We start from the raw sequence: 71,245 nt of genomic DNA, 5'->3' as shown, positions 1-71,245 counted from the left end.
GAGGTGTTTAGTCCCAGCGTCCTTAGCTTAGTGACTAGCTTTGAGGGTACTATGGTGTTGAACGCTGAGCTGGAGTCAATGAATAGCATTCTCACATAAGTGTTCCTTTTGTCCAGGTGGGAAAGGGCAGTGTGGAGTGCAATTGAGATTGCATCATCTGTGGATCTGTTTGGGCGGTATGCAAATTGGAGTGGGTCTAGGTTTTCTGGGATAATGGTGTTGATGTGAGCCATTACCAACCTTTCAAAGCACTTCATGGCTACAGACGTGAGTGCTACGGGTCTGTGGTCATTTAGGCAGGTTGCCTTTGTGTTCTTGGGCACAGGGACTATGGTGGTCTGCTTGAAACATGTTGGTATTACAGACTCAATCAGGGACATGTTGAAAATGTCAGTGAAGACACCTGCCAGTTGGTCAGCACATGCCCGGAGCACACGTCCTGGTAATCCGTCTGGCCCCGCAGCCTTGTGTATGTTGACCTGTTTAAAGGTCTTACTCACGTCGGCTACGGAGAGCATGATCACACAGTCGCCCGGAACATCTGATGCTCTCATGCATGCCTCAGTGTTGCTTGCCTCGAAGCGAGCATAGAAGTGATTTAGCTCGTCTGGTAGGCTCGTGTCACTGGGCAGCTCACGACTGTGCTTTCCTTTGTAGTCTGTAATAGTTTGCAAGCCCTGCCACATCCGACGAGCGTCGGAGCCGGTGTAGTGCGATTCGATCTTAGTCCTGTATTGATCCTTTGCCTGTTTGATGGTTTGTCGAGGGCATTGTTGGATTTTTGGTAAGCTCCCGGGTTAGATGTCCCTCTCCTTGAAAGCGGCAGCTCTGCCCTTTAGCTCGGTGTGAATGTAATCCATGGCTTCCTGTTGTTGTGTGTATGTACAGTCACTGTGGGGACGACGTCCTTGATGCACATATTGATAAAGCCAGTGACAGATGTGGTGTACTCCTCAATGCCGTTGAAAAAACCCCGGAACATATTCCAGTCTTTGCTAGCAAAACAGTCCCGTAGTTTAACATCAGCTTCATCTGACCACTTTTTTATTGAGCGAGTCACTGGTGCTTCTTGCTTTCATTTTTTGCTTGTAAGCAGGAATCTGGAGAATAGAGTTATGGTCAGATTTGCCAAATGGAGGGTGAGGGAGAGCTTTGTACGCGTCTCTGTGTGTGGAGTAAAGGTGGTCGAGAATTCTTTTCCCCCTCTGGTTGCACATATAACATGCTGATAGAAATTCATTTTAACTGATTTAAGTTTCCTTGCATTAAAGTCACCGACCACCAGGATCACCACCTCTGGGTGAATGTTTTCCTGTTTTCTTATGGCGGAATACAGCTCATTGAGTGCAGTTTTAGTGCCAACTTCGCTCTGTGGTGGTATGTAAGGCAGCTACAAAAAATTCAGATGAATACTCTCTAGGTATATAGTGTGGTCTACAGCTTATCATGAGATACTCTACCTTAGGCGAGCAAACTTTGAGACTTCCTTAGATATCGTGCACCAGCTGTTGTTTACATAAATGCATAGGCCCCTGCCCCGTGTCTTACCCAAGGCTGCTGTTCTGTTTTGCCGATAGAATGTATAGCCCTCCAGCTGTATGTCCTTAATGTCGTCGTTCAGCCACGACTCAGTGAAACATAAGATATTACAGTTTTTAATGTCCCGTTGGTAGGATATGCGTGCTTTCAGTTCATCCCATTTATTTTCCATCGATTGAACCTTAGCTAGCACTCGTCACCTGATCCTTCTCCTGCGAATCATAGGGATTGGGGCCTGGTCGGGTGTCTGCAATATGTCCCTCGCGTCCGACTCATTGAATAAGAACTCCTTGTCCAATTTGAGGTGAGTAATCCAAGTTCTGATGTCCAGAAGCTCTTTTCGGTTGTAAGAGACGGTAAAAGCAACAACGCGAAAAACAAAACAAAATAGCATGATTGGTTGAGAGCCGATAAGACGGCAGCCCTAAGACGAATGTCGGAGCCGGTGTGGTATGATTCAATCTTAGCCCTGTATTGACGCGTTGCCTGTTTGATGGTTCGTCACAGGACATAGCAGGATTTCTTGTAAGCTTCCGGGTTGGAGTCCCACACCTTGAAAGTGGCAGCTCTACCCTTTAGCTCAGTGCGAATGTTGCCTGTAATCCATGGCTTCTGGTTGGGGTATGTACGTACAGTCACTGTGGGGACGACGTCCTCGATGCACTTATTGATAAAGCCAGTGACTGATGTGGTGTACTCCTCAATGCCATTGGAAGAATCCCGGAACATGTTCCAGTCTGTGATAGCAAAACAGTCCTGTAGTTTAGCATCTGCTTCATCTGACCACTTTTTTATAGACCGAGTCACTGGTGCTTCCTGCTTTAATTATTGCTTGTAAGCAGGAATCAGGAGGATAGATTTGTGGTCGGATTTACCAAATGGAGAGCGAGGGAGAGCTTTGTACGCGTCTCTGTGTGTTGAGTACAGGTGATCTAGTATTTTTTTCCCTCTGGTTGCACATTTAACATGTTGATGGAAATTTGGTAGAAGTGATTTAAGTTTCCCTGCATTAAAGTCTCCGGCCGCTAGAAGCGCCGCCTCTGGGTGAGTGGTTTCCTGTTTGCTTATTTCCCTATACAGCTGAATGAGTGCGGTCTTAGTGCCAGCATCTGTCTGTGGTGGTAAATAAACAGCCACGAAAAGTATTGCTGAAAACTCTCTAGGCAAGTAGTGTGGCCTGCAATTTATCACAATATACTCTACTTCAGGCAAGCAAAATCTAGAGACTTCCTTTGTTGTTTACAAATATGCACAGACCCCCCCCCTCGTTTTACCGGAGTGTGCTGTTCTATCTTACCGGTGCAGCGTATATCCCGCTAGCTGAATATCCATGTCGTCAATCAGCCACAGTTCCGTGAAACATAGGATATTACAGTTTTTGATGTCCCGTTGGTAGGATATTCGTCATCGTACCTGGTCTAGTTCATTGTCCAATGACTGCACGTTGGCGAGTAGTATTGACGGTAACGGCAGCTTCCCACTCGCCTTTTCCGGGTCCTGACCTGGCATCCGGCTCTTTGTCCTCTGTACCTGCGTCGCTTCCTCTTGCACCCTGTCGGGTGTTTGGAGAATGTCCTGTGCGTCTTGCTTGTTGAAGAAAAATCTTTGTCTAATCCGAGGTGAGTGATCGCTGTCCTGATATCAAGAAGCTATTTTTTGCTATAAGATACGGTTGCAGAAACATTATGTACAAAATAAATTAGAAATAACGCGAAAAAAACACGTAATAGCACAATTGGTTGGGCACCCTTGAAAACTGCCACCATTTCGTCCGGCGCCATTTTATCATAGGCTTTTGTAGGCTACAGTCCAAGCTATGTCTTCCCATGGTGCGACTGCTGTTGGCATCTAAAGATAATCCAACTTGAATAAACGCTTGGAGGTAAGGACGACAGCAGTGGTGTAGCCTACGAATAAAATATGGAAATGTAAGGGGTAAAAGCCGGCGTTGTGTATATTACCTTGGAAATAATGGACGACACAGCCCGCCGAGTCCCTGTGTGGAGTTCACTTTTCCAAGGTAATGTAAGGAACGGAGGTGTTTATCCTGCTTATACCACAGTTACCAAAGAAAATAATACTAAACATATTTTTATTTTAATCTTTATAAGATAATTCCTATTATCTTTCGTTTGCTCAAATAAAATGTTATGGGTCACATACACATATTTAGAAGATGTTATTGCGGATGTTGCGAAATGCTTGTAAAAAAGAGAAGAAAAGCAGTCATTTGATTGATTAGTTTGATATTTATGGACGCGCCCCAGTTGTTCATTCTATATGTTCCGTTGCCATGCTCACTGGCAATGTTCTTGTCCCTTGCTTGCTAGCTAACTACGGCTAACACAGTCACGACCTCTGCAGCCAGAATAACAGCAAAGAAGCGGCATTTGCATTTTTTTATTGACATTCATTTGGATACATCTATTACATTGAGCTGATGATGCCCGATTTTGCCTGGCGTAACTAGAAGAGGAACACTCAACACTGTTCATTACTAGGAGATCGCATTACATATCAAACGCAATAGGCTAGAAGATAGCTAAATAGTTTGTTGCTAGCAAACCTGCCAATACGACAATTGAATTCAAAAGTACCAGGATTTGACAGTTTAGCATCATGACTGCAACATAGGGTCCGGAGAAATTCATCACTCACCACATTAGGTCATCAGATGTTACATAAAATACGTATTTGCAAAAACAAATCAGCTAGTTAGCTAGCTTTATTTTTCCTCGTTGGACCTGTGTTTACAATGTATCCAATGTCGGTTTGTGTGGTTGTTGGTTTAGCTTTGTATAACTTTGTAGCAAGTAAGGTTTGCATATTGCGTCATGATTGCAAGCTGTCCCAATATCTTTTCCAACTGTCCCATTATCTGGTTTTAATGTCCAATGTCCATCTATAATGGGTTGGTCAAAACAAGCTTTGTGGTTGGTTTAGAAGCATTCTAAGCCATACTAAACAAAACATTTAGCACAGGTAAGCCTATGACACAAAAATTGGCATCTTGTTTTCTGTTCTATTGGAGAAATCCCTGCACATCCACTGTCCTATCAGCATTTAGACATTACTTCTCCTTGCTTCTAGCCTAACATTTTCTTGCAACAATGGGGGTTTGTACAAACGTTGCTGTCTGTTAGCTGTGTAGTTGACTAGCTCCACTTAACAGTGTCCTGACGAGAGAGCACATTTTCTATGCCAGGCAAAATCCCGCATCATTAGCTCATTGTCATGGATGTATCCAAAACAGCTTAAACAAATGCAAATGCAACTACTTTGCTGTTAGTCTAGCTGCACGGTTTGACCTGACTATGTTAGCTGTAGTTGACTAGCTAGCAAGCAAGGGATAAGAGTGTTTCCAGACAGCATGGCAACGAATATTTAGAACGAACGACAGGGTTGCGTAGATATAGAACAAAAAGACTTCATGACTTGGTTGCCTCTCTGGTAACCTAATAGACTGAATAGACTTGGCTAGCAACCATAGATGTGTCGGTACCCGGCCTATATTTTTGTTAAGGGATGAAATAGTAGCCTATGAATACATTTATCAAAATAACATTTTTTATTTAATTGGTAACCGGATGTAGAAAAGCAATTGTACACTCGAGGAACTTTATTTTAGCACAGTTGAGCTGATCTACGATACTCGGCTCTGCCTCATAGCTATGACCGCAGCACAACTTTGATTAAAAAAAAAGTGGTTTAGCACGCCCTCATGTACAATTGCTTTATTCTAGAATGCCCTTCTAACCAATCAGAAACAAGTACTCAACATTTGCGCTTTACGGCTTGTGGTTGTTGTGGATGGCTGTTCACATGTATTTTAACACGATAGCCTAATGGTTGAATTAAAGAAGTTTAAGCTGCCTATCAATCATTGTTTTTGTGACCAGGGGTGTATTCATTACAGAAACCGTTGACCGTTTAAGAACCAAACGGAAGCAAACAGAGCAAAACAAGAGTTTCTATTGGACAAAAATACAGGTAGGTCCCTCCCCGTTTTGTTCCGTTTAAGAAACGTTTTGGAACAGAATCGGCGTTATGAATACGCCCCAGTGGACAGACAGTGAAAATGCGCTCTTGCAACAGCTGCATAGTGCAGATCCCAGCCTATGGGATAAAAGTGTGAGTTCATCCCTTCTAAACTCTCCCGTGGAATTATGCTCCATACTATCAAAACTAGTTTAATTTAAGACGACCATGAGAGGCTTTTAATTTTCTTCATGGAAAATTAACAATATAGTTTTTTCACATACAAATAGCACTTTTCGGTAGTGCTCAAAGCATGCCGTTTCAAGAGCATCATTTTTTTTTCAACTCGAAGCAATGAGCCCAATCAGTCCTCCAAAACAGCTAATTAGTCCTTAGTTTTGGGGTTATGCTCAGCTAAACACATTTGATGAATCTATCTTTCCATATTTCCACGTCCTTTTCTTGGAGATCAAGGGGTATTAAATTAATTGGAATGACTGGAAATCTGATAGACTCTTTTGTTGTTTTATGTAAAGATATAGCTTAATCATATTATTATCTGAAGTAGAAAGCAATGGGTTAGAAGAACCCTACTTAACCAACCCATAAAGTAAAATGCAAGATGCATTTATGGTCGACTCTAACATTAATTTAGCCTGCAATTGTTCAATTGGTAATATTCATTTTTGTCCTCTTTTAATACCTCCGTTTATTGGGATGAGTCTTGTCCTTGAGGTAAAACAGTGATTTCCACTAGATGGGCCAGCTGAAAAGTCAAAATTGGCTATATTGTAAAAATGTATGAAAACTAAAATGTGCTTTTTGGTCTTAATTTAAGGTTAGGGTTGGGCATTATGGTTAGCATTGTGGTTAAGGTTAGAGTTAAGGTTAGGTTTAAAATCTGATTGTATGACTTTGTGGCTGTGCCAGCTACTATCCTGTGCCTCTTAAGGGTAAAGTAATCTAAAAGCAATCAGATTACGTTACTGAGTTTGGGTAATCCAAAAGTTTCGTTACTGCTAAAAAATGTGGACAGGTAACTAGTAACATTTAGAAAACAATCTACCCAACCCTGCATGCGTCTGTTCATGTGTCCTGTGAGAGTATACATGCATGTGTCTGTGTTTATGTAGCTGTGCGTGTAGACATGTCTGTAGGATGTGACAAATGCAGAGTGAAACGCAGAGAAAGCTTCCTTCCCTGTCAATCTGTCCATACGCAAGGGCAGCTTGAGAAGACAGAAACAACTGTCATCTTAGTGTGAGTGGATTCTGCCATATGTCTTCAATCCTTTGAGTGAAAATGGCATAAATCATTTCCAAATGCCTCTGAAGTTCAATGGCAGATTTGATTTCAATATGGAAATCTTTCAAGCCTCAGAATGGGGCCTTAAACGAAAAGAAAGGGAAGTAGTAGTCCATGCTTCTTTACTGAACTGGCACCAGGTAGGCTACGTTTCAAAAACTCAACTAGTGCCTACTGTACATTCTGCTGCATCCTAAGATACTGGGTTCTTTTACTGAAGACTCCGAAGCGTACTTACAATAAACGGAAGTGGTTTATTTAATGTTCTCCTTAACACATTACTGTAGTGAGTAGTCGACTGTGTCTTCAGCCCAACTCTCCAATACATCATTGAACTTTTACCGCCCTTGCATCTGGTAATCCAATCAACTTCAATGCGAGAACGGAAACCCCATTATCATTTGTTAATTCAAATAACTCAACCCCTGCATACAAATCCCATTGGCTATTTGCGACCATTTTACATCTAAACTCATTAACACATAATATATTTCTCAATACACCACACATTTAGTAATGACCATGTATTTAATAATTCATAAATCACTGAATATAATTAATATAAACAATAACTGTAGCCTATAACCCTATGTCTAGTATAGACTGTACACTTGCAGTATCAAGCAACACTAGGCCTTAAGTAGCTTGAGGACTCATTCTCTTCTTTAAAAATGTAATGCAATATCAATATGACATTGTGTTCACTAAGCTACATGACCTGACCCTGACCCGTGACATTACATTAAAAGAAACAGAATCATATTCATGTCATTTGTGAGCACTGGGCCACTCAATCCCAAACAGCACAATAGCTAGTATTACAACGACAAACTCTAGAGCAGGGATCATCAACTAGATTGAGCCACGGGTTGTTTTTTTCTTGAGCGGATGGTCAGGGGGGGTGGCAGAATATAATTATAAATAATTTGTAGACTGCAAATTGACAGCAAGAATCCCAAACAGATATAATATTTGACTAAAACATAATTTCAAACCTTGCTTAGATTTACATATGATTATGTGTGGGAATACTTGGGAACAGATTTCCAAAATTCAAATAACTTGGGTCTGATTTCCTGGTGTTTTTAGTCTTTTATGTCCAACCATGATTTTTATTTTGCTCAGAAAACTTGAGGGGCCAAATAAAACCAGGCCCTTATGCTGCCAGTTGGGGAACCCTGCTCTAGAGTCTAATGCTGGCAGAGTATTCTGTGAAGGAGTATTCTGTGAAGTAACACATACAGTACATAAACAATAAAAAAATGACAGTAATACCAATCTCAGGAAAGCATTATGCTCAACATCTATTGCTTTGCTGCTGCATGTCGCAATAAAGCTGGGTGTATTCATATTTACTTTACTACTTTGTTTAGTTTACTTTTAGTTGCTTTTAGCTAAGTTACGTGCTGGTATATGAATTAACCTCAGAGGTAATTATCTTCAGTGTGCTCTGCCCTGTGGATAACCCGGCACGTTAACCCAGGCATGTGGAGGGAACATGATGTCCTGAACATGAGGAGCTGTCAGTGCCAAGCACATAGAACTAAATACCCACCGTGGCACACCACATCTCTGTAACCTTAGGAGCGTCCATAAACACACCAGACACACACTCTCGCCCTCTCGAGTTAAACACGCTCAGAAAACATATGTGAGACAGATAGCTAGATAAATTCCACTCAAGTGTTTGGTAATAGACACTTTTCAAGTGTCTCCTCGTGTTTTCATCTCCGTTACATGAGCTGGTATCTGGTCACATTTACATATTACTCACATGGTCCTACTGACCTTTATCACACACGTGATCCACAAGTATACTGGCTTACGAGCAGCATGTTTTCCTATAGTCACATTTCCGAAACATTCCTTTTCATGGCTACAGTGCCTGTGGCTCTCAGACTGCACTGTTGACCTTAGTGAGTCAGTCTGGGGTCAATGTCATCTTTACCAAGTTACACATTGACTTTGTCATGTTTGTAAAATACATATTTGCAATGCTTTTCTGGAATCAAGTGGAAAGCTGTTTTCAATTGCTCTCACGGTTAATGTGTGCTGATGTAAGGTATTGTCATCTTGAGCTGAGTGTAGTGCTCTGTGCGTGCCTCTTCAGGCTAATGTGTGTTGATATATTGGCTGTTTGTGCATGCATGTGGGTTGGATATGCAGGTGCTCTTTTAAAGGTAGGCGGAGGGCATATTCCTGTATGTGTTTACTGTCCTACTGAGTCTGAATTTGTTTCCACTAAGCAGAGGCTGTCAGGCTGTCGGCTGGCTACAAGCACAAGAGCCATTATCAGCCAGCCCCCGCTATGTGTGTATATGTGTGTGTGGACTTGTATTACTATCCTCGGGGTACCGGAAATGCCCAAAAGTCCCCACAAGGACAGTAAAACATGGGAAATTCTGGGGACATTTCCCAGGTCCCCATGAGGACAAAGGCTGTTTAGGCTTAGGGGTTAAGTTTAGTGTTACACTTAGGGTTAGGTTTAGGGGGTAAGGTTAGGTGTGTGTGTTTGTGCCTGTATCTTCCTCTATGGCTAAGACTCAGAAGCAGTGTCAGAGACATAATGTAGAATAGGAGGTAAGTGCATGAGGCTCCATTCAAATGAATACAAAATAAAAAACCAATGATTAATTGATTCTTGATCTCTGCAAGACATGTATTTGTTGCCCAAAAACACCTTAAAAGTATTGAGTTACAAATGCATATCAGCAAAAAGAATATTGCAAACAATGTGGGTTCTATCTATGAATCAATCACTATGATTTTGTGTGTAATCCATTAACAATGAAGCGATAAAGATGTTGTTTATTTTCTGGCCTCTGTTCGCCTATCAAAATAAATCAGGCATTTCTATGCATCTTTCAGACGTTAAGGCATTCCTACAAGGCTAGACAGACTATCAAATGTGATGTCAGACTGCCCCCTGGAGGACAATCAAGAATAAATACAAAGTGACTTTGGAAAAAGGTGGTTTCTTTCCAAGAGAGAGAGAGCAGATGAGCTCCTGCATTTTTCAGCATATTCTTAAACCTGAAAACACCATCCAATCTGGAACTGAGTGAGTAATGTTAAGTCTGAAGCTATATTTTATATTCAAAAGCTAAGAAGAAAAATACATTACAACAATATATTTTAATTTATATGGACTGAATGCTAAGATAGGCTACCAAGCTTGCTAGGACAAAGAGATACGACTTCAATTAGCACTGACGTGTCAAGTGAGAGGTGTCAAAGACTTTTAGCCCAACAATGGCAGGAGAATCAAACAGGCTACCCCAACCAAATGCAGAGGGCTTTGTTAAAATACAGTACCCTCTGTATGTAAAAAATTATAAGGCAAGAAAAGATTGCAAAATGAAGCTTCTTGTGGAAAATGAGGCGGATGGCGTGTGACAGAGAACAACCCACTAGAGAGGAGGCCAACCCCCACAGAGAAGCTAGCAGAACAGCCCACCTCAGCTCCCGCCAAAAATCTTGACACCACAGCAGAACAGTCCACCCCTGACCATAGCGTTGAAATCACTGCGGGACAGACAAATGAAGAACCCCAAGCCCAGGGGATCTCACCCCCTCTGAGCACCCCCCCTGTCAGACACCCTGATAGCCCTCCTGACAACCCCCCTACACCCACTGAGGACATACACAAGACACAGATTGTACTCCTTATGGACTCAAACGGTAAATATATACAAGAAGAAAAACTTTTCCCCAAACACAGTGTCTAAACTCTCTAAACCAAATGTTTTCCTGGCCCACCACTTCAACCTGGACTTGAACAGCCTTCACGACCAGGTCCACCTATACAAGGCAGCAGTGCCCATCTTCGCCCGGACCCTAAAGAACATCGCTCTCAAACGCAGCCACAACACTTCACACAAGAGCAACAGATCAATAGACACCCTGCCCAGACCAGCGAGATGCTCTCCCAGACCCCCCCCCCCCCCCCCCCCCCACACCCCCGGACCTACACATAGAAGACCCACGCCGAGAGGAACTACATCCAGACCACAACACCACCATCCACACCCCAACCAATCAACACCCCCCCCAAGTCAACCATGCCCACACCCCATTTAGGCACCCTCAGATCAGACCTATGCCCCTCCTGCCCACCCCATGCCCCCCACTCCCGCAAACAGGGCCTCAACATGGAAGTCACACATACGCCCAGGCCGTGAGCGGGCAAACAGGCCCAACCCCACTCTTACACTAGCCCAAGCCAATGGAATGTACCAGATGCTCGGCAGGCTCTGCTCACACTTACTGGCCTGAGGCCAAACCACACGACCAACAACATTGGACACTTTATGGAACACAAAGCCTTCACTATCTCAACCTGGAATATCCAAGGCCACAGGGTCATCTAATTTGGGACTCAGGGGGTATGCTAATTCGGTATAGAGCTGACCTAACTCACTCTGTTAAATGAATCAAAACAGGATCATTTTACATTTGGCTAGAAATTCAAAAAGAAATGATCTTAACAGAGAGAAATGTCCTCCTGTGTGCTACCTATATCCCCCCACTAGAATCCCCATACTTTAACGAAGACAGCTTCTCCATCCTGGAGGGGGAAATCAATCATTTCCAAGCCCAGGGACATAGTACTAGTCTGTGGCGACCTAAATTCCAAAACTGGACAAGAACCTGACACCCTCAGCACACAGGGGGACAAACACCTGCCTGGAGGTGACAGCATTCCCTCCCCCATATGCCCCCCTAGGCACAACTACGACAACATAACCAACAAAAATGTGTCACAACTCCTGCGGCTCTGTCGCACGCTGGGTATATACATAGTCAATGGTAGGTTTCGAGGGGACTCCTATGGTAGGTACACCTATAGCTTATCTCTTGGCAGCAGTACTGTAGACTACTTTATCACTGACCTCAACCCAGATTCTCTCAGAGCGTTCACAGTTAGCCCACTGACACCCCTATCAGATTATAGCAAAATCACAGTCTACTTGAACAGGGAAATACTCAATCATGAGGCATCAAAGCCAAAGGAACTTAGTAATATTAAGAAATGCTATAGATGGAAGGAATGTAGTGTGGAAACCTACCAAAAAACAATTAGGCAACAACAAATTCAATCCCTTTTAGACAACTTCCTCGACAAAACGTTCCACTGTAATAGTGAAGGTGTAAACTTCGCAGTAGAAAATCTTAACAGTATATGTGACCTCTCAGCTTTCCTATCAAATCTAAAAATGTCAAACATAAAACCAAAGAAAATTAACAACAAAGACAATGGTTTGATGAAGAATGCAAAAACCTAATAGAAATTAAGAAACCTGTCCAACCAAGAACATAGAGACCCAGAAAACCTGAGTCTACGCCTTCACTATGGTGAATCACTAAAACAATACAGAAATAAACTACAGAAAAAGAAGGAACAGCACGTCAGAAATCAGATCAATGTAAGTGAAGAATCCATAGACTCTAATCACTTCTGGGAAAATTGGAAAACACTAAAGAAATGACAACACAAATAATTATCTATTCAAAATGGAGATGTATGCGTAAACCACTTCTCCAATCTTTTTGGCTCTATAACAAAGAACTAACAGCAAACGCATATACATGATCAAATACAAATCTTAGAATCAACTATTAAAGACTTCCAGAACCCACTGGATTATCCAATTACCTTGAATGAACTACAGGACAAAATAAAAACCCTCCAACCCAAAAAGGCCTGTGGTGTTGATGGTATCCTCAATGAAATGATAAAATATACAGACAACAAATTCCAATTGGCTATACTTAAACTCTTTAACATCATCCTTAGCTCTGGCATCTTCCCCAATATTTGGAACCAAGGACTGATCACCCCAATATATATATATATATATATGTGTGTGTGTATGAGAGAGAGAGCTATATTTTATATTCAAAAGCGAAGAAGAAAAATACATTACAATGATAAGCGATAAGAGAGACAAGCGTCAAAACATATATAAATGGGTAAGATAGTCTAGCTAGCTACATTTTCAGATATGCGTTTCTAATTTTGACAAAGTACTTTTCATTTTAAGTTAGTGTACTGTGTAATGTCTACACATTAGTACACATTACACTAGTGTAATGTATTGGGATTCATTGTTTACCTAGATAGCTATCGAGCGCAAAATATCTGATTCATTTTTGAACGCTCAACACCCGTTGAATATGCCCGTGTCAGTAAACGTCGGCAACAAAGTGTAATTCAATTGTTGCCACGCACAGTTACAGTCACCAATGCTCTGAATAACATGAAAACAGCCTAACCAGCTCTGCTAGGGTGAGTAAAATGGTCAGAGTGGGGTGTTCTCTCTCTCTTGGATGTCTGGAAGTAGCTGGCAAGTTAGTACAGAACGCTCGGATCAACCCTTAAAAAGATGGGTGGGCTAAGGCTTAAGAGGGTGTGAACAATGCTGAATGGGTGTAGACAAAGATGGCTCTCCAATAGTAATACCAAAACATTGAAAGACGGTTTTCTCAAAAGTGAGTTTACAAGTTGATCAACTTTCAAAGCAGAATTACTTTCCCATTGTTTCCTCAAAAGCAGTGTATGATATACCATGTTGTAGCTCGGAGTCTCTACTTTTATCCAATTTAGAAAACATTAATTCAAATTTTGCTACATAAAACCAAATCCAGGTTGTGAGTCCCATTATAAGGTCCCACAGTTGATAGTGCATGTCAGAGCAAAAACCAATCCATGAGGTCGAAGGAATTGTCCGTAGAGCTCCGAGACAGGATTGTGTGGAGGCACAGATCTGGGGAAGGGTACCAAAACATTTCTGCAGCATTGAAGGTCCCCAAGAACAAGGTGGCCTCCATCATTCTTAAATGAAAGAAGTTTGGAACCACCAATACTCTTCCTAGAGCTGGCTGGCCGGCCAAACTGAGCAATTGGGGGAGAGTGCCTTAGTCAGGGACTGGGAGATTAGTCAGGATTGAGGGAAAGATGAACGGAGCAAAGTACAGAGAGATTCTTGATGAAAACCTGCTCCAGAGCACTCAGGACCTCAGACTGGGGTGAAGGTTCATTTTCCAACAGGACAATGACCCTAAGCATGCAGACAAGACAACGCAGGGGTGGCTTCAGGACAAGTCTCAATCTCCTTGAGTGGCCCAGCCAGAGCCCGGACTTGATCCCGGTCAAACATCTCTGGAGACACGTGAAAATAACTTCAGCGACGCTCCCCATCCAACCTGACAGAGCTTGAGAGGATCTGCAGAGAAGAATCGGAGAAACTCCCCAAATACAGGTGTGCCAAGCTTGTAGCATCATACCCAAGAAGACTCGAGGCTGAAATCACTGCCAAAGGGGCTTCAACAAAGTGCTGAGTAAAGGGTCTGATTACTTATATAAATGTGATATTTCATTTTTTATTTTTTTTCAAAAATGTCTAAAAACCTGTTTTTGCTGTGTAGATTGAGGGGGAACAGACTATTTAATCCATTTTAGAATAAGGCTGTAACGTAACAAATTATGGAAAAGTCAAGGGGTCTGAATATTTCAGAACATCAGAAAACAGACAATGTGTTGTGTGTTTGTGTGTGTAAATTAGATTGAGATATTTATGGCATCTGTCATTTTGGGTAAACATTTTAACTCAAAGGAGCCCATGGAGATGTTTTAAGATTGCTTCCATTCTATTCTAATATATTCACCAGCTGCTTTTAGGTGTTGGAGGGGGGTGGTGTATTGGACAGGCCAGAGAGGGCCCATCTACAGGTGGTTCATCGCCCCTTGATTCATCATCTCCCCAGCCTCCCCAACGCCCAGGCCCTTCTCACCAACAGCCAACCTAGGATCCAGGCGCACCCATGCTCATTGCCCTACAACTCCATCAACCTGCACCCCATCTTCTCGACCCAGCTCCAATGGCCGGAAGAGGAAGACAGCTGAGGATCCCTTGGACACTGACATTATGGATGACTTAAAGAAACGGGAGGCACAGAAACAGAAGCAGTGTCAAGCAAAGGCTGTCTACGACATCATGGCACCATGGATGGTGTCTATTCCTGCTGATCAAAGTCTCCCGCTTGTCTCACCAAACTGTTGTTGTGTGCTTTGTTTTCTTATTCATACATTAGGGTGGTGGGTAATTTAGTCATATTTTTTTGCATGTTTTTTATACTTATTTCCTCATTCACATTACTGGTGTTTTACTTAGATTTTTCCCTTATTTCCACTTTCATCACACTTTTCACCTGTGATCGTAAATAAATATCTAAAAGGTCTGCAAGTCTATTTGTTTGGTTATTTGTACTTGTGGCAGAAAATATTACTGTTTTGAATCAGTCACTCAGCTCATGTACACAGCAGTACGACTTTACTATGTAGATTAGGTTAATGTCTAGGGGGGGGGGGGGGTCTGTCCTTATTGTCTACAGCTGGACACTCGCCCATGTACCAAAGCAGGAAGGTCTCCATTGAAAGGCCACTACACATTACCATGTACAACCTTGTGTTATGTAGATGAAGTTAATGTATTGAGGGTCTAGCCTTATTGCGTACAGCTGGAACAGCCATTCTCACCCATAGCATGAACATTCTCATTGAAAGGCCACTACACATAACACAAGGTTCGGTAAATGTTGAGGGTCTAGCCTCCAAAAAAGAAAACAAGGATGAAATTATCAGAGACTCGAGTCAGCCAAGTCATAGACCGTTTTCTCTGCTACCACATGGCAAGCTGTACCGGAGCGCCAAGTCTAGGACCAAAAGGCTCCTTAACAGCTGCTACCCCCAAGACTGCGGAAAAATTAATCAAATGGCCTATTACATTGACACACCCCCCCCCCCCATTTGTTTTGTACACTGCTGCTACTCGCTGTTTATTATCTATGCATAGTCACTTCACCCCTACCTACATGTACAAATTACCTCTAACCTGTACCCACGTACACTGACTCAGTACCGGTACCCCCTGTATATAGCCTCGTTATTGTTATGTTATTGTGTTACTTTTTATTATTTTAATTATTTATTTTGTAATCTTCTTGAACTTCACTGTTGGGTAAGGGCTTTTAAATAAGTATTTCACGGTAAGGTCTAAACTTGTTGTATTCGGCGCAAGTGACAAAGTTTGATTTGTCATTATAGTACTCTTTATTGTGATTTGTAAAGTGTGAGTAAGAAAAACAAGATCCAAACAGCAAAAGCAAGGGTGTCACTCACAACATGACACAAACAGTCATCAACCAGAAGAAGAGAAGGTATGTGCACGTTTTTCAAACCACACTCCAACATTTACTGTAGGGTGCCACACGTGATAACAGCATCCTAGAAAGACACTTGACCTGCTGATGTGAGTAAGTAGTCCTTGAGGTTGTTGCGCACGTCTATAGCAACTCTGATTGCCCTTTCTGTCGACCTGTTTCTTGGAACCTGGAAGCTGGTGTCCCCTTGTAGCACCTGTCTCCACTCTCCTGGAAGCAGGTCCCCAGTGGGTGTGGAGTGGTCAACAAATATGGGGTTGATGAATCTGTGTTGTCAGTGTCTGTGGTGCAAAGGTAGTTATGGAAGGCCACGCAGGCCTTCACAATGGTCTCAGCTTTCTCTGGGGCAACCTCAAGGGCTCAACCCAGGATCCTCCATCTTGCAGCAATGACACCAAAGCAGTTCTCTGAAACTCTTCTGGCTCTTGAGTGGAAGTAGTTGTAGCTCTTCTTGGCCTCTTCAAGGCCAGACAAACCATTGACTAAAATAAGTGTTTCAATTACTATTGAACAGGAACATATAGGCTATCAAATATGTACTGTAAAAACTGTCTATGCTTTGGACATAGGCCCCCATTCTCTTATTGGGATGCCAGATCACTTTTATGTGAGGCATATCATTACAACGTCTATATTGGTATAATTTTCCCATCATATGTATGTAGTCACATGTATTTAGCATATCTTACCTGGATATGGTAGGTACCTTGCATCGCAGACTGCCATCAGGATCATTGAGAAAAAGCCCTTGTAGTTGTAGTAATCACTGCCCATCGACAGCTTCTGCACAAAACTGATAATTCCAACGATCCACAAAATCTCTGGCGATTTCTGCCCATTGTGCCACGGAGGGATAAGCAACGAATTCCTTTTTTAGGACATGCCAAATAGCCTGGCACACTTCTGTGACGATGGTACAAACTGTTGAGATTCCTAGCTTATGTTATAACTCGCAGCGGTACTTTGATGTGCGCTGCCACTCGCCAAAAACCGAAGGGTCACAGACAGCCTTTCTGCAGCACTTACGGGAAAGCTGTGAGCTCTCTTGTGCGAGATGTGAGGGGCAAGCCGCTGAAATAAGTTGTAAAATCTGCCAACCAACATCCGAAAATATTGAAAATGCCTTTCCTCATCAGTGGTTTGCATAGGTTGGACAAGAGACGTGTATTCTCCATTGTCCCCTCTTGAATTGTTCAGTGGACGAACTTGCCATTTTCTCAGTCTTTTAATTAGGCTCCCCATTAGCCAAGACCAATGGCGACAGCTAGTCTCACTGGGTCTGACACATAACAAAAAATATATTACATACAACATACTTTACAATTTAGATACATTTAAAAACATTAACATGTAGCGTGTGTGTGTGTGTGTGTGTGTGTGTGTGCATCTATCACTTACACATACATGTCAGTACATACACACAACAAGTAGATCACATGGGGGAGAGGCGTTGTGCCATGAGTTGTTGCTTTATTTGTTTTTTGAAACAAGGTTTGCTGTTCACTTACGCCAAATAAGATGGAAGGGAGTTCCATGCACTCATGGCTATGTATAATACTGTATGTTTCCTTGAATTTGTTCTGGACCTGGGGACTGTGAAAATAACCCTAGTCGCATGTCTGGTGGGGTCAGTGTGTGTGTCAGTGTTGTGTATATAAGTTGACTATGCAAACTATTTGGAATTTCCAACACATTAATGTTCTTACAAAAACAAGAAGTGACGCAGTCAGTCTTTCCTCACTCTTAGCCAAGAGAGACTGGCATGCATAATATTAATATTATCCCTCTGATTACAATGAAGAGCGAGACATGCCGCTCAGTTCTGGGTCAGCTGCAGCTTAACTAGGTCTTCATTTGCAGCATTTTACCATAAGACTGGACAATAATCAAGATAAGATAAAACTAGAGCCTGCAGGACTTGCTTTGTGAAGTATGGTGTCAAAAAAGCAGAGCATCTCTTTTATTACGGACAGACCTCTCCCAATTTTTACAACTATTGAATCTATATGGTTTGACCATGAAAAGTGTACAATCTAAGGTAACACCAAGTAATTTAATCTCCCCAATGTGTTCAACAGCCACACCATTCATTACCAGATTCAGCTGAGGTCTAGAACTTCGGGAATGATTTGTACAAAATTCAATGCTCCTACTTTTAGAGATGTTCAGGATCAGTTTATTGCTGGCCACCCATTACAAAACTGACTGCAACTCTTTGTTAAGGCTTTCAGTGACTTCATTACCTGTGGTTCCTGATGCATATATGGTTGAATCATCAGCATATATGGACACACATGCTTTGTTGAATGCCAGTGGCACATAATTGGTAAAAATTGAAAATAGTAGAGGGCCTAGAAAGCTGCCCTGTGGTATACCACACTTTACATGTTTGACATTAGACAAGCTTCCATTCAAGAAAACCCTCTAAGTTATATTAGATAGATAGCTCTGAATCCACGATATGGCAGAGGTTGAAAATCCATAACACATACATTTTCTCAACAACAGGTTATGGTTAATAATATCAAAGGCTGCACTCCAGTGCAGCTCCCACAATCTTCTTATTATCAATTTCTTTCAACCACTCATCAGTCATTTGTGTCAGTACAGTACATGTTGAGTGCCCTTCTCTATAAGCATGATGAAAGTCCACAGTTAATTTGTTTACAGAGAAATAGCATTGTATTTGGTCCCAAAAAAATTCCAACAGTGTGCTAAGAGCTGGCAGCAAGCTGATAGGTCTGCTGTTAGAACCATCAAAGGCCGCTTTACCACTCCTGGATAGCGAAATGACTTTGGCTTCCCTCCAGGCCTGAGGACAAAGACTTTCCTTTAGACTCAGATTAAAGATATCACGGATAGGAGTGGCTATAGAGTCATCTACCATCCTCAGTACCTTTCCATCTAGGTTGTCAATGCCAGGAGGTTTGTCAGTATTGATCGATAACAAACATTTTCCCACCTCTTGCACACTAACTTTACAAAATTCAAACTTACAATGCGTTCATTATTAGTTTTTGTTATGCATGAGTAGGATGGCTCACTGTTCGATGTTGGAAATTCCTTTCTAAGTTTGCCCACTTTGCCAATGAAGTAATCATTCAAATAATTGGCAACATCAAATGGTTTTGTGATAAATAAGCCATCTGATTCGATGAAAGATGGAATTGAATTTGTCTTTCTGCCCATAATTTAATTTAAAGTACAGATTTTTTTCCCCCCATCATTCTTTATATAATTGATCTTGGCTTCATAACTTAACAGTGCTTGAGAAAATCTGCAAGGAAGAATGGGAGAAAATCCCCGAATCCAGATATGCAAAGCTGATACAGACATACCCAAGATGACTCAAATCTGTCATCACTGCCAAAGGTGCATCTATAAAGAATTGTCTCAGTGGTGTGAAGACTTGTGTAATTGAGATGTTTCTGAATTTATTTATTTTTTAAATTTGCACAAAATTTCTAAAACCATGTTTTCACTTTGTCATTATGGGGTAACGTGTGTAAAGGGGTGAGTTAAATTTTTTTTAATCCATTTTGAATTCAGACTGTAACAACAAAATGTGGAATAAGTCAAGGGGTATGAATAATTTTTGAAGGCACTGTATGTTGCATCACTTCTTCATCGTATTGCTGTCACAGAAATGCAGGGCTCTGAAATGAACCAATGGGAATTTTTATGTGAGCAGGTAGTTAATAACAGAACACCCTCTACTTGGTGCAACATGTGAATAATTGCTCAAAGACAAAACCACTGACTTTTATAGCCAGACACACGGTTATAAGGTTTTATTTTGCTTGTCAGGGAGATTTATTCTGGTCATTCATTGTGACAGACATTTTGAGTCCTCCTAAATCATCGAGGACCTTAGATATCAAGCTTTAAATTATTTATACATTTTAATATGTGATTAATAGTGTTAATTACGACACTATTCAGTATACAGAGATTCAATTTTTATTAGCTTCCAATTACATTCTGCTCTTAGTTCTACCATAGTTCTTGGGATACTGTCTGGAACCCTATGGCTAGGGTTCCAAAATTGGAGCTTTGTCAGTTTCATATCACCAGCAAAAAATATATACACCAAATGGCCTGTGAGGAGTGCTACCCGAACAAGCATAACAGAGTATAAAAAAAACTGAAGTTGGGAAAACAGGAAAAAGGTATCCTGCACGTTTTCAAGTTAAAAGTCTCTATTACTCCTCAGCTGAGTTCACATTTAGGTCGCAAATGTTGTGGATTTGTTTGCCGGCACAAGTCTAGACAGCATTAGCTGTATTATGCCTACAACAGTGAAGTTTCAGTCCGCTAGGTGCATCTCTACAGCATGGGCATATCTCTGGGTGAAGACATCCCCATGCATGCATCTTATCAAAATATGACTAATTCAGTAGTACACCATCCCATTCTCTGGGCTCTGGCTGCAATCATAACCAGTCGTATCTACCAGGAATAATGAATCATAACCAGTAGTATCTACCAGGAATAATGGATCATAACCAGTAGTATCTACCAGGAATAATGAATCATAACCAGTAGTATCTACCAGGAATAATGGTTCATAACCAGTAGTATCTACCAGGATACATAACCAGTAGTATCTACCAGGAATAATGAAACATAACCCGTAGTATCTACCAGGAATAATGAATCATAACCAGTAGTATCTACCAGGAATAATGAAACATAACCAGTAGTATCTACCGGGAATAATGAATCATAACCAGTAGTATCTACCAGGAATAATGGATCATAACCCGTAGTATCTACCAGGAATAATGGTTCATAACCAGTAGTATCTACCAGGAATAATGAATCATAACCAGTAGTATCTACCAGGAATAATGAATCAAAACCAGTCATATATACCAGGAATAATGGTTCATAACCAGTAGTATCTACCAGGAATAATGAATCATAACCAGTAGTATCCACCAGGAATAATGAAACATAACCAGTAGTATCTACCAGGAATAATGGATCATAACCCGTAGTATCTACCAGGAATAATGGTTCATAACCAGTAGTATCTACCAGGAATAATGAATCATAACCAGTAGTATCTACCAGGAATAATGGATCATAACCCGTAGTATCTACCAGGAATAATGAATCATAACCAGTAGTATCTACCAGGAATAATGAATCATAACCAGTCATATATACCAGGAATAATGGTTCATAACCAGTAGTATCTACCAGGAATAATGAATCATAACCAGTAGTATCCACCAGGAATAATGAAACATAACCAGTAGTATCTACCAGGAATAATGAATCATAACTAGTAGTATCTACCAGGAATAATGAAACATAACCAGTAGTATCTACCAGGAATAATGAATCATAACCAGTAGTATCTACCAGGAATAATGAATCATAACCAGTAGTATCTACCAGGAATAATGGTTCATAACCAGTCGTATCTACCAGGAATAATGAATCATAACCAGTCGTATCTACCAGGAATAATGGTTCATAACCAGTCGTATCTACCAGGAATAATGGTTCATAACCAGTCGTATCTACCAGGAATAATGAATCAAAACCAGTAGTATATACCAGGAATAATGGTTCATAACAAGTAGTATCCACCAGGAATAATGAATCATAACAAGTAGTATCTACCAAGAATAATGAATCATAACCGGTAGTATCTACCAGGAATAATGAACCATAACCGGTAGTATCTACCAGGAATAATGAATCATAACCGGTAGTATTTACCAGGAATAATGAAACATAACCAGTAGTATCTACCAGGAATAATGAAACATAACCAGTAGTATCTACCAGGAATAATGGTTCATAACCAGTAGTATCTACCAGGAATAATGAAACATAACCAGTAGTATCTACCAGGAATAATGAAACATAACCAGTAGTATCTACCAGGAATAATGGTTCATAACCAGTCGTATCTACCAGGAATAATGAAACATAACCAGTAGTATCTACCAGGAATAATGAAACATAACCAGTAGTATCTACCAGGAATAATGAAACAGAAGAATAATAGATGTTTGGTGAGTCTATGAATTAGGTATGACCACTGGAGTCTTTATACCTCCAAATCTATTTTTATAGAATATTTTGGAGATTTATTTCATCACTCAAAATCTTACCAAAGTGTATTCTGTAGGAGGGGTTGATATGAATTAAAAATAATTTGACCTGATTTATATAAATCGGGTCATGAACATATGGACTTTGAAAAGAACAAGGGAGAGGTTAAACAGAGGCTAAGTCTGGCATAAAATGATTCCCACACTTTACATTAACTCTGTTGCATTGGTTTTAGGTAGTCTCCGTATAGGCTATTCCCTCGATTCCCAAAATTGTTATTCGGCTGTACCAATAGGAGAACCCTTTTTGGTTCCAGGTAGAAAGAACCCTTTTAGGTTCGAGATACACTCTTAAAAAAAGGTGCTACGTGCACACACGTTCCTTTTTAATTTAGTAGACACAATTATTCCTACAGATTTGCAGTCCCTACAGCTGTGTATTGCCCATTCAATGATCAAACCCCAACGGTGGTATTATTAGATGTCTGTTCTAACCAACTGAGCTACCTCTCCCCTAAGCAAGTGTAAAAACCTGGAGGACAGAACAGCTAGGTCTAAAGAAGAGTAAAGGTCAGTGAAGCCCAGCAGAGCTGCAGAGGCTGAGGGCCAGTACATATCAAGTGAATTAAAACTGATGTGTGACCTTCACAAAAACACATCAGAGCACAACAGTAAAGGAGAGCTCTAATCTCCCAGGTATCCGCTGGGTAGCCTAGCTACTGTGGCAGTAGGCAAAAAGGGCCAATGTGAATTTTAAGAACAGTGAAATCAATAGTCAAATCATGACTTAATTCTGACTTCCTATGGCATAAACCAGAGTACAATAATCAAGTATTTAAGGTAAAAGAGAAAGACACAAGAACACGAGTCAGTCAGCTAGATAAGCAAAACAGGTGTTGAGTGAAGACGCTGATCATCTTTTGAGGGCCTCCTTAATAATATTTGCTGGAGTACATTGAGACTTCCTAAACTAGAAGAAACACACAAGTGCATTTAACAAAGGAGAGCAGGTATCAGGGGAGCAGAAAGCTGGTGGGCATAACATTGGCTTAGTGTACTTTATTGCCCAACAACAGCCTTTCGATAATTCACTGAAAACAAGTTTTTAAAAGAAAAAAGGTTATGTAACTGTTCTGGCGCTAAATTGATCTGTCACTCTGAAACTAAAACAGCATGCTTGTTGAGGAGGGGGTTATCATTGTTGGTGCAGACTGACTACAAAGAGAATGTATCGCCAGCAAAAAAGGTGACTGTAATTGTAACATTTGTCTGGATGCCATTTTTCTATCTTTTGAAAATGCTATACCTATGCTATTTTAGGAGCTGGATGCATGCTCTGACTGTGCATGACTTATGGGGAATAACTAGCTAGCTAAACATTCAGTAAATGACTCACTCAAGTATCAGCTAAATAACGTGATAACCATTCATATTAAGCCTCTTCACGCATTATTCTAGTTGTACGGTAGCTGACTACTCAACTCCGCGATTTACCATGAAGATGAGCGGCGACTAGTATGGGAAGCTCCTGCCTGTTCCTCTCTTTGGATTGGTGGATAAAACTTTTTTTAATATTCGATGTAGGATGTTGACGTCAACTGTCTGTATTCAATGGAGAGAGATACTATGCTACTAGCCTCATGTCATGAATATGCATAGCCATCGAGATAACACCGATATGAAGTGTTTTTTCTCAAAGTTGCCGGGATGTTACACTCGTAACAACCTAAGCATTGCAAAACTTCTATTAGATCAAATAAACCTCACGTAGCAAATAAGCGATTACATTTTCTGTTGACCAAATTCGACACTCTCATTGAACTCCATACAAAACTCCTCGCTTGGTGAGCGAAATAAATGAAATAACGCCACCTGCTGAGGAAGATTTTGGGCCCAGTTATCCTTTTCGTTTCAGATCTTCGTCTTTAATTGGATTCCATGAAAATATGATACCTAGCATTGTGGTGAGTAGTGATAGGTTATTTTTCTGAGCTTGAACTATTATTAATCATTAGTTATAAAAGAGACATGAAGGGTGCCACAATGAAGCTTGGGAGGGGCTGAATGCAGGGAAAATGGTCACATGTAGCAGTACTGATAAGGGGAGGAACCGTTTAAGGCCCATATCACTCAGCTCCCTGCCTAGCAATAATGATGCAATGTTTAGCAATAAGGAGGAGACTCCACCCAAGTGGTGTGTATACTACCACTGGTGAAACCATGTCTTTGTCTAATGCAGCTTTAATGACCCTCTGGGAAGAATAAACTTGGTTAAAGCTTTCATAGTGTCCGTTGAGTTTGTACTCAGTAGTATCTACCAGGAATAATGAAACATAACCAGTAGTATCTACCAGGAATAATGAAACATAACCAGTAGTATCTACCAGGAATAATGAAACAGAAGAATAATAGATGTTTGGTGAATCTATGAATTAGGTATGACCACTGGAGTCTTTATACCTCCAAATCTATTTTTATAGAATATTTTGGAGATTTATTTCATCACTCAAAATCTTACCAAAGCATATTCTGTAGGAGGGGTTGATATGAATTAAAAATAATTTGACCTGATTTATATAAATCGGGTCATGAACATGTGGACTTTGAAAAGAACAAGGGAGAGGTTAAACAGAGGCTAAGTCTGGCATAAAATGATTCCCACACTTTACATTAACTCTGTTGCATTGGTTTTAGGTAGTCTCCGTATAGGCTATTCCCTCCATCGTGACACTGCTGCACAGTTGAAGAGCTTGTGATCTTCATGCAGCACAACAGCACCATGCGCCTTCGGAAAAGCACCCCTCCGCTTCAGAAGATGGCCTTCCGGAAGCATGCAGTCATAAAGTCATTATACCCTAAAGTAGGCCTATTTGCCTATTAGCCAAATAAAGTGCAGAGCATGCATGATGCGTGCAACTCGTCATCCAAACATACTTGAACATTAAATTAATCCTTCATTCAGTTCAGTCAGTCAGCATGTCATCCATTCAGTCATTTGTCTGAGTTGCAATAGGAACTAAACGAATCTAAATTCTCCAAAGTTATTTAGCCAATCACTTTAAAAATGCAATGTTTAATTTAGGCTTATCCAAATAGGCCTTCAACTTGTAGGCATTGCAATTTAGGCTATCATTTTTGGTACTGGTGTCTTGAGGAATAATTTTAGAACTCTATTTGTGTTTTATAAATGTGAATATTATAGGGCTCCTCCTTAAAAAGAGACCCTAGCTCACAGGCCTCTAAATACATTTTAAACAAAATAGTTGAAGAAGCACGTGCAATGGCTGATAGGGAAAACAGATCTGGCAATATTTAAAGTCATTTATTAGACGCCCTTAACCAGAGCGATTTACAGGGGCAATTGGGATTAAGTGCCTTGCTCAAAGGCACATAGGCAGATTTTTCACATTGGGGATTTGAACCAGCAAACTTTTGGACACTGGCCCAACGCTCTTAAACACTAGGCTACATGACACCCAATAGAAATTGACTATAGATAGTCTTGACCATTTGGGACCCCTTGGCTATTTTGCTCAGGACAGGTTATAGCCTAGACTTAATCAATATTTAGTTTTGTCTCATTTATTGATATGGATATAGCCTCTGTGTGATGGGGTTCTGCAATGCAAATGGATATAACAAGCCTACATACAGAGTGGAGTTCACTCTGGGCCAAAATGCCTAATATAAGGCCTAGAATCCGTGCTCCCAAATATTGTAAAAAGTGTGATTCATTAGGTTACATGATCACCACAATGCCCCATGTGGCTGTAAAAATAAATGAAGCAATTCTATGGCCATTAAATAACAGACAACAGTATGGCATATTTGGATAGCGGAATAGGCCTAGCCTAAATCATATTTACTTTCTATTTTGCAGCTCACGCAGTTATTCTTGACAAGGCTCTTCTGTGTCTTTATCATTCTCACACAAGTCATTTGTTGAAGGTCCAAGCCTATACTACATCATCTACTGGTACAGTGGCAACCCGTCATTCAGGGGAGGTTGGGCAGAGCCCCACCTGTTTTGAGCCACACATTTTTAGCAAGAAGAAAATGTATATCACATATCAATTTGCAAACAATGTAAAAATATATATATAATTGAGTTAGATAAGGACGCATACACACATGGTCTCTTTTTTGGTCTCTTGAGTAAGGCAGCGCCAAAATGCAGGTGTTTCAGCCTAGCTCAGTGTGGCTTTCTATGGTGGTGTGGCAAGCCAGCAGAAATTACGGAGCGTTGTGTCGTGATTGGCTCAGTGTTCTGTCACTCATGGGGACACTACGTCACCGCCAAGTCTAAAGGTGGAGCTAGAAAATTCTAGCCCCTTGGGTGCTGCCATAGAGTTACATTAGAAGTGCCCATCTAAGAAGGCTCAAGGTCATTGGCCACAGATAAAAGGACATCAAATCACGTACAGTAGCTTTGATTATACTGATCATGTCAACATCATACTTTCAAAATCTTAGCTAGCAGTCATCATCATGAATCAAGTCGACAATCTACTGGCAAATCCTTTTTAATCTTTGTCATATGAAGAGAAATTATAGATAAAATGTATCGTGCTCATCGGCCACTGGACATAAAAATGACGCAACAAGATGGAAATCGCAAATTCAACAATGAGTGGTTTGGAAGGAATAAGTGACAGTGGCTAACTGCAAGCATTGCAAAGCAATCACTAGCCTGCTATTCAGTGGAGTGGCTGTGTGGTCCAAAATCTGGGATTAAGGGGCTTTTTTCCAAGTTTAAAATTATAAACATTCAACATTGGCCATGCTGTCAATGAAGCATGATTTGTGCCGTGCTCAAAACTACTGTTAACTCGGAACTGCGTAAACTTCAGTGAGTTCAAGACAAGTCGACTTTTCCCGACCGGGAAAATACATTTCGAACGGTCATCCACCTCAGAATTGTAAATCCGGCCACTTTCTAGAGCTACAACCTGAAGATCAATGACGTCATCATGATTCAACCTTGTTTTTTTCCCAAGTTTCCAGTTGTTTTGAAAGCACCATAAATCCAGAGGATGCCAGACTTTGATGACAAAATTTGCCCACGAATGACCTACAAACAAGCAAGATTTCTGGCTCTCACAGACCTGTAACTTCTTCTTTAAGAGGCTCCTCTGTCCTCCAATCGTTACCTGTATTAATGGCACCTGTTTGAACTTGTTATCAGTATAAAAGACACCGGTCCACAACCTCAAACAGTCACACTCCAAACTCCACTATGGCCAAGACCAAAGAGCTGTCAAAGGACACCAGAAACAAAATTGTAGACCTGCACCAGGCTGGGAAGACTGAATCTGCAATAGGTAAGCAGCTTGGTTTGAAGAAATCAACTGTGGGAGCAATTATTAGGAAATGGAAGACATACAAGACCACTGATAATCTCCCTCGATCTGGAGCTCCACGCAAGATCTCACCGCGTGGGGTCAAAATGATCACAAGAACGGTGAGAAAAAATCCCAGAACCACACGGGGGGACCTGCAGAGAGCTGGGACCAAAGTAACAAAGCCTACCATCAGCAAGGGCATTGAAGATGAAACGTGGCTGGGTCTTTCAGCATGACAATGATCCCAAACACACCGCCCGGGCAACGAAGGAGTGGCTTCGTAAGAAGCATTTCAAGGTCCTGGAGTGGCCTAGCCAGTCTCCAGATCTCAACCCCATAGAAAATCTTTGGAGGGAGTTGAAAGTCCGTGTTGCCCAGCAACAGCCCCAAAACATCACTGCTCTAGAGGAGATCTGCATGGAGGAATGGGCCAAAATACCAGCAACAGTGTGTGAAAACCTTGTGAAGACTTACAGAAAACGTTTGACCTCTCTCATTGCCAACAAAGGGTATATAACAAAGTATTGAGATAAACTTTTGTTATTGACCAAATACTTATTCTCCACCATAATTTGCAAATGAATTAATAAAAAATCCTACAATGTGATTTTCTGGATTTTTTCTTTCTCATTTTGTCTGTCATAGTTGAAGTGTACCTATGATGAAAATTACAGGCCTCTCTCATCTTTTTAAGTGGGAGAACTTGCACAATTGGTGGCTGACTAAATACTTTTTTGCCCCACTGTAATTGAGGTAATATGTACATGTAGGTAGAGTTATTAAAGGGATTATGCATAGATGATAACAACAGAGTAGCATCAATGTAAAAGAGGGCCCCACTCTTTTACACCGATGGGGCAATGCAAATAGTCTGGGTAGCCATTTGATTAGATGTTGAGGAGTCTTATGGTTTGGGGGTAGAAGCTGTTTAGAAGCCTCTTGGACATAGACTTGGCGCTCCAGTACCGCTTGCCATGTGGTAGCAGAGAGAACAGTCTATGACTAGGGTGACTGGAGTCTTTGACAATTTTTAGGGCCTTCATCTGACACCGCCTGGTTTAGAGGTCCTGGATGGCAGGAAGCTTAGCCCCAGTGATGTACTGGGCAGTACGCAATACCCTCTGTAGTGCCTTGCGGTCGGAGGCCGAGCAGTTGCCATACCAGGCAGTGATGCAACCAGTCAGGAGGCTCTCGATGGTGCAGCTGTATAACCTTTTGAGGATCTGAGGACCCATGCCAAATCTTTTCAGTCTCCTGCAGGGGAATAGGTTTTGTCGTGCCCTCTTCATAACTATCTTGGTGTGCTTGGCCCATGTTAGTTTGTTGGTGATGTGGACACCAAAGAACTTGAAGCTCTCACCCTGCTCCACTACAGCCCCAGTCAATGAGAACGGGGGCGTGCTCGGTCCTCCTTTTCCTGTAGTCCACAATCATCTCCTTTGTCTTGATCGCGTTGCGGGAGAGGTTGTTGTCCTGGCACCACACAGCCAGGTCTCTGACCTCCTCCCTATAGGCTGTCTCGTTGTGATCAGGCCTACCACTGTGTCATCGGCAAACTTAATGATGGTGTTGGAGTCATGCCTGGGTGTGTAGTCATGAATGAACTGTAGAAGGCCAGCATCCCGGAGTCGCCTCTTCACTGTTGACGTTGAGACTGGTGTTTTGCAGGTACTATTTAATGAAGCTGCCAGTTAAGTACTTGAGAGGCATCTGTTTCTCAAACTAGACACTCTAGTGTACTTGTCCTCTTGCTCAGTTGTGCACTGGGGCCTCCCACACCTCTTTCTATTCTGGTTAGAGACAGTTTGCGCTGTTCTGTGAAGGGAGTAGTACACAGTGTTTTACGAGATCTTCAGTTTCTTGCCAATTTCTCGCATGGAATAGCCTTCATTTCTCAGAACAAGAATAGACTGATGAGTTTCAGAAGAAAGTTATTTGTTTCTAACCATTTTGAGCCTGTAATCAAACCTACAAATGCTGATGCTCCAGATACTCAACTAGTCTAAAGAAGGCCAGTTGTATTCCTTCTTTAATCAGCACACCAGTTTTCAGCTGTGCCAACATAATTGCAAAAGGGTTTTCGAATGATCAATTAGCCTTTTAAATTGATAAACTTGGATTAGCTAACACAACGTGCCATCACAGGAGTGATGGTTGCTGATAATGGGCCTCTATACGCCTATGTAGATATTCAATAATAAATCCTCCGCTTCCAACTACAATAGTCATTTACAACATTAACAATGTCTACACTGTATTTCTGATCAATTTGATGTTATTTTAATGGACAAAACTTTTATTTTCTTTCAAAAACAAGGACATTTCTATGTGACCCCAAACTTTTGAACGGTAGTGTATATGTAATTGTTTCTGCACCGGTACCTTTCTGCGTTGTGTTCTGGTGAGGTGTAGGTGGAAAGGAAGGCTCTGGACAAAATTCTGCCGGTTGTCGCTCTTTTAATGATTGCATGGAATGGATACAAATGCAAGGCAAACTTTAATGCCACCGTCTCGACTCTCATACACCAGTATATTTGCCTAATAAAAGACAAAAGGCAGTGCAGAATTCCAGTGAGAAAATCGTCAGAAAACTCACGCTGTCTGTACCTGAAAGAGACCCTCACCCGCAACCAAAGCTAACGGTAGCTGGGCTAGCCTTGCAAAGTTGCAATCAAAGTTACATTTGAAAATAATCCCCATTCACGCTAATCTATATTCCTACAAACAGCAGTGCAACAACACTAAATCAATGATGAAATAATTTTTGCTTGTCTTTGTGCATTTGTGAACATCTGCATTCAAAAGACCGGAGCATACATAAACACATACCTGTCCTCATCACGCTTTGAGCAAACTGAGGAGTAAAAGCATGGCTCCCGTTGATGACATCACAACATTAACACAATTTAGAAAATAAATACACTAAAATAGTGAACTCTTGAAAGTAGTGTAATACATCTCAAAATATCCTTAAAATAATACATCAAAATAAACATGAGGGATTTTCGCTGAAATACATAAAGTATATTTTACACCTGTTACACATATATTTTTTATATTCTGATTTTTCAGTCACCGATCTCGTAAAACGCCCCCATACAGAAGACGCCTTCCACCAATGACTCTTATGTGTAATGTAATGGAACAAATAGTAATGATCAAGGACAAGGTTTAGGGTAGGGATGTCTCAAGGATCCCAGATAGCACGAACCATAGCCTCTCTCTGGGCTACGTCAGTGTTGCAGCCCTTAGCCATGGTATACTGGCCATATACCACACCCCCCTTGGGCCTTATTGATTAAATATACAATGGGTGGGTCTAATCCTGAAAGCTGATTGGTTAAAACCACATTTCAGCCAGTGTCTATTCCACAAATTACCACTGGCTAAATCTATAACATTAAAATGCCTATTTACTCTGTTCCATCTGATTGCGCAATCCACTGTCTTATCAGCCCAGCCAGGCAATTTATAAACTTGATCTCCACAATCAAAAAACCATCTAGACATTATCTCACATTTTGTCACGATCGTCTTCTTGTGAGAAAGTGGACCAAGGCGCAGCGTTTGCAAAATACATCTCCTTTTATTTTAGAAGAGAGAAAAAACAAGAAACTAACAACTATACACAAACTAACAAAATAACAAACTGACGACCGTGACGCTATACAGACAAATAGTGCTGACACAAACACTACACATAGACAATTACCCACAAACAGCTAAAGCCTATGGCTGCCTTAAATATGGCTCCCAATCAGAGACAACAATAACCAGCTGTCTCTGATTGAGAACCAATTCAGGCAACCATAGACTTTCCTAGACACCTACACTGAACACTAACCCATCTACTCTACTTAACCCCCTAAACCATACAACACCCTAGACAATACAAAAACACACAAACTTCCCCATGTCACACCCTGACCTAACTAAAATAATAATGAAAACAAAGATAACTAAGGCCAGGGTGTGACACATTTCTTTTAAACTAACATTTAGTTTTCAACAGCGGGGATTTGTATAAACCTTGCTGTCTGGCTCTCTGGCATTTGCAACATTGTTTCAATATTCAAATTCGATCTCCAGCTGTTCCATAGTAATGAACCTGTCATGAGTAGGGACGAGACAGACAGGCAGGCAGTGTTTCTCAGTCAGTCGAAATCATGAATCAGCTGGCATCATTATTATGGGTATAAACAAAGAAATATCAATTGAAAAAAGGTTTTTAAAAAGAAAGTGCAGCTAGTTTACAGGTTTTCCACTTTCAGTTTGAAGTGATTGTGTTAGCTGTGTTGTTGGCAAGCTCCTCTGAACAACAGGGTCCTGACTAGTGAGCACATTTTCTATGCCAGATGAAATTGAGCCTCATTAGCTCATTTTTATGGATGTATCCAAATAAATGTCACTGGAAAACAGCTTAAACAAATGCAAACGTAGCTACTTTGCTGTTATTCTGGCTGCAATTTTTGACGTGACTGTGAGTTAGCCGTAGTTGGCTAGCTAGCAAGCAAGGGATAAGAACGTTGGCAACCAGTATGGCAACGGAACATTTAGAACGACTGGGTCGCGTCCATAGCTACAGAACAAAAAGACTGAACGACTGGGACGCTTTCTCTGGCAACCGAACCGACAGAACGAAATACCAGCCGGCTTGGGTAACAACCCTAGATTTGTGTTGGGACTATATCTTGTGGAAGGATGTAATAGTATTAATAAATTCATAAAAATAAAGTTTTTAATGAAAATATGTCAGTCATTATTTGAATATGTTGGTAACACATTGTATAAAAGTGATAATGCCCTCAATGCCGGTGTTTGACGAATATATCCTCTAAACACCGGCTTCGAAGGCATTATCACTTAAATATGCCGCCACATTGCCTAACTGTTTTCAGTTGTGCAGACAAGCTAGCGGCATAGCCTAACTAGCCTGTTAGTTATAGTTGTCTCATGATGGGATATGTCTGTTCAGGTGCACGTACAGTCTCAGAGTGATAAGCAGGCGGAGACGTTCACAAATGGCTTTCTGAAGAACAGTTTACCGGGTATGAGCGAGAAGGAAATAGGCGACTTCATGCATCGCGAGGCTGTGGTTCTAAAGTATGCTAAAAAGGAGAAGACAAAGAGAGCCAAGGGTCTCAATGCAAAACAGGTCTTTCAGCTGAAACCAGAGCATCAAAAGTTGTTCATACTTTGTCCTTGTAGTAGGACTAAATATGTTGTTTAACATCTACTGCTCTGTCATGTAAGAGGTTTACATAAGGCTTTTTCTTTTTACACGGTTATTATATTTTATCCCTGTAGATATGAGCTTTTCTTGCCATTGGATGAGCTATGGAAACAGTATGTCAGAGATCTGATTGAAACCAGAGGTAAGAATTGCATTGTATTTGGCTCATGTAAGACAAAGCTTTTTGTATGTTCTGCCTTTTGTTTGGCTAGAATGTTAGATCCAAATTAAATGATATCTATGTTGAAGCAACCCACAGACAATTCAGCAGAGGCTTTTGAAGGCTGATTTACATGGTGCCATTCTTAAATAAATAAAATAAAAGTATTTCACCATTATTTAACCAGGTAAGCTAGTTGAGAACAAGTTCTCATTTACAACTGCAATCTGGCAAAGATAAAGCAAAGCAGTGCGACACAAACAACAACACAGAGTTACACATGAAATAAACAAGCGTACAGTCAATAACACAATAGAAAAAAGAACGTCTATATACAGTGTGTGAAAATGGCGTAAGGAGGTAAGGCAATAAATAGGCCATAGTGGCGAAGTAATTACAAGTGATAGATGTGCAGATGATGATGTGCAAGTAGAAATACTGGTGTGCAAAAGAGCAGAAAAGTAAATAAAACAATATGGGATGAGGTAGGTAGATTGGATGGGCAATTTACAGATGGGCTATGTACAGCTGCAGCGATCGGTTAGCTGCTCAGATAGCTGATGTTTAAAGTTAGTGACGGAAATATAAGTCTCCAGCTTCAGTGATTTTTGCAATTCGTTCCAGTCATTGGCAAGGAGGAGGTGTTGGCTTTGGGGATGACAAGTGAGATATACCTGCTGGAACGCGTGCTACGGGTGGGTGTTGTTATCGTGACCAGTGAGCTGAGATAAGGTGGGGCTTTACCTAGCAAAGACTTATAGATGACCTGGAGCCAGTGGGTCTGGCGACGAATATGTGTGAGGGCCAGCCGACGAAAGCATACAGGTCGCAGTGGTGGGTGGTGTATGGGGCTTTGGTGACAAAACGGATAGCACAGTGATAGACTGCAGAGTAGAGTGTTCGCCGAAGTCGAGGATCGGTAGGATAATCAGTTTTACGAGGGTATGTTTGGCGGTGTGAGTGAAGGAGGCTTTGTTGCGAAATAGGAAGCCAATTCTAGATTTCATTTTGGATTGGAGATGTTTAATATGAGTCTGGAAGGAGAGTTTACAGTCTAGCCAGACACCTAGGTATTTGTAGTTGTCCACATATTCTAAGTCGGAACCGTCCAGAGTAGTGATGCTAGTCGGGCGGATGGGTGTGGGTAGAGAACGGTTGAAAAGCATGCATTTAGTTTTACTAGCGTTTAAGAGCAGTTGGAGGCCACGGAAGGAGTGTTGTATGGCATTGAAGCTCGTTTGGAGGTTGGTTAACACAGTGTCCAAAGAAGGGCCAGATGTATACAGAATGGTGTCGTCTGTGTAGAGGTAGATCAGGGAATCACCCGCAGCAAGAGCAACATCGTTGATATAGACACAGAAAAGAGTCGGCCCGAGAATTGAACACTGTGGTACCCCCATAGAGAATGCCAGAGGTCCGGACAACAGGCCCTCCGATTTAACACACTGAACTCTATCTGATAAGTAGTTGGTGAACCAGGCAAGGCAGTCATTTGAGAAACCAATGCTGTTGAGTCTGCCGATGAGAATGTGGTGATTGACAGAGTCGAAAGCCTTAGCCAGGTCGATGAAGACGGCTGCACAGTACTGTCTTTTATCGATGGCGGTTATGATATCGTTTAGTACCTTGAGCGTGGCTGAGGTGCACCCGTGACCAGCTCAGAAACCGGATTGCACAGCGGAGAAGGTACGGTGGGATTCGAAATGGTCAGTGATCTGTTTATTGACTTGGCTTTCAAAGACTTTAGAAAGGCAGGGCAGGATGGATATAGTTCTGTAACAGTTTGGGTCTAGAGGGTCACCCTCTTTGAAGAGGGGGATGACCGCGGCAGCTTTCCAATCTTTAGGGATCTCGGACGATACGAAAGAGAGGTTGAACAGACTGGTAATAGAGGTTGCAACAACGCCGGTGGATAATTTTAGAAAGAGAGGGTCCAGGTTGTCTAGCCCAGCTGATTTGTACGGGTCCAGGTTGTGCAGCTCTTTCAGAACATCTGCTATCTGGATTTGGGTGAAGGAGAAGCTGGGGAGGCTTGGGTACGTTGCTGCAGGGGGTGCGTAGCCAGGAGGAAAGCATGGCCAGCCGTAGAGAAATGCTTATTGAAATTCTCGATTATCGGTGGTGACAGTGTTACCTAGCCTCAATGCAGTTGGCAGCTGGGAGGAGGTGCTCTTATTCTCCATGGACTTTACAGTGTCCTAAAACATTTTGGATTTAGAGCTACAGGACGCAAATTTCTGTTTGAAAAAGCTAGCCTTTGCTTTCCTGACTGACTGCGTGTATTGGTTCCTGACTTCCCTGAAAAGTTGCATATCGTGGGGACTATTCGATGCTAGTGCAGTCCGCCACGGGATGTTTTTGTGCTGGTCGAGGGCAGTCAGGTCTGGAGTGAACCAAGGGCTATATCTGTTCTTAGTTCTACATTTTTTGAAAGGGGCGTGCTTATTTAAGATGGTGAGGAAATTACTTTTAAAGAACGACCAGGCATCCTCGACTGATGGGAATAGGTCAATATCCTTCCAGGATACCCGGGCCAGGTCGATTAGAAAGGCCTGCTCGCAGAAGTGTTTTAGGGAGCGTTTGACAGTGATGAGGGGTGGTCGTTTGACCGCGGACCCATAGCGGATGCAGGCAATGAGGCAGTGATCGCTGAGATCCTGATTGAAAACAGCAGAGGTGTATTTGGATGGCAAGTTGGTCAGGATAACATCTATGAGGGTGCCCATGTTTACGGATTTAGGGTTGTACCTGGTGGGTGAGAGCTTGTTTATTTGGTCAAAACACTTTTGCTGTTACTGTCACTAATCTATGCCAATCTTCAGGACCTTAATTAGCACTTCTGTGGCACAATATACATAATCCTGTTGATGTAATCATCACCAATGTTTTTGCGTGTGTGAAACAGTGGCCAGGTCCAAATGCCCCTTGTATGTAGGCACCACAGGAATCCTAGTGCAGGAGATAAAACGTCTTCAAAATCATCACAAAGGAGGACAAACTGAAATGTTTGTACGCCACATTTCAGTAACTTTGTTTTGGTACCCGTTCAGTCTGCTGTTATTGAACTGTTTTTCAACTGCCAAACTGACATTCAATTTACTGTCTTATCTCTCCTTTTTCTGCAGTCATACCAAGCGAAACAGCGTGTTTTCCGTGAAGATTGATGGCTTTGTCTCCCATATCTACGGCAGCAAGTTTAAACTCCGCTCAAGCGAACAATCAGCAAAGGAATTTAAAGTTAAAGGAATCATAGACCTATGATGGTGTTGATGGAATACAGTACCGCCTGTGCAAATGACAATGATGAGTGACGACCTGACCTGCAACTGTAGGTGGAGAAATTAGACTGAACTCAGAGACTCAAAGTACAGAGAAGTAAACAGCTCCTGTCAGGATCTATAATAAGGACTCTCACCATCTTCAATTCTTATTTTCAAGTCATACGGGAACCTCAGCATCTGTTTTGGATGCAAGCCCTGTTCTATAGTATTTCGTACTGTGGCAAAGACAGGAGACCTGACAGACTCAAAGCAATCAAAAAATAGTTGTGATTAGAGAGCATTTGTGTTGGTATTTTCCTTTTTTGTAAACGTATCCATTGATGGGTCAATGATTTTACATAATTGTAAATACATTATGATCTGTCTTCAGTTTTGAGCAACACTGCCTATGTCCACAAGGTGGCACTAAATCAATCTGCTTCCTCAATGTATGTACAAAAAACGTATCTATCTCCTTGCATTTTTGTCAAATTACAGGTTACATTTTCTTGATTACATAGTTTGAAGTAACACAATGAGTTACGATATAATGATACTGCTATGTGGATGCTGAAAATGTGCCTGTCTTTGGTATAAAAGATGCTTAATTTCCCAGTCATTTGGGAATTTCCTAGTTGGCCAACATTTTCTGAGGAACCTGTTGTATATTGTTGGTTTGTCAATTGAAGTGACATAGGTACTGGTAACATTGCTGACCTGAATTTTTCAATTGGTAGTTGAGTTGCATTGACAAGTAGGTCTCTTTTATTGTTGGCTTTTGGATAGCTCATATTCATTTTTTTAATTAACCATGAGTGATTTTGTGAATAAGAAGTTTTTATGTTTTAACAATAATGAAAATAGAGTGAATAATTTTTTTTTTTAATCAATTTAAAAGACAGCATTTGCTGTCTGTTTTGTAAAATATTTTCACATTTTATTTCCCTATACATTTTCCCAGTAAAAAGCCTATCACTGTTCTAAGTAGTGTGCTGATGCATGAAATATTTCATTGATTGGGCAGGGGGGGGGTGTATGAGACAGACTGGAAGCGAAAAACTAAACGTCATCACTTCTTCACTGGGACTTCAAATATGCTTCCTGTTCTTTCTTTTCACAAGGTGTAAGGTCTTGGTATAAAGGGCTGGTGTATCAGTCCATACAATGCAACATGTACGTCTATGACCATGTTTGATGCTGCAAAAAGCATACATATAATTAAAACCCCGTATGTTTAATATTCAAGTCCAATGTTTCTTGCATGCACGTGCTATGTCGATTTGTACAGCCCTGGTGACTTGGCATTCTACGCTAAAGAATACCCATACTGCGACATATTCTTTTCCCTCATAAAAACCACAGGATGCACAGTAACCAGATTTCACAATAATTTATTTTTTACATCTGTATTCTTGTAAAGCGCAATGCTTGTTGGAAAGCTGTCGTCTTTGTCATGGTATAATGGTCAGTAATAGTATTCCTTGAAACAAACTGTACATTCATGTCGTGTTTTTTTCTACTGAAAAAAATACAACCTTATTAGCTGTAATAACTCTTAGCACCTAGTTCAATGATACACATCACAATTACATTGTTCACTCATTATTTTGGTGAGATGGAGATGGTTGTGTTTAAATGGCAAGTTTGTGCGTTGGCTTTTTTAATCTGCTTGTTCCATCATAGCGTGGCCTGAGAAGACACCCCTACTGAAGGAAATCCCTTATGATTGTTTAAATTGTGATGACATTACATTTTTCAGGCATTATTGCTTCCGCATCAGAAGTTGGTCTTCGTGTAGGCCAATATTTAAGTGTAATGCCCGAGAAGCGGTGTTAATATATTGGCACGTGCTGTTAGGCCTGAGACAAAGTCGAGGCAAACCGTGCCAATATTTTCTACAAAGACACCGGCTTCGACGGCTTTATTACCTTCATACAACAGGTTACCAACATATTAAAATAATGATTTACATATTTTCATTAAAAACTTTATTTTGATTAATTTATTCATAGTATTTATTTCTTCCACAATAAATAGTCCAAACACAAATCTAGGGTGGCTACCCAAGCTGGCTGGTCAATTGTTCTATCGGTTCGGGTGCCAGAGAAGCGACCCAGTCGTTCAGTCTTTTTGTTCTGTATCTATGGACGCGACCCAGTCCTTCGTTATAAATGTTCGATTGCCATACTGGCTGGCAATGTTCTTATCCCTTGCTTGCTAGCTAGCCAACTACGGCTAACTTACAGTCACATCACACATTGCAGACAGAATAACAGCAAAGTAGCTGCATTTGCATTTGTTAAAGCTGTTTTCTAGTGACATTTATTTGGATACATCCATAACAATGAGCTACAGAGGCGCAATTTCACCTGGCATAGAAAATGTACTCACTCGTCAGGATACTGTTGTTCAGAGGAGCTAGCCAACAACACAGCTACAGTAACACAATCACTTCAAACGGAAGCTGGAAAGACTGTAAACTAGCTGCACTTCATTTCGTTTGACCTTTTTTCAATTGACATTGTTTTGTATATATCCATAAAAATGATGCCAGCTGATTCATGATTTCGACTGGCTGAGAAACACTGCCTGCCTGTCTGTCTCGTCCAGACATGTTCCTTACTATGGGACAGCAGGAGATCGAATTTGAATATTGAAACAATGTTGCGAATGTCGGAGAGACAGACAGCAAGGTTTATATAAATCTCTGCTGCTGAAAACTAAATGTTAGTCTAAAAGAAATGTGAGATAATGTCTAGATGCTTTTTAGAGTGGAGATCAAGTTTATAAATTGACTGGCTGGGCAGATGAGACAGTGGATTGTGCGGTCAGATGGAACAGAGTAAACAGGCATAGATTTAGCGGTGGTAACTTGTGAAAAAGGCACCGGATGGAATGTGGTTTTAACCAATCAGCATTCAGGATTAGACCCACCCATTGTATAACCTAGTTTAAACAACATTCCATAAGAGTGATCAATCAAGAGAATACTTTCTCATACTACCTGAAACCTGATACTCTGTTTAAGAATATTTGTGGTTTTCCCTGGAGCGAAAATCTGATCAACATACAGCAACTATCATTTGTATTTTTCCATTCAATGCTTCTTGTCAATTATAGCAAGTACATTTTTTTGTTTTTCAGTTGCAACCATTATCTAGTATCACGAACCATCATAATTATATTCCTCTAATTTATAGCCATGTGGTTTATTTCCTATCGTTACATTGTTATTAATATTTCTGTCTAAAGCTGGAATCCTAAACTGTTACATAAATGTTTGAACCTATAAATTAATTATATACTTTGAACGGGGTATGGTAGTAGGCAGTGGTGTAAAGTATTTAAGTAAAACTAATTTAAAGTACTATTTAAATATTTTGGGGGGGTATCTGTACTTTACTTTACTATTTATATTTTTGCCAACTTTTACTCTTACTTACTACATTCCTAAAGAAAATAATATACTTTTACTCCATACATTTTCCCTGACACCCAAAAATGCTCGTTACATTTTGACAGGAAAATGGTCCAATTCACACACTTATCTAGAAAACATCACTGGTCATCCCTACTGCTTCTGATCAGTTAGACTCATTATACACAAATGCTTGTTTGTAAATTATGTCTGAGTGTTAGAGTGTGCTCCCGGCTATCCATCAATAAAAAATGTAATTACATTTTGCCATCTGGTTTGTTTAATATAAGGAATGATTTATACTTTTGATACTTAAGTACATTTTAGCAATTCCATTTACTTTTGATACATAAGTATATTTAAAAACAAATACTTTGACTTTTACTCAAGTAGGATTTTACTGGGTGACTTTCACTTTTACTTGAGTCATTTTCTATTAAGTTATCTTTACTTTTACTCAAGTATGACAATTGAGTACTTTTTACACCACTGGTAGTAGGTGCCAGGTGCACCGGTTTAAGTGTGTCAAGAACTGCAATGCTGCTGGGTTTTTCACTCTCAACAGTTTCCCATCTATATAAAGAATGGTCCATTAAAAGGGGGTGCAACTCAATATAGGGAGGTGTTCTTAATGTTTTGTACACTCAGCCTCAATTCGTCAGGGCATGGACTCTACAAGGTGTCAAGCGTTCCATAAGGTGCTGGCCCATGTTGACTCCAATACTTCCCACAGTTGTGTAACATTGGCTGGATGTTCTTTGGGTGGTGGACCATTCTTGATACACACGGAAAACTGTTGAGTCTGAAAAACCCAGCAGCGTTCAAAGGCACTTAAATCTTTTGTCTTTCCCATTCACCCTCTGAATGGCACACATACACACTCCATGTCTCAACCCCTTCTTTAATCTGTCTCCTCCCCTTCATCTACACTGATTGAAGTGGATTTAACAAGTGAGATCAATAAAGGATCATAGCTTTCACCTGGATTTACCTGGTCAGTCTATGTCATGGAAAGAACAGGTGTTAATGTTTTGTACACTTATACCCATTGATTATTGAAGAATATAACTTAGGAATTCCACATGAGCTTAGTTCAACTGTTGTTTTGTATTCCAACGTTTGTAAACAACGTAAATGTAAACAAACGCTGTGTAGCCTCAAAACATGGTTAAAACTATAATTTTGATAGCATGGATGGTCAGTCCTTGCATCCATAACTCTGTCTATGAATTTGAGAGTGTTTACATTTCTCCAAGGCCCGTCCCTCAGCTTTTTACCAAAACTGTCCAACAGTTTTTTTCTGTGATGTATTAATAGTCCTAGAATTAGTAATAGTTTTGTTTACTGTAATTTAATAGGATCTCTACGCTCTGAGTCACATCCCATCATGTTTGGCAAACTGGTATTGCCCGTTTTCCCTCTTTCTATTTGCTCTCTCTCTCTCTCTTTCCCCATCAAGTTGTTTTGGAACTCCCCATGCAATGCGGCTCAACAGGAAATGTGATTTGCACATATAAAGGACCTCTCGTGGCAACTCACTCTTCAATGCAGAAACTACTATTTGACACTGACAAAACATATGGTGGTCAGACGGGAACTAAGCGACTTACTACCGAGACACAGACTGTTGCAGCGTAAACAAGATAGAAATCACAAAACAGAGTAAAAGGTCAATTTAACTATTTTTCACTAGCCATTTATTTGATCATTAGTGACATAGGCCTACCATTTCGTCTCATAATGTAAATAGAAATATATCTTTTTTGTTATTTCAATTTTGTTAATTTCCTGTAGTGTTGTAATCTAGCTCATCATGGTGGACCAGCTGGCTTTCACGCAAGAGAACAGAGAGCGGATCCAGGCAGTGGAGAACTCCTTTGGTCCCTCTGGGAAGTCCCTGTACAGACCTGACCGGGTCTTGATAGGCGAGGGGCGGCTGATGAAGCTGTGTCGACGCCACCCCCAGCCTAAAGTATTTTTCTTGTTTAATGACATTTTGGTGTATGGTAGCATCATCCTTCATGGACGCTGGCACAAGAACCAGCATGTAATCTCCCTGGAGGATATCCAGCTAGAGGACCTGGAGGACGGGGTCATCATGGAGAACCAGTGGCTGATCCGCACACCACAGAAGTCCTTCTATGTGGCAGCTGCCTCCGCTGAGGAGAAGCGTGCCTGGATGAAGCACATTGAGGACTGCAGGTCCAAGCAGCTGCAGCATGCCGGCTGCCAGCCCGGATGCACCTTCGCCACCACCTGGATCCCTGACCGGGTGTCCGCCATCTGCATGCGCTGCTCTAAAACGTTTCGGGTCAACAAACGTCGCCACCACTGTCGTCGCTGCGGCTTTGTCGTCTGCAACGCCTGCTCCAAGAACCGGGCCGTGATCTGCCACATCTCTACTAAGCCTGTGAGGGTGTGTCGACTGTGTCACCTCAGTCTCCAGGACCATGGGGAGCTGACTCAGGATGGGGTGCATCTACGGGGGGACAGTGATGGGAGGAACTGCTCTGAAGAATGTGACCTGGTCATGCCCGAGTACGAGGCGACTAGCGACGATGAGGCGGATGAGCGGGTACAACACCACGCACCAAGCAAGTGGGTTGAGTGTCACAACTCTTGGTCCCCATATAACTATTTAAAGCCGGACCATCGAAGTCTCAATCTCACTGGATTGTCAAGTCACTTGACTTGGTTGACAATTGGACAATGTGAGAGGACCCTGAAAAGTATTTACTGAATGAGTATGTGGTGAAGAGCGCCAAATCAAGACGATACATGATCACATGTAATCATAAATATTGCACAAATATGAACACTAATCCTATTCATATAATGTATGCATTGGATCAATATATTCCTGTTAATAATATATACCTTTGAGTGTTTTGGGGGGCTTATTTTTGTTTTCCTTCTGATAAAGGTTAACCTGTAGTATTCATTGTTGACTGGCCATTATGCATACACGGAGCATCTTATTTTACATGAAACACATTTCGCACTGAATACTTTCATATTCGTCCTGTACTTATCTTGTTTAAAAAAAGGCATGTTGACTACGATAATGTGCCTATATTAAGTGTACCTGTAATTATAACTCTAAAATGGCAGCAACAACTATACCTCTTTATTTATCACATTCACATCAACCATTTATCTTGAAATTAAATATTTTGATAGCAACCTTTTGTCATCCTTGTCCTGAACACCTGGTAAGACTGCTTATTGACCCCCAAACAGCTGTAATCAAACTATTCAGTGCTTAGGTGTTACAAAGTCCGGCAGACACATGAACCAGTCCTGAGGCAACAGGTGCAGTAAATAAGCCTTTAGAGAAAGTTCTTGCGTCACTTGATTTTCCTAACTCTAGTGTTGTCAATGGCAATACTCAGGCCAACTGCCAATGGCATTTTTAAAAAGAACATATTCAAATGCAACATGTCAATCATTAACATTTTATAGGCATTTGAAACAAAATCAGTTTAAATCATGCTCTCTGGTTTCTGAAAAGAAAGGTCTAAAAAGGTTTTTCTATGAAGATATAAGACTGCTCTCACATCCCAGACTACCAATAAAGTGGTGATGGAATATGATATCTTGTGACTTCAATCCATTTGAATTTGAAAAAGCTGCTAAGACACTGTTTCTTAGTAAGCCATAGGTACAAGACTGACAACCATCTCTCAGAAACGAATGACATAACTTCTAATGAAATTTCCCCTCAAGATTAATAATCTATCTTTCGCTGTCTGATGTTATGACAACCCGCGGGTCCAAACTTGCTTACAAAGAAGGAACAAGGAAACATCTAGAAAAACTAATGGGAAAAGAAATCACAGTGGTGTCATAACAACCTTTGCACATACTTCAAAAAGTGCTCTGATATCTTAATAAGATTCTAGTATTATTCAAAAGTCTACATTTGAAACATTGAGGAACTATATTACATCCCGTAAAGTCTCGGAAACCCAGAACAAAAAAATCTTGCGAAATTGCGTCAGATGAGATATGTTACGTGCATGCATCTGTCCAGGAGATGACATTGCGTAGCATTGTCTTCCTTCTCTTACAAAGAATGTGTTAAGTGGTTGAATTCTCCTCACGAAAATGTCAGTTGATTCACTGAAACAACATGTTTTCTGGCTTAATGATGTCATACTAAAAGCATGTGGTGATCACACCTTTATTCTTTATTTCATTTCTCATGATTTTCATATAAACACTTTTGTACAGAGCACTACAAGATTTTCCCAATTAGTTAATTTCCCAATTAGTTAATTATAGGACTTATCACCATTATGCGCCAGAAATATCAAGGCCGGTTTCTCAGAAGTACTCATCTCTTACAATATTCACATTGCATGAATCACTTGAGATCCCAGGCACACTTACAAGAGGAGTGATCAGGGTCCTTTTTTCGTTGTCTTGCATTTGAATATTCACATTGCATGAATCGCTTGAGATCCCAGGCACACTTACAAGAGGAGTGATCAGGGTCCTTTTTTCATTGTCTTGCATTTGAATATTCACATTGCATGAATCGCTTGAGATCCCAGGCACACTTACAAGAGGAGTGATCAGGGTCCTTTTTTCATCGTCTTGCATTTGTTGCAAATATTGTAAATTATAAATGCCCAACAATATTCAATGTGTACATTTCAGTGCAAAATATCGGCAACAAATTATGCACTACAATATAATTCAGAGATAACTATTTCTCATCTAAAACAAAACAAACTTGTACATTAAAGTGCAATTCCGCCACTTTTCCACCTCATATTCATCATCTCCAAAACCATAACAGTGTCTACATACAGTATGTGAAAACAGCGCATTTCTATGATCTGTGGTTAAAAAGATAAGAAGGTGCTAAACAAATGCTTCTCTGTAACATCACATGGTAGCATTAAAAGTAACAAAACAGTGATTTTCAAAACAGTGATTTTCAAAACAGTGATTTTCAAAACAGTGGTTTTCAAAACAGTGATTTTCAAAACAGTGGTTTTCAACAAGTTTCTAGCCAGAGGGAGGGTATTTTCTTGCTCCTCACATCACTGTGAATCTCCTAGTGCCTGAAAATCACTGTTTTTAAATATGTTTTACTTTTGATGATGTCATTGGGTAGAACTTTTAACTTCATATTTGTTTCTACAAAACGTAGAAATGTGCCATTTTCACATATGTAGACACTGGTGTTGTGCTGGAGATGATGAAAATTACGTTTTAAAAAAAAGTGGCGTAATTGTCATTTAAGCGCTTTATCAAAGGATATTAAATGGACATGATCAGATATTCGGTAACATGACAGGTCTGACATGAGTCTCAATGTAACCCTCATAAGGCCTCTTTCCGTGAACCTACAGTATAAAAGGTTCTTTCAGTCTCCAGAAATAAGCTGGAGTTGAATTTGAGTACAAATGTGTGTTCTAAGGAGTTTCTCCAGATATTCAGTCTGTGTAGATCAGTCCCCATATCTCACCTCTGCTCTTAGTTCCTTTGTGATATAACGGAGTAGGGCAGCAGTGACCTGCTGCTGGAGAGTAGCATTCCCCATGACCAGAGCGGTCAGCTGGGCCAGGTCTGTCCAGTTCAGTGAGCCCAAAACGGCCATGATATCAGCATAGAGCCTCTGCTGCTGGTGGGAGGGCAGCTCCATGATGATCTGAGGGAGAGGTCTGAACTGTCCACTGGTCATCCACCATCCCAACAGGCCACCTACTGCACCACCTAAAGAGCAACACAAACAAGATCTGTGTCAGAAGATCAAGAGGGGAGAAGAGCTCACAGATTTAAAACACTCATGGTTATAAGATCTACAGAAAAGACAGAAATGCCAAAAGTGGAGGTGTGGCTGTTTATATTCAGAACCACATTCCTGTAAAGCTGTTGAAGAAATATGGCTACAGGTTAATCTGCCTCACCTAAAGCCCATTCTGGTGGGAAGCTGCTATAGACCACCAATTGCTAACAGTCAGTATCTGGATAACATGTGTGAAATGCTTGATACTGTATGTGATATCAATAGAGAGGTATACTTTCTGGGTGATTTAAATATTGACTGGCTTTCATCAAGCTGCCCACTCAAGAGAATGCTCAAAAACTGTAACTAGTGCCTGCAACCTGGTTCAGGTTATCAATCAACCTACTAGGGAGTTACAAACAGTACAGGAATGAAATCATCAACATGTATTGATCATTTCTTTACTAATGCTGCAGAAATTTGTTTCAAAGCAGTATCCAAATACATTGGATGTAGTGATCACAATATAGTATCCATATCTAGGAAAACCAAAGTTCCAAACGCTGGGCATAATATTGTGTATAAGAGGTGATACAATAAGTTTTGTAGTGATTCCTATGTTCTTGATGTGAAGAATATTTGTTGGTACGCAGTGTGTAATGACGAGCAACCAGACGCTGCACTTGACACATTTATGTAATTGCTTATCTCAGTTACCAATAAGTGTGGATTGATGAGGAATTGAAAAATTGTATGGTTGAGAGGGAAGAGGCAAAAGAGATGGCAAATAGGTCTGGCTGTATAACCGATTGGCAAATGTACTGCAAATTGAGAAATCGTGACTAAACTGAATAAAACAAAGACGAAACTACACTATGAAACAAAAATAAATGACAAAGAATGATATTAAAAAGATTTGGAGCACCTTCAATTCAATTTTGGGCAAAAAGGCAAACTCCGCTCCATCATTCATTGAATCAGATGGCTCATTCATCACAAAACCAACTGATATTGCCAACTACTTTAATAATTTTTTCATTGGCAATATTAGCAAACTTATGCATGACATACCAGCAAAAATATTAGTAGAGTAGAGGCCTGAGGGCAGACACTTAATATGTTGTGAAATCTGTTATGAATGTATTGTAATGTTTTTAAAATGTATAATGGCCTTAATTTTGCTGGACCGCAGGAAGAGCAAGGCAGCAGCTAATGGGGATCCATAATAACTACAAATAGAAATAAACAGCCATATTTATCAAAATCGACCTCCCCACTCATAAGACAACATTGGCTGAGAATTATTCTACCCTAACGCCATACTTTATAGGCCTACCACATATACACTAAAAATCTCATAGCTGCACTCAATACAATAGGTTTGAGAACGGATATGGCTCCACCTTGTGGTTGAAGTAGGGAAGAGCAGATGATGATCATAATTTCGCTTACTAAATTGATAGGATCCTTACCAACAGCAATCCCTGGGGGACCACCTAGAAGACCCCCTAAAAATGCAGTCCCTCCTGCCACTGCTGATCCTTTCCCAGAATTCTTCACTGCTGCTTTTATCTGCTGATTTTCAGACAGGTTACAGCATAGTTGCATGACATCATCCATACGTGGAGCCATCGTAGCTGCTCTCCCTGGTGTGATGATAAGAGACACACTGAAGATCAGTTTGCAACCAAGCCAACTCATCGATCTCTAGTATACATTGCAAGTACAAATATCCACTACCAATTTAATACTAGAAGAGATGTATGACTTGACTTCTGTCAGATATCCTGAAGACTAGGAGTAAGCCATCTTCTGGTAATGAACTGCATTACACTGCTGAGAGTAGCCTCTACCGAAAGTAAAATAAACTATTGTTCAAATAATGTTATAGGCCCTTTTTACTCCAAATGTTGACAAAACCAGGAAACTATATTATAGTAATCAATTCAGTTATCATATTTAGCAGACAGAGACTGGGAAAATAACTGATGACTTAATGCAGACCATTGTCATTAGTCAAAAACTTCTCACACAAGAGATTCGAAATGCTTCCCTCGGATTTATGTTATAACCACAATAATAACGACCGCAGCTAATAATAATGATAATTATTCTTCCCTTCTGATATGTAGGCCTTTTATAATGGCGTAAGTCGATATCGAAAAATAGAAGATAGTGTTAGTGTGTCATCATGTGGCCATCAGAATTCTCTCTGGCAATCACCTTTACATAACGACATAGTTGTCCCCATCCCACAGGACGGACTCTGACGTTAGCCTACATGAAAATAGCCTAAAGTACAAATTGGTGGCGAATCCCTACCGTCAGATCTCGCACTTCGATGATGTGTTAATGTCTGTGTATATTGAGTGTTGGTAAAAACTATGACCGCGGTGAATGACGGGACATTCGTTTAGAATAAGCCCACATCCTGTTAAAACGATTCGCGGTTGTTTTTAGATGCACAATAAAACAAACATAGCCTAATACATAGATCTCAGTGGGGCAACCTGGCATAATTGTCATTTACTCGGCAAATATTTGCAACAATGTTTCAAGAAAAGTCATTAATACAACCCCCCCCTTTTCATAACATTGGTGGGGTTCGTTTTGCAGGGCCCGGTGCCCGGGGTGGGTGGAGATTTCTCTTAAGAATCAATAGAATTATCTAAAAATAACAAACTCCGCTCACACGGACCACCGGGCCATGCAAAACGAAGTCCACCACTGTTGTGAAATGCAAACCGTTGTACATTTAAAAAATAAATAAATAATCTTCCACTCTAATGTATTTGGACGTCGGTTGAAACCAGGTATTTAAGTATGTTTCAAGTAAGGACACATTTATTCACTTGACAGCTAGTTATGAGGACAAAGGTTAGTTGTGCGCAACCTTCCGAAGCCCCGCCTTCGAGTTGGGATTTTTGTTTACGTTCACCACCCACCATAGCAAAAGAGTTGGTGTTCATAAACAAGTCTGTATCAAAACAATTACAGATCAGTTATAGTTTCAAGCTAACCGTTGGCCACCACCTGTTAAATATACATTTGTGAGGTAAGAAAAAAAGACATTGTAGCCTTCAACATTGTGCGAGAGGTTGTATCCTTAGCCTTAGTTCATGTGTATAGCATAGACACTTTTCTTTAGCCTACTAACTTATCTATCCATTGCATGTTTTTATTGATTTCTACATCCCAAAAGTGTCCTATTAGGCCAACTTTTTAGTTTTGTAGACTACCATGTAATTGTAACCATGTCATGTGTCATTTTGTAAGTAGGTTGGGTTATTTGTTTGATTGTCAGTGAATTACATAAATGCAGGTTCTTAATTATTAACTTATTTATTGAAGAAGTTTAAACCCAATTAATGCCATATCAAGTTCACCCAAACTACCTTCCTATGTTTTTTAAGGATTTGATTGTTTTTATCACACATTTATTATATATTGAATAGGGCTAATGTAAGGATTGTCTTACATGTCTTTAAACTTCCAACTTCTGGACTTTTTGATGGCACACCAGAAAATATATGCAAGTGTATATGTAATCTCTGCATTTTGCACCTTATGAGCTAATTCTGTAGGGACACTATTGGATCTTCCCTTGCTGGCAAGCTGGGGTGTAGCTGTATATTGACAGTATAGGTTGACAAGTACACCAAGGCTGTCCAAGTCTAAAAGTGGATGTTGTGGTATTCTGTGTAGTCTATGACACCTTAAGCCTGAAAGACCAATACTGTTTATACCTGATTCTATTTTTAATAGGCCTATTTGACCAGAAATGTCAAAATACAATTATATACACTAAAATGTATACATATATTTTTTTATTTTTTACAAACCATTTGTTTTCACCATAGTTTGGCTGATTGGCTTCATATTCACCACATTCGTTTATTCATAACACATCTTAAAATTCAGACACAGGCTTGAAATGAGTTGCTGGTCAGAAAGGATGCCATGACCTTCAGTCTGCAAATAGCTTCCAAGGGGCATGCTGTTCCTGATTCTGCTGTGCTGGCAGGGTCATTAACCCAGGACACAATGTTAAAAACTAAAGGTCATAATGTAAGGTGTTGTTCAGAGTCTGCTTTCCGGAAGTAATTTCAGATCTATCTTCTGTCAATGTGGATATTAAACTACACATGCCTTTTCAGGTTCTGCTGTTTTCTTGCATTTGATGCAATGTTTTACTATGATCGGTTTTGCAATTTTACCAGTTTAGCAGTAATTGTAGCCGGTTTGCAAATTTTTTTCCTTATGGGGGCAACATACTATAACACTATGTTAACTCATTTTCTTTGCAGACTGCAATAAGAGGGCCAAGGGAGGCAAAACATATACACAATGATTGGAAAGATACTTGCCCATTTCCTTGGTAGCACAGATGGCGATTTTCCCACAGATGACAATGAAACCTATGAGGAGCTCATTGAGTTTGAGGAGGGAGGATGGGTCGTTATCAACATTCAAGGTAAGCCGATAATTTTGTTCACAGAAAGTTGAAATCACAAGTTAGTTGTTAAACTGGTATGGGCATTGTTGTCTGCAGTTACTTGTTTTGTAAATGGTAGTATTGTAGTTATTTGGATAGTAGATCTAATGGTCACGATTAGAGGTCTCACTGGTGTTTTTCCTTTTTGGTCTCGGTTTAGTAAATTTGTGGTCTGATGTTTCCAGAGAACAACTCCCTGAATCCCCCTGAGGAAGACCCTTTGGAGAACCTGCTGATTGAGCATCCCAGTATGTCTGTATACCAGATCAGACACCAGCCTAGCGATGAGGAAGACTCAGATGAAGAGGATGCTTCTCCCAGGTCAGTTTTCATCCAGGGGATCCATCTACTGTAGTCAGTGTGATAACACAACCATTATCCTAGAGAAAGGAGTGTCACATTTTACAGTTATTCTGTCCTCCTCCCCCCCCCTGCAGGCCTGTGCCAGTCAAACAGCATGTGTCCTGGAGGCTAGCTGCCTGGGGCAGCCCGCTTCCATGCAATGTCCAACTGCTTGCCTTACAGCGAGCCAGGACTCACGTGGAGTGCAAGAAGCTGACCAGGAGTGCTCTCCAGAGACAGAACCTTGCCAAGATGCGCTTCTCACCCTCTGACAGACGCTTTGGTCACTTCAAACAACCCTGCCAGCGTCTGTACAACTACTGAGTGTCTACTGAGTAACCACGCCCCTGTCTGAACCCACTTAACACACAGACCTTAGACCTATGACCCTGTGAATCTCTTTACCCTGATCAAGGGAACCCCCTTTGCTGAGTATGTTATTAACATACTGAGCCCAGTTTGAGAGTGAAATAGCCTTGAGTAGATGTGTGTGCATGTGAAAAGTATTATAACTGGCTTGTAACGGTTAAGGCTTATGGCTCTGATAAACTTTTATGTAGTGTATAAAATGCAAAAGGTTTTAGCACTTGCAAATATGAATTCTATTGTATATAGAATACTTTTTTTGTATTACTTTGCGTGCCTTAGATTTAGATACGTTGTGGGTATATTGCTTTAAGGAAAGTTGATATGTTTCATAGCTATGAAAAGCTATTTTGTATATATGTGATGACACAAAACATCACTCTTGAGTAATTGGACCTCTTTTGCTATATTTGGTAAGGATTACCAAATAATGATGAAACACTGTTACTAATGTATGTTTTGTACTTAGTGTACTTAGTGATTCACTTTGTTTTTATACATTTATTCCCAGTGTGGTGTATATTTAAATGTTAAAAGATGTTAAATAAATCTGTTTTGTTTAGGTATTATTTGTTTTATTAAATAGCATGAGACATAACTTCAGTAATTACATGTATTATTACCACCAAATGTCATTGTTCTGCATTAAATTATTTTAGCAGCAAATTGGTGGATTTCATTTTCGAAGCAAATGCACCTTCCCCATGAACTTCTTAACGCTTTCTGGATAAACAGCATTTGCCCAAACTCCTCCCCTCTTGAAATGAGAGCCAATTATCATTGCACTAGCATCAAGGTAGTGTTCCACGTTGTCATAGGTCACTCCTGAGCCAATAAGAACTGGGAGTCTTACAGACCCTGCAACATCTGCAAATAGAAAAGAAAGGATTGTTGAGTAAATGTTTTGTGATGCTACATTATGCGTGAGCTTATATGAAACGAATACCTAAATGGTTGGATTTAGGAATGCATTGCAAGTGTCATGCATCATCTCTGATAAGTAAATGGTGAAAGTAGGTTCAGAGATGATATGAGAAAAACACATGAAGAAAGAGATAAATCCAGACTCTGGCAGCTCCATTTACCCATCTGACAACAGAGCCAGCCCAATGGAATCGTACTGGGAGACTGTAGGAGCACCTCCAAACTAGGCAGCAGGGTTGTGTAGCAGTCTGGCCTGAGCCTGCCTGTGTTTACAGCCTTCTGTGTAAGTCAGCCATCTGTAGGCTGTGCTTAAAAATAGCAGACGATGTTGGTGTCTATATACGCCAAGCAGGGCTGTGGCAGGCAAGGGCAGGACCGGGCTGTGTGCCCATGGTCAGCACGATCCAGACTCGGGGGACTATGAGGCTGCCATCCTCTCCCCAGACGAGGCTGCTCTTTATAAGGCTAGCAACGAGGCTCAGAGGCTCCATGGGCAGCTTAACCTCTGGGCTACATGAAAAACTAACGCCAGGAACTATATTCCCTTGCAAATGTAGGAAGTATGCAATAGACTGGTATGCAGTGGGAGTGGTATGAAATTGAGTGAAGTGACTGAACATACTTTGTGCGTATGTGTCATACAGGTCTGTATGTGCCAGAGAATTCAGAGACAGGACACACCTCTGAGCTCCATTGGATCTGCCTGAACCCCTGTGGCTGTTCCAGTGATGATGAGCCCGTCAGAGAGGAAAAACTCAGCTGCTCTGGCCGTCTCCACTATGCTCACATCTGAAGTCAGGGCATGGGAGCTAGGAACACAAACACAAATCAGAAAACATCCAATTACACTTACTACAAGTCAGAAAGGTTACTTTCATCTCCTTGCAGTACCGTTTATGGATAATATTAGCCGCATTACCTGCATGTTGAAAACCTTCTGAAATACCATATCAGGACATCTAGGCTAGCCAGTGGGGTTGTCTGACTGGAGTGTTTTGAGCAATTGCTCACCTGTGCTTCTTTTTTATATCAGTGAAGACCTGCACATGTTCAGCCTTAATTTGCTTGCGGTATCGCAAAAGGTCTCCGGCACAGGCATTCAAAAGGCCTTCATCAGCAACATGTGAGAAGACGTATCCCTCTGCCCTGATAAAATCCATACCTTGGAAAAAGACAACAATGGAATAGGTAGCTAAACATTTGCTTTTCCCAACCTCTTAATACGGATCTTTCGATTAAACTAAAGGCTAGCCTGAAGCACTCTTGCATACATGTATTAATCAGTAATAAGCAATGCCAGCTGTATCAACCTGAAGCCAGTGCAACAGCAAGAGCTGAGCTGTTTGCTGCAGACAGGATCTGAACTCCAAGAGGCAGAGACGGACAGATCCCCCTCACCGCTGCACACACCGCTGTCATAGAGGCACACACCTCTGGTCCAATTGAGAATGTGTATGGAATGTCATGCATGTTCTCAATGATCAGCCCATCCTGTTCAAAAGATCAACAGACAACAAACAATTAATTTCCAGTCACCCTTGAGGATGAATATTGTGGTTTACATAGTCAGAGGCTACAGTATTAGTAACATCAAAAAGTAAGTAAGTAAGTAAGAGTTCTTGTGTTTTTGCTTATACTTACAATTCCCGCATTGTGATAGATTTCTGCCTCATGGCATGCCTCCTCAATAATTTGAGGAATGGCCATGTTTCCTAAAGGGGTGCCTGAAAAACATAAATCAAAGTTAAAAACAAAAAGAGAGTAAAAAACGACATATGCGTCCCAATAATCTTCACCTGGCAAGGCTTGAACATGAATCATTCCAATAACCACAGATTTAGCACGTCCAAAGAGTTTCAGAAACTTCATTTTTGTTGTTGTTTCAAACCAGTTGCAATGTGGAGGCAAAAATAGCTTTGAACTGAGACTCGTTCCCGTGCAGCTGCTAGCTTGATCACGTGCCTGGTCAAAGTGTAGGTTAATACAGGTTTCGAGATCTCTGAGTGATGATCACCCAATCCAGTGTTTTTTTCGTGTGGCGCATGAAACATATTAAAACACAATTTTAACAGTTACGACTGAGACAAGACACATAGGTTGCAGATTAGCCTCCACCTTGTCTACATTTCCTTTATCTTCTGATAAGAAAACGTAAACGTATGAATTATATATGAAAGCATTAGATGGTGCCTAAAATGTATTTTACTAAACCTGCACTGTTTTTTTCTCCAACAAATAATTTGTGTAGACAAGAGGAAGGAGACGAGGAGGAAGCCACTAAACGTAGCTAATGCACCAGTGCAGAGCCGCGCGCCATCACCATTCTCGTTGAACAAATTGCGCGGCATTAATTTGATTTTAAAAATAATGACATACCTCTTGAATTATGGACAGTGAAAGTCCATTATGTCGGCTTGATAGAGAAACATTTTAAAATATGTCTGTCAAAATCGGCATAAGGTCCGGATTTGCAGGTTTTTGAAAGGGACACAGTCTTTGTTTACATCCGTCTTCCCTAGCCACGCGGTACTTTGTGGTTCCGGATTCTAAGCACCGCCCCTGAGCTGTCGCCGCGCCGGCCACGCCTCCCTTTTGCCGGCAAAATGCAATATTTCTCACACCATTTTACTGTATATTTCTCACACAACATAATATTTCAGATGATTTAACTCTTAACGTCTGAACAATTAATGACTAATAATAATGTTCGTTGAAATGTAACTGCAAAGGATTACTGAACAGCGCCAAGTATTTAAATCACCCGCTCGGACCGCCCCTTACGATATGTAGACTGCAAGCAGTTTATAAGCCAAGGCGCAAAACTCATTGCGCCAGTATAGAACAAGTAGCTAGCCGAACTCTCAGCTCAATTTTTGATGACAAACAGAGGCCACGAATCGAATAACAATTGAATAGCTGGCTAGTAACTTTAGCCATATTTTCTCTGATCCTTTCAACCAAGTGTGGACTTCTTCGCGGGGGAATATTTTTAGGTAAGCTGGCAAGAAATTGAAACATCTCTTGTTAACTAGCAGTCGTGCAACTTTTCAATCAAACTCCCTCAACGTGATTCGAAATTAACGTGTTAGTGAGAAGATTGCAAATATTCTGAATTTGAAAGACGACGGACAACATTGGCTGGCTAGTTGTTTTTGTGGGAAAGCTTATTAGAGCGGGTGAATGGAAAATGGCATACTTGATGGCTCGGCCATTTTCTGGCCAGCTTCTCTCTAATTTAGAAGAAATTTAACTAGTTTCCATCGACTGTATGTCAAACTGTTAGGTTTAGGTGATAGTGTGGAATCCGGTGTCAATATGCGTGGTTTTGTGACAATTAATGCAGTATTTCATATTGTTTGTCGTCCTTTAACATTGTCCCACTTCCATTTGCCCGCGCCCAGATCTTTTGACGAGTTGGCTTTGTGAGACTTACGTGGGGGGTTGGTTGTGGTTATTAGCTAAACAAATAAAATGCATATTTCATGTTTCCAGGCTCTATATATTGGAGGGATACACGTGGGATATAATGCCAAGCAAAGGGTAAGTTTCAGTTTTGCAGTTTGACCTAGTCTTGTCAATGTCGCTAGCTAGGTGACGGGGGAAAAAGTTGTCACGTTAACAGGTAGCTGGCTAACTAGCCGCAGCTTAGCTAGTTAGCCTGGAATAACTAACGTTTCTTACCATTTCAGTAGGACGCATATCATAATTCAATATTTACTGTAATTTCAGGGAAGATGTGGAATCCAGGACAATTCATGAGATGCCCAAGGAAACTGCATTGAGATCCAATAAAAGAAAATCAGACGTTGCCGTTGTAAGTTCTTGCGATCTGCGTTTTGCTACTGTAACGAGATGGTTGCCTGGCTGTCTTTTAAATGGTTTATCATAATGAACATTCTCCTTATTAAATCCTCAGTATTTACAAGACCCAGACGAAGTGGCAGAGATGACGAAAAAGAACCAGTGTGGAACTTTGGTGACTATATGCATTTTACTATTCCGTGGCATTCCCTTGCAGACAATGCATTTGTTGGATTTAGCTTACACACACCAGGCACAATCAGGACTGCTCAATAAATGACAATTGTTTAATCAGTTGCTATCAGTGGCACTGTCTCAGAATCCTCTTCATGCTGTTTATTTTTATCAGTTGGTCAACTTTCTTATCCTCCCCTCTTCTTATCCCTCTTCTGTGCAGGCGTGCTGGAATCCTGAGTCGGTTCACACTATCCCGTGCAGGCGGATCCCCACGCCTGACAATGAAGTCGATCAACCAGTTGCTTTGAATGCTACTGGGTTTTCTACTCAGTACACCTTCAAAAACATATTTGTCACCCCCACCAGGTCTTCCCCTCTTCCTGTGCTATGGTGAGTCACTTCTGGTATCTGGGACAACGTGGGCAAGATGCAGCGACGCTGCTAAGTAACAGGAGTGGTTACTTGCCACATTTTATGTATGATTTTTATTGGGAGATGACTTGAACTCATACCTTGAGCTCTGCACTTGCGCGGTCTAAGGCCAAGCATTATGATGACCAATGTGTTCATCTGTTTCATTTGAATGTAACACACACAATGTGGTCCTTACCACTATCATCTCAGTGTAATCTGCTGTTATAACAATGGCTATATATCCCTCCTTGACACTCATATTATGTGTACCTGTATACTGTTTCATCTTAAAGTTCTGTGTTTGCACTCTGACTCTCTAGTTGCGGGATTCATTGTTTATCCCATTGATTTGATAAATACAAATGAACTAGACGCCAACCCTCTGGATATGTTTCTCTGTAGCTGGGCAAGCAGAGACGACGTATGGAACAACCTGTTGAAGAAAGACGAGACCTATTCTCGAGACATCCACGTCATGAAGAAACACCCACACCTCCAACCCAAGATGAGGGCTATTCTTCTCGACTGGCTAATGGAGGTTTGTAGCGCCCTCTGTATCAAAGTCCTAGACTAAATTCCTTTCCCACAGTATCTGCTACTTTGATCAAATCCCTCATGTTACTTGATCAGTGTCGTCCATGTTTATCTTAAGGTGGTGAGTGGATTAGTTTTAACAGTAGATGTATGACCCCAGTTAACTGTGGTTAGTCTGTACAATATTAGCATAACCTATTGGAGAAATGGCTGTCAGGTGATGTGTATTAGCTGAGCTCTAACAGATTCTAACGGGAAGCATAGTCTGCTGCACAACTGTGCATTCAACCAAAATGTCTTTAACATTTAACCCAACTCCTCTGACTCAGCATTGATCTTAATTGGATCGTTTCAAACCTATGGTATAGGGAACTATGATCAATGCTCTTACACGGGGAAATCTTCCATAGCTACTCTGTGATATTGCCTTGGAGTTGTGTTCTCAACTGTTTTCTCTCTCTCAGGTGTGCGAGGTGTACAAGCTACATAGAGAAACCTTCTACCTGGCTCAGGATTACTTTGATCGGTTCATGGCCACACAGACCAATGTTTTCAAGTGCACACTACAACTCATCGGCATCTCTTCTCTGTTTATAGCTGCGAAGATGGAGGTAGGAAGAAGCCTCTTCTACGACCTGCGTTAAGGTTTCTTCATTTTATATATTGCAGCGCAAGTTTTTTTTAAACATGTTTACTACCGCTTCTTTTTCAGGAAATCTACCCTCCAAAGGTGCATCAATTTGCCTATGTTACTGATGGTGCCTGCACTGAGAATGATATCCTATGTATGGAGCTAATCATTATGAAGGTATGCCTCTCAAACACTATGTCCCGGTGGTTTTCACTGGGTCACAAATCCTTACTGTTGTCTGAAGCTTGTTGAGCCATGAGCAACATTTAGCCATTACTAGTAAAAACTACTACATATTTTCCTAATGGTAGTTTCTGTCTAACTTGATAGGACGCATGTGTCTTTTGTCTCCTAATATCTGATCTGGGGAACACTTCACTGTGGAATGAAATCGTCATGTGGCTCTTGTTTCTACTGTCCCCCCCTTTGCTCAGGAGCTGAAGTGGCGTTTGAGTCCCCTGACGCCTGTGTCCTGGCTAAACATCTACATGCAGGTTGCCTACCTGAAAGAGTCAGAGGTTCTCATCCCACAGTACCCGCAAACTACGTTTGTGCAGATTGCCGAGGTAAGGTTACACCTGAGTTTTCCCGCCACTTGCATGTGATTCATGTGTCTTGAAACAAAATGCACAAGATCAACGAGGCAAAATATCATGTTAATTCTCACAGATGACTGTTATTGCTTATACAAGTTGGATTTGTGAGACAATGGTTTCCCATTTCCTCCCCTTAGAATGGCTCATTGCCTCTGTTGTGGAAGTACATATGTGGTGTTGTGCTCTCTCTATAGCTCCTGGACCTCTGTGTGTTGGATGTGAAATGTCTGGAGTTCTCCAACGGGGTGCTAGCTGCCTCTGCCCTGTTCCATTTCTCCTCGCTGGAGCTGGTGGAGAAAGTCTCAGGTAGGGCGTTTCATTCTGAAGCTGTTCAGGTCAATCAACATCTTCATTCCAAACACTGAGTTATAGTGGTTTGGTAGACTTGCCGAAGGCGTCTTTAGCCCTAACCAGATCTCTTTTGTCTTGGTCTGTGCAGCTCTGAAGTGGTCTGATGTTGAGGAGTGTGTGAGGTGGATGGTCCCCTTTGCCATGTCCATCAGAGAAGTGGGCAGCTCAGCCCTGAGGACCTTCAAAGGAATCCCAGCAGACGACATGCATAACATCCAGACCCATGCTGCCTATCTGGACTGGATGGTGAGGGCATTTGTTTGTATGGTTTTCAATCAATGTCCTATACCTATGTGTGGCATTGTTTCTTGTGTGCAATTGCAGCCTGTATTGAGAGCTCTGTTGGTTTCTTCTTTAGGCGAAGGCATGCTCCTACCCACAAGTGGATGTAGATCGCAGCCAGAGTTCACCTATACCGTCTGGAGTGCTCACTCCGCCCCCTAGCAGCGAGAAACCAGAGGGCACAGTCTCTTGATTTCCATTGGGTTAGTATGGGCACGGGCTGAGGAAGTCTCAAGACAGGACCAAGATATTGTAGGTTTGGGGGAAATCCATGGCCTTACACGTGCTCACATGATTTTTCTACATGCGTGCGCATGTTTTATTCCATGAGTTGTTTTGGTGCAAAGGTGAATGGCCGTTTTTGGATGTCTCTGCCTTTTTGAGTGAGTGACAGTTTTTAATTGGAGTGATGCCAAGCTGGACCACCTGCCAAAAACCCAGAGCTGTCACTGGCTCTGAGTGCTGCTAAAAAAGGTGGACTTGGCTTGACGGAACAGTGGATGGGTGTGTGTGTGTGTGCTGCTTGCCATTTTGAGGTTTGCTTGTGGGACCAGTAGCTCTGCTGCCAAATTGGACAAGTGGAACAGCCTGCATCAGAAGCAGAAATATGGATTGTATTTAAGATTTTATCTCCAGTTCTTTTCTCACGTTTGAGTTTTCAAAACAGTCATACATTTGTGAAATGAGATGCTGCTACTTTATATCTTATTTTTTAAATAAAGTCACTGTCGCAGACAGCTTTTATGTTTTACAATGTTGTGGGTCTTTGCTTTGGCCAGGGACTGGGATTGTAGCCTGGTTGAACAAGCCTGACTGTTGTGCTCACTATTGTTTTAATGCACGTGAAATGGTTTGGTGACCTCAATGATCAGGCTGGTTCCACCAGGCTACAGTGATGGGTCAACATGCATGTCGGCCGTGCGCAGTAGATCATCGGCTGGTTGGTGAACGTTTCGGGTGTGGCCACGTTTGCGATTTGTCTTGAATTCTGCATGGATCCAATGGTTTTTCAGTAAGGCATCACGTGCTAGAGGCCAATGAAAGCAGCTGGCAAACCAACAGCATAACTGTCTGACTCTGTTTAGGAGCCTGAGATCACAGATCTACTGTGGAAGTCCTGCTGTAGCATGCCATCGATGTCATATTATTTTTGTCCTGTGTTAGTGTAATCAGTAGACTACTAGGCATAGGTCTACCATCTCAAACATTTTTCATTTTAATAGTATCACAATGGAAATGAAATAAGAACTTTTGTCATCACCTTTAAATGCGTGATCCATGTGTGGTTGTATTTTGAAATTGTCAAATCTCTTTGCTGGATTAGAGACGCATGCACAATATGACTTTTGTAGGTGTAACTCATACAAAAATATAGAGGAATTGGATGTTTCACAGGCAATGGTGTGCATCTACGACTTCATTAGTGTTCATGCTTCTCAATGTGGCCGTACCCTTAGGTGCTCCTTTTTAACGCCTTAAAAAAATAAATTACTCCCCTGTTTTTTGAGCTTGTCTCATCGGTGCAACTCTCCCAACGGGCTCGGGTGGTGAAGGTCGAGTCATGTGAAACATGTGCTTCTTAACACCCGCACAAGTGTGTCTGCGGAAACCCCTTTCAACGGACTACAGAGGTCAGCATGCAGCTGCCCGGTGATACAAGAAGTCACTAGCGCGCGATGAGCCAAGTAAAGCCCACCCGGCCAAACCCAGACAACGTTGGGCAAATTGTGCACTGCCCTATGGGACTCTCCCTATCAAAGCCGGTTGTGATACAGCCCGGGATCGAACCCAGGTCTGTGGAGAAGGCTCTAGCACTTCAATGCAGTGTCTTAGACCGCTGCTCCACTCTGGGGGGTGGGGGGGTGCCCTAAGCCTTCCCAATTTTATACTTGCCTCTTGCAAAACTAAAGTTTATACTGAAAGTTATTCAAGTGCATAACATAAGACTTAAAATGTTTTAGCAGTAATTTATAAGCACACGTTTCTATAAAATATAAATCGCTAGAAATAGCTGCATTTCTTTAAACTCACAAAATATTGTAGAAAGGTAATGGTTTGGCCACAAAGGTGACATCTGAAGTGTTGCATTGGGCTAATGTAAAGTACAGAAAACAGGAGAGATGTGAAAGGTGTAGATGTAAACATATTCAGTGTCATATGTTTGTGTTCACTAACTTGCCATAATGGGCAATCAAAGGGGGGGGGGAAATGAAAGTCATCTGAATGAAAACAAAATGGAGCATAGGGATGGTCTCTATAATGGCTGTCTCTTTCATGCATTCACTGACAGACAGTGCCCTCTGCTTGCAGTCAAGGAGTGTGTGCTTAAAGATACACAGGACTAATCCACTAGATGTCAGTATGACGCTTCCACTGTCAAAGCTGCTCTCTCCTAAGACTTGTCGGGGACTACTCGACAGATGCTGCTGGGAGTAATTCTTGGACTTGTCTAATTCTCTTGTCCTTCACTTTGGCACAAACCAGATTGGATCACCTAAGGGTTGTTTGTTTTTCTTCGGCCAGCTGAATTTATCAGATGCATATTTCAAATGGATTGATAGTATTGTCTTACTAAATCATTTGGATATTGTCTACATCAATTCTGCAAGAATATGAACGAACCATGCCATCTTAAGTTATGCCCTATATTCCTTCTCAACCATTTCAAACCATTGTTTTAAAAATATGGACTGTTCCTTTTCTGCTCTGGTACTCTACACACCCATCGACTGTTCTGCATCAATGTTCAGTAATTAACGCTGCATTAAAGCAGCAGGGGCCCTTGCTGTCTCTTTAAAGAGAGGGGGGCTTCACCCATCAGACAGGCTCTTGGGGCATGGGGCCCGCAGGCAGGCAGGCAACAGCACAACAGCTGTTATCCACTCAATGGCCCCTTTGTTCTCTCAGCTCAGACGCTTGTGGCAGCAGCAGGTGCCCATTGGCTGAACCACCAGCCACCACCAGAGTTCACACCTAGATAGGGGGTACAGTAGACACCAATCACAGAAAATGCTAAAGGGGTTTCCACCTACATAGTAACAGTCATAGACCAGCGTTTGTGTTTTATATCATTCAAAATTACAATTAAAATGGCAGAATGTGTCAACATCGGAATGACTAAATTGTTGTAAGGATTCTGCTTTGATCAAGAAAAAGGTACATGTTTAATAATACAAATTTGGTCAAAGGTGCAAAAGGGAGAACATTTGATTACATATTTTTCAATTGGGAGTCTGACTGTGACACTTTAGGGTCGATGGAAACATGTTTTGTCATGTCAAATAGGCCACTTGGTGACACATTTATTCCCTGAGGCAAGGCAGGGGGCAGCAGAGGGACGATAGCAATAATATAGCACTGATATTCATCATGTATTCAGGTTTCCCATAGTCCCACGTGCAGTATTTAATTTTTAAATTATTAATATCAATCAACATATTCAATACAATGAGTCTATATGTTAAGCTCTATTGGTTTGCAATACATACCTATACGAATAATCTATATCTACCTAGGTTATTTAGTCAGTTTTGGCCCCTAACCAGACCCTCTTGATCTGTGCAGCTCTGAAGTGGTCTGATGTTGAAGAGTGTGTGTGAGGTGGATGGTTGCCCTTGCTATGTCCATCAGAGAAGTGGGCAGTTCAACCCTGAAGACCTTCAAAGGACTCACAGAGATGACATAGGCAACATGGGTATGTATGGCTGTTGTGTATCTGGACTGGATGGTGAGTTTCTGTTCTTCAAGGAGCTAGAGAGAATGGAGGGAATGAACAAAACTATGTGACCTACAGTACCAGTCAAAAGTCTGGACACACCTACTCATTCATGGGTTTTTCTTTATTTTTACTATTTTCTACATTGTAGAATAATAGTGAAGACATCAAAACTATGAAATTAAACATATGGAATCATGTAGTAACCAAAAAAAGAAAACAAATCAAAATATATTTTAGATTCCTCAAAGTAGCCACCCTTTGCCTTAATGACAGCTTTGCACACTCTTGGCATTCTCTCAACCAGCTTCACCTGGAATGCTTTTCCAACAGTCTTGGAGGAGTTCCCACATATGCAGAGCACTTGTTGGCTGCTTTTTCTTCACTCTGCGGTCCAACTCATCCCAAACCATCTCAATTGGCTTGAGGTTGGGAGATTGTGGAGGCCAGGTCATCTGATGCAGCACTCCATCACTCTCCCTCTTGGTCAAATAGGCCTTACACAGCCTAGAGGTGTGTTGGGTTATTGTCCTGTTGAAAACAAATAATAGTCCCACTAAGTGCAAATGAGACAAGATGGCATATCATTGCAGAATGCTGTGGTAGCCATGCTGGTTAAGTGTGCCTTGAATTCTAAATAAATCACTGACGGTGTCACCAGCAAAACACCCCACACCATCACACCTTTCCTTCATGCTTCACGGTGGGAACCACACAAGCGGAGATCACAAAGATACGGCGGTTGAAACCAAAAATCTCAAATTTGGACTCATCAGACCAAAGGAAAGATTTCCTCAGGTCTAATGTCCATTGCTCGTGTTTCTTGGCCCAAGCAAGGCTCTTCTTCTTATTGGTGTCCTTTAGTAGTGGTTTCTTTGCAGCAATTCGACCATGAAGGCCTGATTCACACAGTCTCCCCTGAACAGTTGATGTTGAAATGTGTCTATTACTTAAACTCTGTGAAGCATTTATTTGGACTGCAATACTGAGGTGAAGTCAACTCTAATGAACGTATCCTCTGCAGCAGAGGTAACTCTGGGTCTTCCTTTCATGTGGCGGCCCTCATGAGAGCCAGTTTCATCATAGCGCTTGATGGTTTTTGCGGCTGCACTTGAAGAAACATTCAAAGTTCTTAAAATGTTCCGAATTGACTGACCTTCATGTCTTAAAGTAATGATGGACTGTCGTTTCTCTTTGCTTATTTGAGCTGTTCTTCCAATTATATGGACTTGGTCTTTTACCAAATAGGGCTATCTTCTGTATACCACCCCTACCTTGTCACAACACAACTGATTGGCTCAAATGCATTAAGAACGAACAAAATTCAACAAATTAACATTTAGCATTTACCTGTGAATTGAAATGCATTCCAGGTGACTACCTCATGAAGTTGGTTGGGAGAATGCCAAGAGTGTGCAAAGCTGTCATCTAAGGCAAAGGGTGGCTACTTTGAAATATCTCAAATATAAAATATATGAGTAGCTGTGTCCAAACTTTTGACTGGTACTGTAAGTCTACATAGTTGCACTGTGCGGTTGAGAGAGAGGGAGACATGAAGAGAAAGATATGGAAGTATTCTATCTATGTGCACTCAATTAATTTTGCAATTGTTTTTAGAAAGTTAACAGCACAGAGGGGTGAGGGGAAGGTTGATTTATACTGTAGGCCCACTTCGTTGTACCCTATAGGGTAGGCCCTCAGATCAGGCTGTTGTTAGCAGGCTAACCTCACCAAAGCCCCCCCCCCCCCCCCCCCTGCTGTCTTTTTAGGAGGTGGTGCTAATGAACCACATTCCACAGGAACTTTCATTCAGTCAGTGCACCTTTAGTGAACAGGATAAAGTGCTGTGAGCGGTCTCTGGGGGTGACCTGTCTAGCTGTTCACATAGGTCTATACAGTACATGTTGTCCTACTCTCATGCAAATGAAACAAAAATGATATCGTTATTACAGTAATGCAGTACAATGTTATACTAATTTGGGACAGGCTATAGAAGGGCTTAGATGCTATTTTGCATGATATATTCAAATCCAGGCGTCAAGGTTCGTAGCACTGCTGGTTTTCATCCTTCCCCTCTAGGACTGATTGGGTCCTGGGACCCCATTGGCTAATCAGTAATATTAGTCAATCAATTAACTACAAAGACAAGAGCTACAGTTCTGACCTCAAGGCCAGTATTTACATTTCAGCCTATAACAGTATACTAGTTCACTCGATAAGCTATGATTCCACAGTTTAAAGCAAGAATCTTTAGTTGCTGCATAAATGATTTGACTTATGCATTAATCATGTATACCCATTGATTCTTGAAGAATATAACTTAGAAATAGCTGATGAGTTTAGTTCAACTGTCGTACCGCATCAGAACCCAAAATATAAGCTCCAATGTTTGTAAACAACATAAATGGAAACAAACACTGTATAGCCTCAAAGCATACATTTGATATCATGGATGGTCAGCCTTTGCATCCATAGCCATGTGTATAAATTTGAGAGTGGTTACATTTCTCCAGCCCCATCCCTTAGTTTTTTAGCGAAAAGGGGCAGGTAGAAAGCTTTGTTATCGTTCAATAAAGGATTATAGCTTTAAATCATCAACTCCCACAAAAATATGAAAATAGTAGAACGGGTGGAAACGACATAATGCCAAAAAGTTTTTAAAAATCCTGATAATCAAGCAAAACAAATAGATGAGCGAGAGAGAGCTACAGTATCTGTCACTGTCACAGGAGCTGTCAATAAGGGACCACGTGGCTTTGAGACGGCATGCCAGTGTTTACGTATGCGACTAGACGAAACACGCCCTCTAATTCTCCTCACGCCCACAAAAGGGAGGGGCGGGGAAACTGTATTTAAATAAACTACACCCCAACTTAGAATGAGCAAAACGTCCCTGAGCACTGAGCAGAACGAAATCTTGGGCTGACGCTGTCCTTGTCCATTTAATTTAGAAAATGTGTTGTGTCCAGAAGTCGATTACAATTGAAGATAGAGTTGTGTCACGCGTTAAATGTAAAGTGAATGCATTTTCAACCTTTTATTATACTGAACGGCAAACGTTCAATTTTCCCGCCCGGTAGCAGTTGAGAGAGGGAAGTGGAGTCATTTTTGAGACAGCATAGCAAGAAGGAAGTCAGTCGCCAAGGTAGTGCCGCCGAATCAAAAAAATATATGTTTTTCACAAGTCAAACACATATGTTGTTGGTTGCACTTGCAAGTGACAAATAAATACAGGCAAAGAGCCTATGTAGGCCTACAAACATTATACCGGTAGACTGCTAACAAACACAACATTTCAATCTCGAGACATCTTATTTAAGATACTCTTTGAAGAGGTGGTGTTTATTTGAAACATTTGAAACATAAAAAATGCTTAAGTTTTTTTTCCAAATTTATAGGTTTAGATTCACTGTCCAATAGGGAAGTGTATTTTTATCTACATATAGATGTGCAAACTATTTATTTATAAACCACTTTATAATTCAAATTAGCCTATATTCCTACAGACTGGTTTTTGTTAACTTACATATGTATATACTTTTATATGTTGTGGATTATTAAAAGTATACACTTTAAATTGTCTATTTGTAGACCCATAGGCCTATGACATATAAATAGTGTCAACAAAAGTGTTTGTTGTGTTCTAGCCCATGCAAAGACAGTAAGCTAGATTTGTGTTTGGTGTGTGATTACAGTTGATCTTGAAGCATTCATCAAAGACACCTGATGAAGCCCTACCCATCGGATAAGAGGTTCGTGATATACTCTACTGTGAAAATATGAGTATTTGAAGATATTCTACTATACATTTACATACTATGAGGTGATTTTATACTGATCTCAGCCACAATGGAGCCACAGGAAGTTAGGATGGAAATACTGGTAAAACTGATCATGGAAAACCAACAGATTTTAGATGCAGTATTATTGTAACTGTGCCACAGATATCACCTCAAATGTTCTAAGCATAATCTTATTCACTTATTTATCTAAACTGGTTTCAGTATCCCTCATAACTCAATGCATTTTTACTGTATAGCCTTTATCCATCTTCCACCATCTGCATGGCAACTGCAAGTGGCTACAACTTTTTACTGCTACATGTTACATGTTGCCCAGAACTGTCAGAAGTAGGTTGAGGGTGGAGGTGGGTATGATACGTCCTAGAAAACACAGCCGTTCTCTCTGCTGGTATTTCATACTTCCCACAGCGAGAGGCTGTTCACAGCACTTGTTTTTGGTTGCTAATAACCAGGCTATTCCCTTCAGGGACACATTAGCTCTTGTAAACAAGTTGCTACAGTGTGTATATATGCTTTGATGTCACTGATTTAGTATCTTCTCTTACGCTTCAATATTTTATTAACTATATTCATCATTACGATATAAAGCAATGCTCATGAAGATATTAAATAAATGTAACGCCTCAGCTAGCCAACAGTTCAGCTTATATTTAGGTTATGGAAGTGGAACCATGCTCTTAGCCAAGCATGGTTCCTACTACTTGAATATTTGAATACTAGCGTTTTCTACAAGTTCTATTTGTGCTATTGTCATCAAAGCCATGGCAGCTTATTGCAACTAAATTACAGTATAATACACTTCATTTTTGCTAATTTGTTCATTTGGTTCATTATAATCAGTTCACTTCACTTCTCCCTCAAATAACGTAGTCAGACCAAGATAGCATTTGCCCGTCAACATAATACAGAATGCCGTCAACATCATTTTTGTCAGGACACAAATCTTGATTTGGTTATGATGTTGCTGTACATCTTGTGAAGGCTTATCTCACTGATATATTGAGGGAAACATTAAGGAGCGTGGCATGGTAAAATGAACCTTATCATAGTGGTAATTGTTATTAATGACAATAACGACTGTGTTGATAAAGGAGATTAACGCAAAGTAAAATGTCAGTGAGGTCTCAGTATTATAATGCAATAGTAGAATTGCACTGCTGCAACTGTATTAGTTTGAGTGTATTCACTATTTTATTACTTCCTATTCATTTGGTTTTCTAGCGGAAGGCAATATGGATGAATATGGACTATATTCAGGAAAGAATCCGGATGTTTTGCATTTGGTACATGTAGTTCTGAATATCCTTATGGCCACTGTTAAGCTCTCGTGGTGTGATCAACAGCTGTGAGCACTAGAGATCTGATCGAGTTCATCTAGTGCTCTTCCTTTATGTGAAACCTCTGTTGAACAGACACTGGAGCAGAGAGATTGAACATCGCTCAGGTTTTGTCATGCTGTTTAAGTGTGCATCTGCCACCCCCTTGTGGCCTCTCATATTAGCTACAGGGTCAGTGAAGCCATGGCGTTCTACAAAAAGCAGTTTGGGAGGGAAATTGTGACTATTTCCCCTATTCTTTGCTCCATCTGCACATTTGGAGTTAAATATTCTCCTCTCTTGTGATTATATATTTAATGAAAGTCTAATATGATCCATATTTTCTTAGTAGGCCCATATTCTGCCTCCATAGTGTTTGGACGACAATAGCTCTCACAACTGCCAGTAGTGTAATTTGTGATTTGAAATCTTGCTATGATGTGTAACCTAACGAAGTGTTGATTCAATGTCAGAAAAAAAAAAATCTCTTATGACCCTTTTATTCTTATTTGCTATCATTTCACAAACAAACCAGCAGGGTTATCAATTGCATCATCCTTGTTAATAATGAAAAACAAACATTTCATTTGTCTTATTTTAACATTATATCTGTAGTTGCCATAGTACCAGTCTTTGGCCTAGTGTTTTAAATTGAAGAGGACAGATATGATCAAATCTCAAACCAGACTGTACAGTGCTGTGTATAATAAAGCATGAGGGAATTATAGGCTTATTTGAAAAGGGCAACACAAAGGCCCTCTTGTTCCTTTAAGTCTTTATGTTTTTGGAGGGAGTGTGTGTCGAACACGAGGGCCGCTTCCTGTCAATTCTGTTCCACATATTCCCGGTTTCTTTCCATTGTAATTCCTTTAATTAAAGTGATTTTATTCACAGGCACACAGCTGGCGTCGGCTACTTTCCATTAGGCATCTGAGTGGCCGCCTCGTTGGTTGGAGGACCCGCACTGGGGCTGCTTCCTAGGGAGCACAATACTATTTTCATCTCCCCTCTGAGTTTGTTGTGTGTTTAGAATTTATTAATCATTGATTTTAATGCGCGCCTCTTGACAGTGGCAGCTACCCGCACATTAATTAATTCCAGTGTCCCTGTTTAACAAAATGGCATTTAGAAACAATGTGAGGTCGGCTGGTGTTCCCTCTGACCTATAAATGAAGGAGTTGAATGCAAAATGTCAAAATTTGCTTTTATTTGTTCTTCACTATTTGTTCTTGGTTTTATTTATTTGATGGCGTAGATATAAATGAGGTTATTTCTGCTCTATTGAAATATCTGTAAACACAGTTCGTTTTTTAATATTCAGCAGTATTTTGGTAGATCATAATAATGTCTCTTTTGTTCGGCATCCTTCTTCAATACTCCTGCTTTGCATGCGGCTTCTGTCGGTCGCTGAATGGCATATTCTCAAAGGAATTGTCGGTCTTAAATTGAGCAATAAGGTGCTGTGCCGTCAACAATAGGTGGGCTATGTTTATCCTTTGAGGTCTTAAATATGTATGTTAAAAGATTGCCTTCAGTGAATTACCGAGGAATAAAAAGAAAGATTTGATCTCACATTAGGCATATGGTGTTGGAATTTGAATTGGGTTAGGATTTGAATGTATTTATGTGAGTATTTTATTTTATTTTATAACTAAACTATTCATCCATTTAAGTGAGTGGCTGGTATGTGTGGTTGAATAGATAAAAGCTTGCTCATAATCCTTATTGACAAGAGGGATGCGTAAAGACAGCTATTTCTAAATCCCTGCCGTGCCCTGCCCTGTGGATGGGCCTTATCCTTATTCAAGGAGGGTTTCTTAATGCTAAAGATTTCCTGACAGATTGCTTTCACCAGATTGATTAGCACATGTTGTTAGTAAGTGAACTCTGTGTGTGTGTGTGTGTGTGTGTGTGTGTGTGTGTGTGTGTGTGTGTGTGTGTGTGTGTGTGTGTGTGTGTGTGTGTGTGTGTGTGTGTGTGTGTGCCTGTGTGTGTGCACGAGCGCCTTTGAGAGAGGGGGGGACATGGGGTGCTTATCATTCTGAAAATTAAAAGAAGCAAACAACCACAGCCGTAACATGATGGCATTTAGCTGGCATCCTGCTGGGGTTTAGCACAACACTCTAACTGTGCTGACATCTGCAAAAGATAATGCAGAAAAGAGACTCAAGGCTCACCTCACTCAAACTCAAAGTGCAGTAACTACACAGAAGTATACAGTATGTATGCATAATATTATTTTTTCCTGTAGTCAAAGTGGCAGGATGATTGCAGAATGTAAAATAGCTGGAAGCCTCCTCACAGGTCGTTCAGTCCAGTTTTGTTGACATGATGTTCTCTAGCCTTTGTATGAAGTAATGGTGTGAAATTGCTTATATGCAAATACACTGTATAGCATGTTCAATTGGACCCTTGTGATGAAACAATTAGGGCTTTGAAGAAGGTTCTCACTATTCCTGCTGCACCTATGAAGCCTAAAGCAGGTTGGCCTTTCCCTCCCTCCCTCCCTCCCTCCCTCCCTCCCTCCCTCCCTCCCTCCCTCCCTCCCTCCTCTCTGAAGGGGGATAACAGAGAGGAGAGAATCCATCGATCAGTGCCAATCGTTCAGCGCCCTGCCTGCACCCTGCCTCATTGTTTTTATCTTGTCTCTCAAGCAGGGCGAACCCTGTTGCCATGGCATCCCCCACACATTGGAGATGGCACTTCAACCCTTTTGCTTAATGATCTCTTGGATGATAGCGTACTTGTAAGGCATTCATGTTCTTTTGAGACGCGAGGGTTTCTGAACGTTCTATCATAACCTTACTGTACTGAACACAGGGGTCCATTCTCTTCTTTCGCAAATCAAAGTGAGCTTCTTTTCCTTTTAATTATTTCAAGTGCTATGATTTGTTTCCACTGGATATGTTCTCAAAGATGGACGTTCTAAATGGAGAGAAACCAATTTGCATTCATTTACTGCCTTTTTTTGTGTTTTTAGGCATTACTTTAAACCATCACTCTTTTGGCAGTTCAGTGCTGGGTGAGGGATTATTGCTCACATAAATAGCTGCCATTGATTTGACAAAAAAGAGACTACTCTATGTCATTATGGAGGCAGAAAATCCTAATTTAGAAATGTGAACAAAAAAGCTGAGCGTTCAATTCAATTCCATAATCCTCCATATTGCATGAAATCAGGGGTGTCGTGTTACAATACACCGTTTTAGTCAATGCTGGGATGGAGACAAAGGTAGAGCCTGCAGCCATCATAATGTACTGAGCAAGGAAATGTGTTCAGAAACTGTTTTATTTTATTATTCTATATCTGTCAACTCCCGTGCAGTGTCTGTTCCAGTTCTATATGTATCTGGTGTGCCTGCATGTGTTATGTGCTTTAAACGTTTCATAAGACATGCAGTGCAATGGTTAGAGCCCCTGTTAATTAGTTGAATGTATTTCCCCCCTCTGCTCGGCAGTGGATGAAACAGTCGTGTCTAATCGTATATGACTTTGGGGACGTGATACGTGCCACAATGCCATCACATTTCCTGTTATTTAAATATGGAATCAAGCGTCTCAGACATTAGTGACCAGTATTGATTGTGAATCCGGGAAGAGCTGTCTGGTGTAGTTCGATCACATCTGACCTATTATTCATGTGGTAAAAGAAAAGGGGGGGGAAAAAGATGGAGAGGGGAGAGAAGTTTGAACATAATTGGGAGAAGGACAGAGTTGCTGCTTTAGCCTCGTTAAGATTCGTCTCGCGTCTCATGGATCACTCATCAACAGTCTCCAAATACCACCATGGGAAGCGGGTGAATGATTTTTCAAGACTTGCGTTTTGTGATCTTAGAATGGAGGGAAGACTACTGGTTTATTGGTTGAGGAACTTCCATTTGGAACGTTTAGCCTAGTGTTTCTTCCGTCCGTTGTTTTCTTCTGGTAAAGGGCCTGTTGAGGCAAAGCAAGCATCTGTGTCTGTCGGCAAGGACCACAGTTGATATCAGAGACAGTGGTCCTGCATGGCTAACATATAAAGCATAAGATTTGAGGGAATTAGAGAATGGGTATTTTAGCACTATGCAGGATGACTCTGATTCATAGCTCCATATGCTCCACCAAACACTACCAGTGGGTGGCCATGTCTCTTTGTTTTATTGCTCTGTCTCAAAGGCAGGAGAAATATGTTACCCGTGTCTGTTCCAAAATGATTTCTCTCCCTTTATTAGTCTTTGGTTTAACCTGTTG

At 41.0% G+C, this 71,245-nt stretch overlaps 5 protein-coding genes and 1 pseudogene across 7 annotated transcripts; 4 read left to right on the top strand and 2 right to left on the bottom strand.

Moving 5' to 3' along the window:
• The first annotated feature begins 32,420 nt into the window (after positions 1 to 32,420).
• Positions 32,421 to 36,111, top strand: LOC120025066 (annotated as a pseudogene).
• A 5,228-nt stretch (positions 36,112 to 41,339) lies between these two features.
• Positions 41,340 to 42,268, top strand: plekhf1 (pleckstrin homology domain containing, family F (with FYVE domain) member 1). The gene has a single exon (XM_038969502.1). It carries the CDS (start codon positions 41,342 to 41,344, stop codon positions 42,266 to 42,268), a length of 927 nt encoding a protein of 308 aa, XP_038825430.1. The 5' UTR covers positions 41,340 to 41,341.
• A 506-nt stretch (positions 42,269 to 42,774) lies between these two features.
• LOC120024719 (protein C19orf12 homolog) lies at positions 42,775 to 47,666 on the bottom strand. Of its 2 annotated transcripts, none has more exons than XM_038968984.1 (3): positions 47,492 to 47,603; positions 46,741 to 46,914; positions 42,775 to 45,255 (listed from the first exon to the last, which is right to left on the bottom strand). In XM_038968984.1, the coding sequence occupies exons 1-3, from the start codon at positions 47,517 to 47,519 to the stop codon at positions 44,990 to 44,992; spliced, it is 468 nt and encodes a 155-aa protein (XP_038824912.1). In that variant the 5' UTR covers positions 47,520 to 47,603; the 3' UTR covers positions 42,775 to 44,989. The 2 variants fall into 2 exon arrangements, with proteins under 2 accessions (XP_038824912.1, XP_038824913.1); XM_038968985.1 differs by having other exon boundaries at positions 42,778 to 45,255; positions 47,591 to 47,666.
• Positions 47,667 to 48,189: 523 nt separating this feature from the next.
• Positions 48,190 to 51,037, top strand: si:ch211-260e23.9. Its single transcript, XM_038968983.1, has 4 exons — positions 48,190 to 48,323; positions 49,576 to 49,742; positions 49,949 to 50,084; positions 50,201 to 51,037. The coding sequence occupies exons 2-4, from the start codon at positions 49,616 to 49,618 to the stop codon at positions 50,427 to 50,429; spliced, it is 492 nt and encodes a 163-aa protein (XP_038824911.1). The 5' UTR covers positions 48,190 to 48,323; positions 49,576 to 49,615; the 3' UTR covers positions 50,430 to 51,037.
• On the bottom strand, positions 51,032 to 53,915 carry zgc:162297 (uncharacterized protein LOC555865 homolog). Of its 2 annotated transcripts, none has more exons than XM_038968982.1 (6): positions 53,772 to 53,915; positions 53,037 to 53,119; positions 52,706 to 52,886; positions 52,407 to 52,557; positions 52,077 to 52,204; positions 51,032 to 51,338 (listed from the first exon to the last, which is right to left on the bottom strand). In XM_038968982.1, exons 2-6 carry the CDS (start codon positions 53,100 to 53,102, stop codon positions 51,148 to 51,150), a joined length of 717 nt encoding a protein of 238 aa, XP_038824910.1. In that variant the 5' UTR covers positions 53,103 to 53,119; positions 53,772 to 53,915; the 3' UTR covers positions 51,032 to 51,147. The 2 variants fall into 2 exon arrangements, with proteins under 2 accessions (XP_038824910.1, XP_038824909.1); XM_038968981.1 differs by lacking the exon at positions 53,772 to 53,915 and adding an exon at positions 53,192 to 53,353.
• Positions 53,916 to 54,246: 331 nt separating this feature from the next.
• LOC120024716 (G1/S-specific cyclin-E1-like) lies at positions 54,247 to 58,929 on the top strand. The gene is made up of 12 exons (XM_038968980.1): positions 54,247 to 54,388; positions 54,888 to 54,935; positions 55,125 to 55,209; positions 55,312 to 55,371; positions 55,594 to 55,763; positions 56,190 to 56,325; positions 56,786 to 56,932; positions 57,034 to 57,129; positions 57,387 to 57,518; positions 57,743 to 57,854; positions 57,988 to 58,145; positions 58,258 to 58,929. The coding sequence occupies exons 2-12, from the start codon at positions 54,922 to 54,924 to the stop codon at positions 58,372 to 58,374; spliced, it is 1,227 nt and encodes a 408-aa protein (XP_038824908.1). The 5' UTR covers positions 54,247 to 54,388; positions 54,888 to 54,921; the 3' UTR covers positions 58,375 to 58,929.
• The last annotated feature ends 12,316 nt before the right edge of the window (positions 58,930 to 71,245 follow it).

The sequence above is a fragment of the Salvelinus namaycush genome, chromosome 30 (assembly GCF_016432855.1).
Source record: "Salvelinus namaycush isolate Seneca chromosome 30, SaNama_1.0, whole genome shotgun sequence".
NCBI classification, from domain to species: domain Eukaryota; kingdom Metazoa; phylum Chordata; class Actinopteri; order Salmoniformes; family Salmonidae; genus Salvelinus; species Salvelinus namaycush.
This window is presented reverse-complemented; position numbering and strand designations above follow the sequence as displayed.

Bases quoted from the DNA above. Each gene is read 5' to 3' on its own strand.
- plekhf1 (XM_038969502.1), top strand. From the start codon at position 41,342: ATGGTGGACCAGCTGGCTTTCACGCAAGAGAACAGAGAGCGGATCCAG.
- zgc:162297 (XM_038968981.1), bottom strand. From the start codon at position 53,264: ATGAAGTTTCTGAAACTCTTTGGACGTGCTAAATCTGTGGTTATTGGA. The intron at 52,558-52,705 runs GTTGATACAGCT...TCTTTTTCCAAG, and splicing joins TGCTGTTGCACTGGCTTCAG to GTATGGATTTTATCAGGGCA. The intron at 52,205-52,406 runs GTGAGCAATTGC...TTGTGTTCCTAG, and splicing joins GATATAAAAAAGAAGCACAG to CTCCCATGCCCTGACTTCAG.
- LOC120024719 (XM_038968984.1), bottom strand. From the start codon at position 47,519: ATGGGGACAACTATGTCGTTATGTAAAG. The intron at 46,915-47,491 runs GTGATTGCCAGA...TCATCACACCAG, and splicing joins AACTATGTCGTTATGTAAAG to GGAGAGCAGCTACGATGGCT. The intron at 45,256-46,740 runs GTAAGGATCCTA...GTTGCTCTTTAG, and splicing joins TCCCCCAGGGATTGCTGTTG to GTGGTGCAGTAGGTGGCCTG.
- LOC120024716 (XM_038968980.1), top strand. The intron at 55,210-55,311 runs GTAAGTTCTTGC...TTAAATCCTCAG, and splicing joins GAAAATCAGACGTTGCCGTT to TATTTACAAGACCCAGACGA. The intron at 57,855-57,987 runs GTAGGGCGTTTC...TGGTCTGTGCAG, and splicing joins GCTGGTGGAGAAAGTCTCAG to CTCTGAAGTGGTCTGATGTT.
- si:ch211-260e23.9 (XM_038968983.1), top strand. From the start codon at position 49,616: ATGATTGGAAAGATACTTGCCCATTTCCTTGGTAGCACAGATGGCGAT. The intron at 49,743-49,948 runs GTAAGCCGATAA...TGATGTTTCCAG, and splicing joins GGTCGTTATCAACATTCAAG to AGAACAACTCCCTGAATCCC. The intron at 50,085-50,200 runs GTCAGTTTTCAT...CCCCCCCTGCAG, and splicing joins GAAGAGGATGCTTCTCCCAG to GCCTGTGCCAGTCAAACAGC.